General features: G+C 40.8%; 1 protein-coding gene across 11 annotated transcripts; it reads left to right on the top strand.

Annotated features, from left to right (window-relative positions):
- Positions 1–31,555: 31,555 nt before the first annotated feature.
- Positions 31,556–66,137, top strand: RASGEF1B (RasGEF domain family member 1B). 11 transcript variants are annotated; one of them, XM_027087445.1, is made up of 18 exons: positions 31,560–31,680; positions 32,340–32,388; positions 34,555–34,651; positions 38,987–39,076; positions 43,895–44,077; positions 45,755–45,877; positions 46,237–46,374; positions 51,659–51,712; positions 51,807–52,019; positions 52,511–52,585; positions 53,998–54,093; positions 54,208–54,310; positions 56,005–56,084; positions 56,230–56,325; positions 61,361–61,456; positions 61,826–61,949; positions 63,107–63,179; positions 64,773–66,137. In XM_027087445.1, the coding sequence occupies exons 4-18, from the start codon at positions 39,032–39,034 to the stop codon at positions 64,795–64,797; spliced, it is 1,524 nt and encodes a 507-aa protein (XP_026943246.1). In that variant the 5' UTR covers positions 31,560–31,680; positions 32,340–32,388; positions 34,555–34,651; positions 38,987–39,031; the 3' UTR covers positions 64,798–66,137. The 11 variants fall into 11 exon arrangements, with proteins under 11 accessions (XP_026943252.1, XP_026943254.1, XP_026943246.1 ...); XM_027087444.1 differs by having other exon boundaries at positions 31,563–31,972; XM_027087448.1 differs by lacking the exon at positions 38,987–39,076 and having other exon boundaries at positions 31,563–31,972.
- The last annotated feature ends 5,952 nt before the right edge of the window (positions 66,138–72,089 follow it).

The following is a 72,089-nucleotide window of genomic DNA, read 5'->3' as shown; positions in this document are numbered from 1 at the left end:
TTTATAGATTGAGCAATTATTTGGTGAAGATATGTCTGCAGAACACATAGATACCATGGGAAGACGTATCGATAATTCAATTCCCCTCAGCCAATTCTGAACAAATCCCTGTATGTATAAAGGGAACTGAGCGTGTTCCTGAGAGATGCCCTGTAGTTCTTCTGGTCTAAGGTGTCTCTCTTCTTGTTCTAACGGAGATAAGCCCATTTTAATGTGCCTGTTACCTTTCAAAATGGATGTCACAGTACATTTCCCCCACAGGAGATGGCTTCGGTGGGTAAGTGATGCAGAGATATCTAGATTGTCACATGCTCTAGAAACCTGTTGGGTTTTACAAATGCTCTAAATTTAGAGTTGCTAGTTTTAGGGTGTGTGAGTGTGTGGGAGACTGTCAATCAAAAATGGAGCTTAACATTTACCGTGACTTTTGATATTGAAATAGGATTCATTTTTATCCTCTTCTGTAAGCTCCGAAATGAAGTGGGACAAGTTAATTAAAACACTGGTGGCTTAATACTTTTCAGCCACTGATAGTTTCCAATCAACACCTCTCAGGAACATTCTTTGTTATTGTGAAGCTTATCCGGAGCTGATAGAAAGATTCTTTAACAAACACAATAGTTTCTTCGAAGCTCTTTCTGCCCTCTCTTTTAAGATCTGAAGGCAACAATTTTGTGGACTACTTGTTAATGCTTGAACCCTTCTATGAGGCCATGGAAATTGTGGGTGAATATCACATTTTATAAGCACATACTTAGAAAACAGCTTTATCGGCAGGCATCAACTTATCTTTACCTACGCATAGACTTTGAACAGTCTGTCCACCAGCAATCGGCTAAATCCTGAGGAATAAATAACAACAAAATCCTTCATAGGATTTTTAAGGTTTTTAAGGTTATTTTTGGTTTTTAGGTTTTTAAGGTTATTTTTGGCCCTTGGTGTCCTAGATATAGAAATATGCAGGAAGAGATTTATTTGTATGTTGAACTCTTTGCTCTGTGTGGAATTATTTGAAGAATTTTCTTTTTTTTTAACTAAAATATTTTACTATACAAGGAGTGAGAATGCAATCATGGAAAGTTCCTCTTTCAGAAGTTGCTCACTGGTGGCCCATAGGCCACATCCAGCCTGCAGACATGCTTTTTGTGGTCTATGTGTTTTTTTAATTCAGTGACTTCGGAGCCCTTTTATGTGAACCGGAGGTTTCATATAAAAATGGATTCCGGGATTAAAAAATAATCTGTCAATAGTGGGTCTGCACTACCTCGAGGTAGGAGCGAAGTAACAACTGCCATTTAGATGGGGCTTAGCCCCTCCAGGAGATGGGGGTGGACCCCCTTACATCAAGCATAAATCCTTTAACTGGCCCCTCCAAATGGGACATGGGCCTTCCAGTCACCCCCTTGAGATGAGCATGGGCCCTCTAGTTTGCCACAGTGCTCCACAAATTACAAATCAAATCCTACTGTGGGGTTACCAAAGACCTTTACACAAAGACTTTTGTGATCACTGCTCTTGACAAAGAAGTTTTTGATATCATAATCTTAATTAGCAGTAACAAGAGAGAAACTATGACAAATGCTCTTTTGAGTTCCTTAAGTGACTTTCTTTCTAAAAAGGTGAACCATCATTCATTAAGTGCCTATCATGTGCCAGGCACTGTTCTTACCCTATCTCATGTGACCATTACAACAGCTCCATCAACTAGTTATTTTACAGACAAGGAAAGTGGAGCTCAGAGAGACTGAGTAACTTGCCTAAGGTCACACAACTCTTTTTCCTTCTTTTTTTTTCATTAAAAATTCTTTAATCGCATAATTTTCAAAAACATTTCACCACAGAGATCAAACTGGTGGTGTGTGGCCAAGTCTGGCCCATAGGCATATTTTGTTTGGCCTTTGTGATGTTCACAAATGTTTGAATTACTTGCCTATATATATATATATATATATATATATATATATATATATATATATGTGTGTGTGTGTGTGTGTGTATTTTTTTTAAATTAGGGTAGAGTTGTTTTACAATGTGTTACTTTCTACTGTACAAGGAGGTGAAGTAGAGTTCCCTGTGCTACACTAATGAGCAGGTTCTCATTAGTTATCTATTTTATACATATTAGTGTATATATGTCAATCCCAATATCCCAGTTCATCCCACCCTCCCCCTCCCCCCTTGGTGTCCATATGTTAGTTCTCTACATCTGTGTCTCTATTTCTGCCTTACAAACCAGTTCATCTGTACCATTTTTCTAGATGCCACATATATGTGTTAATATACGACATTTGTTATTCTCTTTCTGACTTACTTCACTCTGTATGACAGTCTCTAGGTCCATCCACGTCTCTACAAATGACCCAATTTCATTCCTTTTTATGACTGAGTAATATTCCATTGTATATATGTGCCACATCTTCTTTATCCATTTGTCTGTCAATGGACATTTAGGTTGCTTCCATGACCTGGCTATTGTAAATAGTGCTGCAGTGAACACCGGGGTGCACATGTCTTTTTGAATTATGGTTTTCTCTGGGTATATCCCAGTCGTGGGATTTCTGGGTCATATGGTAGTTCTATTTTTAGTTTGTTAGAGACACACAACTCTTAGCTAAATTGCATTTCTAGGCCTGCCTGGTTCCAAAGCCCAGACTCCTCCCCTGAACCTCTCAAAGATTTCAGATGACTCCATACAAAATCTCATTCATATTACCACACCCCTGTTGAGAGTAAGGATTGAGTCAGACAAGTGGAAGAGGGAAAGAAAATTTTTAAACTTTTTTTCTCAATTGCAACATAATCATTTCCTTCTTAGAACTGCAATAAAATTTCCTGTTTTGGTTGTTGTAATTCCTCATAAGGAATTACATAAGCTATGAAACTTATGTGTGGCTCCTGTAGGCCGCTGTAAGGTTGGCATCCATGTGGCTTTTGTTTTTCATTGGCTGTGTATTGTCACCTCTCAGTTGCTGCACAGCTGTACAAAGCTCAAACTGTAATAAAAGTGGTTTAGTGCTAACTGTACATATATAATGGTCTTTGACTTCCCCCTATGCTCTGCACGTCTCTCTTAATTATCTGCCTATAGGCTTGGAATTACTTTGCCAAGTCTACCTTCATTTCCTGAAGTGTCTCCAGAGTACCACTTTTAGAGGAGTTTCTTCAGAAGTGAAAATGGGCCCTAAGCCCTCGTGTGGGGGAAGGTCAATGCAAGTGATGAGGTTGACTTGAAAACTTACTCCAGTGAGGAAGCCTTTTAAGAAAAAGCACTTGGGGCCCATTCTGTAAAAAAAAAAAAAAAAAAGTTGTAAAAATGGGAGTGAAGGAGGCAAAGAAGAACATTATACAGGCCAGAACTGGGGAAAAACAATTTAGTTGAGCTCATGCCCTGGGTGGAGGTGAAGCTTCCTTCTGTTCTGCGTAGCTCTGAATTCTTGCTTTTGCCCCAAGACAATTATACAACATTTTTCATCCCTGCATTCATCCAGTTATTCATTCAAGCCATCTCGGGGCACCTATGTAAAATGACACCTCCATCCCTCTCTAGCCCCTTGCCCTGCTTTACTCTTTCCTTTTCGCGCTTATCACTGCCACATTATATTATATATTCAATAATTTTATATACGGTTTGCCCTCTCACCTAAATGTCAACTTTCTGAGCACAAGGACCTGGGCTGTTTTATTCATGGTTATACCCCTAGCACCTTACGCATGACACATAGTAGGAACTCAATAAGTATAAGTTATTGAATTCCCACTACTATGTACTTAGGATCTGAAAATGAATGAGACATGGCTTCCTTCTCCAAAGCATTCATAGGCTTTTTGGAGAGACAGATATAAACATAAGTACAACTCATACTGTGAGAATTTGACTTGTATTCATGACTTTAGCAAAAGAGATTTAACTGATTAGCTGTTGAGCACCATAGTGGGATGGTTGGTTTTATATGTCAGCTTGACTGGGCCATGGAGTACAAAGATTATTTGGTTGAACATTATTCTGGGTGTGTCTGTGACAGTGTTCCGGATGAGATTAACATTTCAATCAGTAGACTGAAGACAGTAAATTGTCCTCCCTGATGGGGTTGGCCTCATCCAATTGGTTGAAGGTCTAACTAGAACCAAAAAACTGATATCACACCAGCACCAGCACAACCCCCACACCCTCCCACACCCCCACGAGTAAGAGGGGACCCCTCCTGCCTGAGTACTTTGACACTGGTCTTTTCTGTTCTTTGGACTCTGACTGAACCATCAGTTCTTCTTGGAACTTGAGTCTGCCAGCTTTCAGTGGAACTTAAACTGTCAGCTCCCAGGCCTTCAAATTCCAAAGGGAACCACACATTGGCTCTCCTGAGTCTCCAGCCTGTCAACTGTAGACCTTAGGACTTCTCAGACCCTACAATTACATGAGCCAATTCCTTATAATAAATATATATCTCTTATTGGTCCTATTTCTCTGGAGAACACTGACTAACACAGTGGGACAGGCATACACACTTTGGAAAGTGTTATGCCTTGCTTCTCCTAGAAGGAGATGCCAAATGGAATTAGATGTGCAAGAGGTGAACTGAAGGCAGTGCCTGTGAAGGATGAGGGATAAAGTGGGAAGAAGCAGGAGTAGCCAGGGGTAGCCTTCAGCCCATGATACAGGTCTGAGATCTTTAAAAGGAAAGAGGAAGGAAGGATTGAGTAGGAAGAGTTTCAGACCACAGCACAGCTCTGAGAAACTTTTGGTTTTCCTGATGGAGAGTCCCCAAGCCAAAATTGCCCGTTTGAGGAAGCCCCCTTGAGACAGGAATGACCCAGCTCTAGCTCCCCCACTGTGCTCACACAATGGCTGGGAGCAGCCCTGGGGAAGTGTGGCTTCAGAGTAAACACTGTAGTGGATCCAAACCTGGCAGCTGAGGCTGTCAGTCAACTACACTCCACGATAGGTTTTCTGAGCAGGGTACCTCCATGTCCTGTTCTTCTAGAATGCCCTTCCGCTTCTGGAAAGCCCACTGGCTTTCACATGTTTTGATAATCATAGAATCTCTATATGCGAGGGACAGTATGTTTTCAAGGGGAGATCCTAGGGACTTATCTTAGAATATATGGTCTTACTCAGATTGTATATTTACCAGAGCCAATCTTAAAGCCATCCCTGCCCACAAGCAAGAATGGAATTGGTTGAGGAAGGATGGTGGTGGGAATCAGGGGAAAGGGGGGCACAGAAGCTGGACTATCTGTCAACTCTGCCAAGGCCAGTGGCATAGGAACAGCAGCCACTTACCATTCTAAGTGATAGGAGGAGGATCTGGTGTTTGAAACCAATCATACATCAATCCATGGACCAGCTTTGGTACCCACACTCTACTTGACAGACCTCTGGGCGAGACTTTTAGGATCTGGATTCATTTCAACAGAGCTGGGAGGAATATGGCAGAGATCAGCTCTCCTTAGTTGGAGCAGAAAATCTCCTGTGAGTGGGCAGGAAAAGATAGTAGACCACCTGTTCTTCTCGCAAACCAAATAGTGCTTGTTTTGTTAAATGATTAAAAATCAGGTTCTTTCTTTTGTTTCTCCTTTAGGACCAGAATTTATCAGCAGTTCAGAAGGTTTGTGTGGGCTGGGCTCCCCATAAACATTTTCCTTCTTTAGCGTTTTTCCCCGCCTCTACACATTAAGAGAACTGCCAGTTAAAGCTTGTCAGAACTACCTTGTCAATTAATTCGGATGGAATCATAGTGATAAAACATTAGTGCTAGCCAGGAATTGGGAGATCCTTGATTGTTACATATAGGGAAATTGAAACCCAGAAAAATAAATGATTGCCCAAGGTCACTGGGCTGACGGCTGTCAGAAAGAAGGCTGGAACCCAAAGCTTTAGATTTTAGGCCTGAGCTCTGCCCATCACAGCAACGTAGCTTTCTTCTCCAATTGCACCCTGCTTTTTATTTTAAGTTCTTTAAGTTAAATACATACTTGGTTAGCCAAAGATTTTTCATAACACCTTTTCTAGGAAATCACTTTTTTCTCTGGCTAAGAGTTTTGCAATGTAACTTAATCTCAGGAAAAGCAAAGCAAAGCAAAGCAAACCAAAAAAAAAGAAAAAAAAAAAAAACAGTGCTGTGATGCAGCCGCCTGTGCAAATGCCATTGCCTTGAAAACTGACAAGGGCAATAGCCTAACATAAACCCTGTGAAGGGAAAAGGAGGTCCCCAAATCACCCGGCTTTGTAACTAGTAGAGCGAAGCCTCATTTACTGGTCTGTAAAATTCCACAGTGCTTGTCTGTAGACTCTGAAACTTCTTGGAGCTGTGAGGAACCTTGACAATTATCTATGACAAAACAGCCCCAGGAGAAGCAAGTTAGGACTGGAACCCACACTTTCTGACTTTTAGCCAGATGATTGTCTACAACAAAATACTTGGAAGGATCCAAAGATGAGGGTTTTAACTGAAGACAAGCAAGGGCAAATTAGGAAGTCGTGTCAAAAGTCAGAGCACACTGGCAGTGAGAATCACTGTTGAGTCCTTCTTATGTTCCAGGCACTGTTCTAGGTGCTTTACATGGTTGGAGAACTTCTATCACTGAGCAGTGAGTCAACTCACCAGGTTATGTTCCAATAACAACCCCAAATCTCAGTGACCTTATAACACAGTGGCTTATTTCTTGTATGTTGTATGTTGGTTGTCATGGTTGAGGTTCTGCTCTACATGGCTTCTTCATTCAGGATCCAGCATGAATGAGATGACCCTATTTGAGATAGATCAACCTTGTGGCAGAAGAAAAAGGGTACAATGACCCCCTGAAAGCCTCTGCTCAGTCATGGCATATGTCATTCAAATTCCACATGTCAAAGCAAGTCATAAGGCCAAGCCTGATGCCAATGAAAGGAACACAGCAAGTCATGTGACAATGTGTGTGTGTGTGTACTTTTTTAACATGAAAGGCAGCAAAATATTTGAAACAATATTGCAGTCTACCACAATGGAATCACCACTTCACATTTATTATCTCCTTTAATCTTTATAAAAAACCTGTGAGGTAGGTAAAAATATCATTTGATATTCAAAGTTTATACAACACTTAAGAGACAAAGCTGATATTGGAATCCAACAGTCTGGCTCAGGAGCCCACACTTAATCAATAGGCTAGGCCACTTTTCATACTAAGATGCCTTTAATTCGATAACCCTCTGACACGGTTCCCCTCTCCCCCTCTCCCTCTACCAACTAGTAAAGTCTGCCTAATGCCCCACGCTGAGACTTCAGCCATCTGTTATTTTTACCTGCATTGCCACATTCACTTATTTATTCAAAAAATAGACATGGAGCATCTGTGAACATGACATGATACAAAGCAGTAGGCAGAGAGTGGTTACAAAGATAAATCAGAAATAGATGATGGGCCCTGTTCTCAGAAACCTACTCAGGATATATATAATTAAAATGCATGGAATACAGTAAGAAATCATCAACACGTATGAACCTACTGCTAATTGCTGTGGGGACGTTACAAGAGATTTCTTCTGAGGAGGGAGGCCTAGAAAAGGATGGGAGAGGGGCATTTACTTTGGCCTTTGAAGGAGGGGTTGGGTATGAAGATGTAGATGGAGGGGAAGGAATGGGATGCAGGAAGATAGGGACTGGGGGGTGCAGTGGGCAGCAGAGCCATTAGTTCAAGGCACACATTCAGCTGGGGCCTCAGAGACTCTGTGCCCGGTCTCAGCAATGCATACCCTGGCAAAAGTACAGAAGACCTTGTTACCCTATTTTAAACTGGTTCCAATACTGGGTCACACTGCCTACAGTGACCCAGAAGGAATATTTTTTATAACTCCTGTGATTATCTTTGAATGGTACAATTATATTCCATTGTGTTTAATAAACATGAAAAGCATTAATTTTTTTTTTTTTTTTTTTTTGCGGTACGCGGCCCTCTCACTGTTGTGGCCTCTTCCGTTGCGGAGCACAGGCTCCGGATGCGCAGGCTCAGCGGCCATGGCTCACGGGCCCAGCCACTCCGCGGCATGTGGGATCTTCCCGGACCGGGGCGTGAACCCGTGTCCCCTGCATCGGCAGGCGGACTCTCAACCACTGCGCCACCAGGGAAGCCTGAAAAGCATTAATTTGATAAACATTACCTTCTAAAATTAATCAAACATTTAAAAATCGTGTTTTTGTTTTTCTTCATTTTAAAAAAATACACCAACAGCCTCAAAAAATGAAAGCAGATTTTATATCTTTCAGTGCCCAACAGGCTCTACAGTAAAAAGCCTGGTGGAAAGAAAGTTATATAATTTTGGCTGGGAGAATTGTTTTCATTCATTCAACCAACAAATATTTAATGAACACTTACTATAAACAAGCCTTGATTCTAGGTATTGGGGATGAATTGGTGAACAGGAGGCACAAATTTCTGCCCCCATGGAGTCTGCAGTCTGCTGAATAAACAAAGATTAGTGAAAACCAAAAAACTAGATGCACATTTACGGAGGAACTGAACCTTGATTGTCAAGCTGACTTGTCTCGTTTTTCTTCTGAAGACTGTGGGGTGTCATCGAAAGTCTTCCACAAGGAAGAGAGAGGTACACAGCCTAGTCTCTGGTAGGAGCAAGGTGGTTTAGGCCAGAAGTATATAGAATGGGCTTTGGCACCAGATGACCCTAGCTTTGAAGTCTGGCCTGACTCTTTTTTTTTTTTTTTTCCGGTACGCGGGCCTCTCACTGTCGTGGCCTCTCCCATTGCGGAGCACAGGCTCTGGTCGCGCAGGCTCAGTGGCCATGGCTCACGGTCCCAGCCGCTCTGCAGCATGTGGGATCTTCCTGGACCGGGGCACGAACCCGTGTCCCCCGTGCCCCTACATCGGCAGGCGGACTCTCAACCACTGCGCCACCAGGGAAGCCCATGGCCTGACTCTTAACAGCTGTGAAGTTTTGGGGAGATTGTTTAACCTCTCTGAGCTTTAATGGCCCCATCTGGAAAAGCAAAAATATAACCCCTAACTTGCAGGATTAAATAAGATGGTAAATATAATGCACAGAACACAGACTGAGCTCTTAATCACTTTTTGTTGTGATTGTTATGGTTACGTGGGAGATGAACTGGCTTGGGGTATGCATTTGAAATAATTGCAGGACATCCAAAGAGAGATGTTGAGTGGACAATCAGAAAGATGGGAGGCCTTACACAAGCCCCTAAATTAATAATGACAGTACATTCATGTCTATTTTGTGAGCATTTATTGTGCTAAACACTTAACAACCTTTAATTCAATGAGTTTCCCAACAAGCCTATAAGGAAGACATGGTTGTCACCACTATTTTATGGTGGTTGTTTTTTTTTTTTGTCACCACTATTTTAAAATGAAGAAACAGGTTGCGTTTCTAAACTTAGCCCAGTCTACACAGCTGATGAGAGGCAGAACTTGAATCTGGGTCCCCTTGACTTAAACATTCAAAGTTTGGACTGGCAAATCCAGAGGTGGCACTTCATTTAGTTTAAGAACAGTTAACTCCCCTGCCCATCCACAAGGCTGGCCCTGATTCTCCTGCTGTGCTTTTTTTTTTTTTTTTAATTATTATTTTTGGCTGTGTTTGGTCTTTGTTGCTGCACGCGGGCTTTCTCTAGTTGCGGCGAGCGGGGACTACTCTTCATTATGGTGCGCGGGCTTCTCATTGCGGTGGCTTCTCTTGTTGTGGAACATGGGCTCTAGGCACGCAGGCTTCAGTAGTTGCAGCATGCAGGCTCAGTAGTTGTGGCGCACAGGCTTAGTTGCTCCGCGGCATGTGGGATCTTCCTGGACCAGGGATCGAACCCGTGTCCCCTGCATTGGCAGGCGGACTCCTAACCACTGTGCCACCAGGGAAGTCCCTCCTGCTGTACTTATGAAGGGAACCACCCTGCCCATCTGAACAGCACCTTTTGTGGATTGGAGCAGATTTTGTGGTTCCACTCAGATACTTACAATCACTGACAGCTCTTTTGGCTCTGGAAAGGCCCTATATCTTTCTCTAGTAATTTTGACCAAGCTCCTTGGGGCTGGGAGCCAATGCAGTGAAAATATACTATACTAGCCCAAGAAGTCAAGACCCAGGTTCAATCTGGGCCTTCACTATTTACTACCTGTGTGATTTGGGGAAAGACCCTTATCCTTTTTGAGCCTGTCTCTCTCCCTCATTTGCAAATCAGATAATGACCCCAGGCTCAGATCAAAAAACAGAGAAAAATAAGGTGGTTTGCAGAAGGAATCACAAAGTAAATAGTGGCTGTTCCCCGTGACGTTTCTGTCCTACTGGTGGCCAACTGGAGGCATAGGGACAATCTAGGCTCTTAGCCCCCAGAAGATTTTGTCAGTCTTGAGCCACAGAATGCTCCCAAGGGAAACATCTCGCCTGACCCTTTAATTAGACGCCTTGAACTTGTGTACAATCTATTTCAACTCTTCTTTTGTTTCCCAAGTGCAGCTGTATTGAGTCATTTTTCACTCAAGAAAAAGTGTCACATTCACAGTTCTGCCCCTTCTATTTTGATGTTAATTTTAGCATTACCTGTGCAGATTACAGGTTTCTGATCCAAAACAAGCCCTACTTAGGATAGAATGGAGGCAGCTCTCTGACCGACTTAACAGTTTAATATCAAGCTTTGCCATTTCTCAGTGAACAGATTCTGGCAACAAAGTCTACTGTGGTGTTCTTTTCTAATAATTTTCTGCGTGAGGATCTGACAAATTGGCTTCCAAAATCCATGGCACAAAGGTGGCATCTGTCAGCTAGTATTTGGGAAGAATTTGATATGATCAGAAGAAAGCATGAGGCAAATTGTTCTCTGTATAAGTCAGGGAAGCATGACTTTGTTTCTCATTCTAAGTCAATCTCTTAAAAATATTAACTCATCGCAGAGAGCAGAGACCTGCCTTTTCACGAACATCCACTCCTCACTTACACTGTCTCACGAGCAGGCATTTTCTTGTTTTTCTTTCCTTTTCCTTAAATGTACGATCTGGCCTGTCAAAGAAAACACCAAAATGCCAGAGCAGTCGAGCGAATAATCGGCATTTAGGCCGGGCTCTGCCACATTTTCTAGCCAGAAGGACGGCAGAGTTGAATGAGTGGGGTCTCTAGAATGTGGCTTTGTTCAGCAGGGCTGCCAAGCATTACTATTCCAGCCCTTAAGCCTGTGCCAGACTGTTAATGTCTTAATGCTTATTCAAGTGTCAGGGAGTGCTGGCAGATGTCAGGGAGAATGGGAGGCTGTCAATAAGGAAATTACTTACATTCACAGGGTGATTGCCGCAGTCTGTCAGGTAGCGTTTGGGAGGATGTCAAGCTGAAAACGAGGAAGCAGAGAAAAAAAGAAGGTGGCAGCAAACAGCATTGGGGGAGGGTCCTTTTTTTTTTAATATCAATTGTTTCAAGATATTTTATTTGCCTTTTATTTCTAGAGCTAAACACCAGATACAGCAGTCATAGGTCAAGAAATAAACAAGCAGTTGTTTCCTATTTCTGAAGACCTTAAGGATAAGCGCTGCATGGCTGGGGGCTTTTGTTTTTTTTTTGTTGTTTTTTTTTTTTGTTTTTTTTTTTGCGGTACGCAGGCCTCTCACTGTTGTGGCCTCTCCCGTTGCGGAGCACAGGCTCCGGACGCACAGGCTCAGCGGCCATGGCTCACGGGCCCAGCCGCTCCGCGGCATGTGAGATCCTCCCAGACCAGGGCTCGAACCCATGTCCCCTGCATCGGCAGGCAGACCCTCAACCACTGCGCCACCAGGGAAGCCCGGGGCTTTTGTTTTTGACACACGACAAATAATTCAAGTTCTTGCCTCGGAAGGCCGCAAGAGTCAGTTCCCTGGTCATCAGGAAACACATATGGTTTTCCATACGTTCTATGTTTCATTAGGCAACGACTTACTCACTACCCGCTATGTGCCAGGTGTGGTAGGTAACCCAACAACTCCATGTACACAGAAATGTATCTAAAAACACATTCTTGGGCTTCCCTGGTGGCGCAGTGGTTGAGAGTCCGCCTGCCGATGCAGGGGACACGGGTTCGTGCCCCGGACCGGGAAGATCCCACATGCCGCGGAGCGGCTGGGCCTGTGAGCCATGGCCGCCGAGCCTGCTGAGCCTGCGTGTCCGGAGCCTGTGCTCCGCAACGGGAGAGGCCACAACAGTGAGAGGCCCACGTACCACAAAAAAAAAAACAAAAAACAAAACAAAACAAAAAAAAAACACATTCTTGAAATGCTGGGGAAGCAAAGCCTTCCTCTTTGCTCTGTGGTTTTCAGATTAAGAATTTGAATCAAGTAGAATCCCACCCATGTACCTCTGACAGCACCTGCCTGTCTTCTTGCCTGTGTGGGGAGACTTGGGGAATAGAGCTTTGGAGAAAGAGGCTTAAAGGCCATTTTGCCTTTAAAAGCTTCTCTTAGTTCCGGATTTGCTATGCTGATTCTATTTATTGCCTCCTTGTGCCTGTAAAGCTCTGTTCCTGTCTTACTGGTCTTTATAAAGATCAGTAAAGACCCCATCCCTCTGTGTATGTATATGTGTGTGCTTGGAAGAGGAGGAAGCAAAAATACAGATGTCCTTGGCCAATACAACAGTCTAATGACAAGGGGGGAAATGCACGTTGGTTATAAAACTTACCTTTTGTAAGTGAAAGGATGGGTCCCTCAGAAATACCCTGGAAACGTGATACCCCTCTGATGTTTATCCCCGATAATGAGAAAACCACCATTGCATTTAAAGGGCATATGGCAATTCCATTCGTAGTTAATGGTGGCTTTTTAAGGGCTGTCTAGGCTTAACTTCCCATATCTGCTATTGTAACCTAGCTCCCTTTAATATCTTATCAATAGAAACTCTCCCAGAGGAATAGAAGAGAGTAAGGAAATCACATGTGTTAGTTGTCTTTGGACTACTTAAAGAAAAGCAAGTATTTTATTGATGGATACTCCAAGGTTAAAGGTGCCCAAGAATACAGGAATCAAGGACAGGGAACTTCCTCCCACAGTACCTGAGTCAACTAAGCTCCTGAAAGATGCTGATGCAAGGACTGGACTCGATGGGGGCGAAACGGGCTGGGTGTAATGGGGTGAAAGCTGAAGTCTAGACTTAGCCTGGACAGAGAAGTGGCCCAATGGCTCCCATGGGCCCCTTCATGCCTCCCCTCCTGTCCCAACTGTTCAGATGACTCGGTGTGGAGTTTGGATTCTGGACAAGAATGTACTCAGTCCACATCATCATAGCCCCTCAGGAGCACCCCGACCCCTGCCACTCCAGCTGTGTACTCGTGGATTTCCAGGGCACATACCACATACTTTCATGCCCTAGTGGTGGGTGAGGCCCCTGGCCTTTGGAAGTGTCCTCTGAACCTTTGAAGTGCTCTCCCCAGGGGGGCATCGGCAAATTTCTCTCTGAAAAATGTGGCATTACTTAACCCATCCCCCGAGGCATTCTTCCAGGGACACCTCACATTTCAGGAAAGAGTAATAGTTTCTATCAGCTGAATTTACAACAGCTTTCCTTCTTTTCCTTGCTAAGTTGAAGCAGAGAGCATCAGGATGGAAGCTCTGTGATCCGTATATCAGCTTTGAAACGTCTTTCCTCTTTAGTTCTACAGGTTCTTTATCCTCACCTCCTCCACCTTTACACACCCAAGTAAAGTCAGCCTAACCCCATCTCCTATATGCTGCAATATTAAGCTCTGGGTAAAAGAGCATATCAATCAATCAATCAATCAATCAACCCAGGACTAAAGCTGAAAGAAATACCTAAAAATACAGGAAAACATGCTATCAGCCGACCTAAGCAATATTAGGACAAAATTCTGGAGGTGTCAGTAAAACATTATCAAAGCACTAGGTTTCCTGTATGCATTTATTTTCCCATTTGGTTACTTACAATATACTGCTCATTTTACTGAAACACTCGATTTTTAAAAACTTAAAATCCATAGCATTTTCAAAATATTTTCTTTTTCTCCCGTCTTTCTACTTTTATGATTCCTATTATTATAAATCTTTGTTCCTTTTATCCTGTTCTCTAACTGGATACTGGTCAGGGAGTAATGAGAAAAATGAAAATAACGAGGCCAACTAATTGTGTCATTAATTAAGTACTTACTAAGTACTGGGTTAATCTCTTCACATTGTCTCACTAAGATTTTAGGACAATCCACTACCCCTATGTTACAGGTGAGGATTGAAGCTTAGAAATGTTAAACAGCTCAAGGTCTCAGGTTTTGTAATCCCAGCTCAAGGTCATTTCCATGGGAACCACCCTCAATTAGGACATATACCTCTTTAAATGTTCTTATAATCATATAATGTCTTGTACCTTTCCTTCATACTTTTTATGAGAGTTTGTAATTTTACATTTATTTGTATAATTATTTGATTAAAGTATTTCTCCCCACTACACTCTGATTCTAGGATAGCAGAAGCCATGTCTATTTTTGCTATTACTGAGCCTGGTACATAGTAGGATTATAATACATACTGAATGAATAAATAATGAAATGACTTAATTAGTGAATAAATGAGTCTTTATCTAACCCCAGAATTTGAGAGTTTTAGATTAGGCAGCAAAATTGCTTTTTTTTTTTTTTTTAAGCAAAAGTGCTTTTTAAATGATATCCTTGGTGACAGAATATGCAAAGTGCTATATAATATGCCACATTGAGAAGTACTAGCTCAATGGCCTGGGTGTGAATCCCAGCTCCACCACTTTTTAGCTGTTTGATCTTGGACAAGTTACTTAACTTCTCTGTGTCTATTTCCTCATTTGCAAAATGAACATAGTAATAAAACCCACCTCATACAGTTATGAGGATTAAATGAATGTGTGCATTTTGCTCATAGAACGGTGCAGAACAGTGCATGGTGCTTAGAACGTGCTGTGTATACATTAGATATTATCATTATTCAGGAACTTACTTAGTACAGAAAAATAAAATGCCCCAGGCTAATTTCACTCAGAGACTCCATGTGATAGTGTTTATTCATTGGCTCAAACCCCCTGTTTTGGTCCTTCTTAGAGGAGGATCCTAAAGGTGTTCATCTTAAAGATGTGGCCCCAGGTTTTTCATCTCAAACAGAAAATACCCAACATGAGTTCATCTTGAGATTTTTACTAATCTTTCACCTTTTAAGTTCAGAAAGAAAATACTTAGTGAAATTATTTAAAAATTTTGAGCGTGTATTATAAATATCCCTTTAAAAATATCTAATGCTCTCCCAACTGGGCCCAAATCCTCTATAATCTTTTATCAATGATCATAGAATGAGGCAGAGTGTTCAGGGGCCTGACCCAGAGTCCCACAGTCCCAAATTTCATCACAGCCTTGCCACCGATTAGCGGTCTGGTCCTGTGTAAGTCTGGTAACTGCTTCTTGTCATGTTTCCTCAACTAGAAAGTGGAGATGATATTTACTAGATGGTTGTGAGGGTTATATGAGATAAAGTTCTACAGGACCTGGTAAGTCAGAAATGCTTAGTAAAAGTTTTCTTTTCTTTTTTTTTTAAATTTTTTATTGAAGTATAGTTGACTTACAATGTTGTGTTAGTTTCAGGTGTACAGCAAAGTGATTCCATTTTATATATATATATATATATATATATAAAAAATATATTTTACATATACTATATATATTCTTCTTCAGATTCTTTTTCCTTATAGGTTATTACAAAATATTGATTATAGTTCCCTGTGCTATACAGTAGGTCCTTGTTGGTTATCTATTTTACACTGGGTTGGCCAAAAAGTTCATTTGGGTTTTTCCATAAGATTTTACAGAAAAACCCAAACAAACTTTTTGGCCAACCCAATATATAGTAGTGTGTATCTGTTACTCCCTTCTTATTTTCCAATAAACATCCCAACTAGGACCTGGACCAATACCCTGCTATCCTTTTGTGCCTTCTTTACTCACTTGTTAATGTTTCTCCAGTCTTCCTAGGACAACAGTCATCAGGTGGCCCTTCTTCATATTTTCCATGTGCTCTCAAGGCTCAAAGTGACAGAAGTACATTAGTAAAAAGAAAAATGAGACATTCAATGAAAATGCCTGAACGGGAATTTGTCTTCAGGTCTGCTCTGACTGGCTACTTGGGTTTGAGCAAGTTATTTAACTTTTCTAGGTTTCCTGTTGCCCATCTGTGAAAACGAGACTAATTCTCCATGAAGCATATCCTGGAATTGCTTTTTCCTTCCTCTGCCCTATCTGTTTAGATCTGTGTCATAACAGCAGTAACAGTAGTACTGTTTTCAATTTACACTTTCCAGAATCTTTCATATTATTTGGTCACCATATCGAAATTCTGAGGTTTTCCAGTTGGACACTATCACTCCATTTCCAGATAAGGAAAGTAAGCTAAGACAGGGAGAGGATATATGACTTGGCAAGGTCACAGAGACCCTAGAACACAGATGTATTTGACTGTGGTCTGTCAGACTTCTATGGTACATGGTATGCATTGCGCTGGGCCAAGCGCTGGCAATAAAACAACAGTCCCATACGTTTTTGTAATAGAATACACACACAAAGATAACTGATATCCAAAGGTAATAGATGTTAAGAGCCAAATGAGTAAACCACAATTCCTTTTCATCTTACTGATTAGCCTGTGAAGAAAGAATCCCTTCTGTTCCTTAGGTGGAATTCCCCTATTGTTGTGTGACATAGCCCTATCTCTTGTGGATTCCATGAAGAGCTCCATGGGAGAAAGATGAATTTTACTTTATATTATTACTTCAATTTTATGAAAGCACTAGGCCTTGGGCTGGGTATCTTTCAACAATGGTCTATTTGGACTTAAATAGTGTATGTTTTGACACATAATTTGAAATTCTGTAGCACAACAAAAATCAACATTGGAAATTATCTTGATAATTTTCTTGTGAGTTTTTTCTTGAACCCATGTTTTAGGTCTGATTCGATGAAAAGTATGCAGAGTTTCAGTTTCATTTTTAGTGAAATTGAGAAGCAATAGATTGACTTTGAAACTCCACAACAAGAATAAACACTAAAAGAATGTCTGGGATATTTTTTTCTATTAAATTTTTTCTATTAAAAAAAGTACATTTTCTTAGGACTTTTGGTAGCACTTTTAAGGAATATTTAAAATTTTGAATGTATCATGTATTCCCACAATTCAAACATGGTGAAGCATGAAAAGGTGTCTTGAGAAGTTTCCTTCCTGTCTCTCCCTCTCACTGCCTTCCACTTATGTAGGTCCCATCTCTTCCCTCAAATAGCTAACCACTATCATTTCCTTGTTTATCTGCCCAAAGATTTTTCTATGTAAAAAATAATACAATACAAATATATATTCCTTCTTGTTTCCTTCTTTTATATACATTATAGCACATACTACATAATAATCTGTACCTTTTTTCACTAAACAGTATATGAACACTTCATATCAGTACATAGTTTCCTTATTATTGTTTATTATACTAGCTAAGTGCTTAATTCTGTGAATGTATCAAAACGTATTTATCCAGTTCTCTAATGATGGACAGTTAGTTGCTTCTAATATTTTACCTGAGGAAATGAATTACTTTGTTCATGTGTTACTTCACATACTGAGTGGAGTGTATCTACAGGATAATTTTCCTTAGCTCATATGGGTGGATCCAAAGATGTGTGAGCTTGTAATCCTCCATGACAGTGGATTTTTGCTAATTTGAGGAGTGAAAGAAAGAGATAGCTCAGTATAGTTTTAATTTTGTCAGTATGAGTCAAACTGTGCATTTTTCATTTGTGCAAAAGCCTTTTCAGATACAAACTGTGTGTTCATATCCTTTGCTGGTTTTCTCTTGGACTGATGATGATTTTCATTCAGAACAAGTACAATTAAATAAGTGTATATTCACTATTTCCTAACTTTGCTATGGGATAAGCATCTTTGTTAGGAGAAGGTGGCCATTCTTACCTCCTTTGTATTTGAAGCTATAGGTGGTTAGTTTCAGCAAGCCCTAACGAACCCTGCATCTTTTCTTTCTGTTTTTAAGATTTGGCCAAAGTTGAATTTGAACAAATAGAAGCATAATTATCCCCAAAGTCCTTCTCTTTCTATTGCACTCCTCCACGTGGTTGAAATCTGCTCAATATATTTGAAAGAAACAACAATTTCAACTAAGACAAACTCCCAGTCTTTCTTCCTCTGTAAGTCATTTTAAAATCATTTCACCCGTTCTTACAATAAGAACTGGAAGAACCCATAATGTGAAAAGAAAAAAAACAAACACGGAACTGTCTACAACAGAATGAATCTAACACTATCACTAAATGATTGCTTGCTCTTTTTTTTCTCCTTAGAAGTTTGAAAACCAATTTTTTTTTCAATCGATATACAGTTTTTAGAAACTTGGAAAAATAATGGCATGTTCTGATTTCTCTAAACATGCTGTAAAATTAACCTATTGGCTTCCTAGTACACCACATAGAAAACAAGGAAAAGCTGGAGTAAGAGAGGAGGATGAGGTGGCCTATGTGCTGAATATTCACTGATTGATTGATTGATTGATTGATTGATTGAGCATGTATCATTGAGCAGTAATTAAGAGCCACCAGGCCTTCCACTGAACACTGCCAATATGTAAATAAGGAAGGTATGCCCCTTGCCTTCTCAGAGCTGGTGTCCTAAACCCATCTCTCTTTACCCTGATTAAAATGAGAATCATCTGGAACAGCTTCACAACAATACCAATTCCTGGGCCTGAGACAAGAAATGCTAGGGATGCAACTCAGGAACAAATATTTCTTAAAATTCCCCAGATGATTCTAAGTGAAGCCGGAGTTGAAAACCACTGGTCTAACCATATCCCCAGAGGTAGCTACGAAACCACAAAATATTTTGAAGAGGAAGTGGTCATGGGAATTTTGCTGTGATGTAATATGAACTACGTAGCATCGACTTTGAAGCATTCTTGCCATGTTTAACTTAAAAACAAAGCTTTAAGACCCGCTTTCCAATTTATGGATAACTTAGAGGATAGAAGGACAAGTTAAATGGGACCTTGAGGAAAAATATCAGACAATTCCAGAAAGTGGTTCTTTCCCCAAGACAAATTGATTGGTTTCTTCACAAAAGGCAAGGTCAAGAAAAGCAGAAAAGGGCTGGGAGTGGGGTGGGGACTGGTACAGATTAAAAGAGAATAAAGAAACAGCAACCAAATACAACACTTTGATTATATCCTGGTTCAAAGAATTCTTGGGGATAATGTTGAGGGACAATTTAAATTATATACTAGAAATTAGATGATATTAATTAATATTGCTGATTTTTCTTAGGAGTTTGGATATATCAATATTTATGCCAAGAATGTCCTTATACTTAAGAGACGCATACTGAAGTATTTAAGAGTGTCAGCAACTTTCAAATGGTTCTTCAACAACCCAAAATGGAATCACACATACAGATAAAAAAATATAGTCATATCTTTTTAAGAAGTTTGGAAGAGCCTGAGGTGTTACAGATGAAAGAGGCTGCTGAATAGTGATGATAATTATATTTAATTAACTACTTTTTATTGACTTCTCTGTTCTAGATACTGTACGAATGACTTTATACATATGGTATTATTTCATTTTTAAAGCAAGCATTATTTTTTAATTTCACAAATGAGAAAACTGAAGGTTGAATAAACAACTTGTTCAAGTTCACACTGAGCCAGATTTGGAACCAAGCTCTTCCTGTTTCCACTGTGGGTGATCTTGATCTTTACGCAGCATTGCTCCGCCCCCAAACTGCACCATAACCACATATGTGGTAAAGGAGAGTGCACGCGCTTTGTATTTACTTCCATTACAACACTTATTACAATGCAAGCAAACCCACCTAATGCTTATGTGTCTACTCTATAGACTCTGTCCTTCTTGTCATACAAAGACCATGATCTTTGGAGTCAGGCCCACCTGGATCCAAATCTTGGCTCTGTCATTTATTAGATGTTTGTTCTTAGGCAATTTTTAAAAATTTCTCTCAGTTTTGGTTTCCTCTTCTATGAATATGGACATAATATTAAGTGCCTTATAGGATTGTTATGCAGATTAAATAAATATCTAGAGAAAGAACTTAGCACAGTCCTGGCATGTAGTAAATGCTCAGTAAATGACTCCCCTCTCCCCACCTTTTAAAAATTTAATTTAGATGGCCACAAAGGACTTCTGCTTATACAGAGTAACCCCTGATGCTCCATCATTGCCAATGCTGGATCCTGCAATTGTATCCGTTACCTATCAACTTGGCATCAGGGACCATGGCTTTGAATCCCTAAAACCTACAACAGAACTCAACTAGTGTTGAACAAAATGTGTTTGTTAGTATTAAATTATCAGTATGATAGCCATTGTGACTTTATTAGATTGTGTCAGGTATTAAAAGTTCCCTCTAGGAACTTAAGATTAAGATATTTTCAATGGGTTTCTACAATTCAGGCAGTTATTTGTAATATATTTTGGGACTATTAAAGTTCAAATGGAACTTTCAGGTAAATGGAACAGTATGAGAAAAATCATAGAAATGGGAAAAAGAAACATTTTTTTCCAGAGATAGGCAGTGGAACAGTATGAGAAAAATCATAGAAATGGGAAAAAGAAACATTTTTTTCCAGAGATAGGATTCCTATGTATATAAAAGCATAAATAAGAGGTAAGATTGTTGGGAGATTGGATTGACATATATACACTAATATGTATAAAATAGATAACTAATAAGAACCTGCTATATAAAAAAATAAATAAAATAAAATGTAAAAAGAGGTAAGATTGGAAAGTTTGGTTGAAAGCCTTCATGCTTCAAAATATAGCAAGCCACCATCAGTTTTGGAGCAAGTGAACAACTCAAGTTCCTGAGATACCACATATCAGGGCTAGTCTAATCTAGAAGTATACTGTATGTGTATCTGTATGTGTCTTTTTGGGCAGATGCAGGGGTGGCAGTCAAGTAGGTGGTCATTTCTCTAATCTCTGAATGCAATGGGACTGTAAATGGCAAGGGAAAACAAGGGAAATTTGGGGGGTGGTACAAAAACAATAGGATATAGCCGCTGACTGGATATAGGCAACAAGCCTGGATAAAGAGGCCAAGCTGGCCTTGAGGTCTCAAGCCTGAGTAACTGGGAAAATAAAGGTACCATGATCAGAAGTGAGAGAGTCGTAACGGTGAGCTGTTTCAAGGGATGTGAGAAATGTCCTAATGGAAAAGGTGAGTTTGCTAGACCTCTGTTTTCTTTTAATTAGTACCACCACAACCCACTGATAGAAGCAGGTCATCATAAAGATGAAGCCTTAAAACTTGAGATGAGACCTATCTCTCCTTAACTTAGGCAGCAAAACACCTAACATCCTATGAGCTGATACCTCGGCACAGAGCAAAGGACAGGGCTTGAAAAGTCTCTCTTGGAGCCAGTAGGCACAGACTGGCTTAGAATAGCCCTAGCCTGAAGCTTATGGGTGTTTCCATAGGATCTATATCTCCATCTGCTTTATGGACAGTCTGGTTGAGAAAAAGGATATAATTGGGGGAAAGTAAGTTTCAGGGAGCTACATTGTAGATTGAAATATTTCACTCCGTTATTTATTCAATAGACATTGAACACCTACTAAATACCAAGTATTGTGAGTACTGTTGGCATTATAGATTGGGTCTTTGCTGGAGTGCATTTTTTAGTCTAACTATTCTATTAGCATTTGTATTCTAAAACTAATTCTAATAGTAAGCACATAAATGGATAGATAAGATAATTTTAGAGAGTGATAATATTCCCCTAAGATTTTCTTGAAGTGCCTCTTCATTCTTAGAAATGACCTAGAACTTACCTGTCCTGTCAATACTCATGACTGACTCCAAATCCTTCAGGGCTTACTTAAGAGGAATCTTCCCTGACCCCTCTAAGCAGAGCCCCACAGCTCTTCTCCATCCCAGGACTGATCATCATCTGTAGTGATTGGTTATTATTTATTCCCTTGTTTAATGTCTGTCTTGCCCACATGGATGGCCTCATGATGATAGGAATCTTGTCTATTTTGTTTTCTTTGGGTTTCCTTTTTCCAGGGCCTGGCCCATAGAAGGTCCTCAGTAAATATCTATGGAATTAGGGTGAGCAACCATGCCAGTTTTCCAGGAGCTGATGGTTTGCCCAAGACATAGGGTTTTCTGGGCTAAAACCAGGTTAGTCCCGGGCAAATTGATATGGTTGGTCACCCTATATGGAATGCATAACCATTGGATAAGAAATTAGTCCCCAAAATTCATCACAGACCTTCCATCACTGAAGCTGAATGTCAAGTCTTATTAAACCAGACCCAGAGCAGAGGTATCACTATGCCATGGGATGTTTAGTTGCAGTTATTGCCTCTAATGTAGGCCGAGCCTTAGGGGGAAGTGAAAGCAGATCCCTAGGGACTCTTTCAAGCATCATAATCACTATAATAAGACAGACATTGAACTCCAGGGAAAGATAGCCCATAACCATGACCATAACCATAACCAAGTCAGTGGAGTTGGGTCAAGTCCATCACTTCTGGGCCATCTCAAGCCTCTTGGCCGGCTGCTGAGGTATCCAGATGGAACGAGTCTAAAAGCTGACAATTAAAAACAGTCTTAATATGAAGTAGCATTTGCCAGCTAGAAAACACCTCTGAAATCATATCTCCAATCCCCTCATTTTACAGTTGAGGAAACTAAGAATCTGAGATGTTAACTTCACCAACAGAGAGCCAAGTTCTATAGGATCCTTGTTATTTGTTCCTACACTGACTAGGGTCCCTTTGAAAGAATGGTCACTGCTTTCACTCTACAGGTGAGAAAATGAGTCCCTTCCATTGCTTGCTCTCAACAGGCTGTCCTGTTTTGCATTTTCTTCCTCATTTTGTGTGCTCTAGAGCAAGTTGTGCTAGCCTTTTTGCAAATGACTTATTTCAATATACTGGTTGGTTGTCCCTAAAATAGCTGTCTAACAGGTTCAAACATTACCTCTTTGTTGAATCATGGGTTGGTTACTCTGAGATTTAGAGTAAAAAAATTCACCACTATGTAAATTGCAGAGAAAGAAAGAAAGAGAGAGAGAGAGAGAGGGAGGGAGGGATGGGGAGGAAGGAGGAAGGAAGGAAGGAGCAGGGGGAGGGAAATAAAGAAAAAGAAAAGAAGAGAAAATAAAAGGAAAGAAAGTCTAAAAACTCCAATATAAATTTGTGAAGCCTAATATAGGCACCTCATCAGGCTAGATGTTCCTGGATTTTATGTCACTGTGACATACTTTAAAGTCTTGGTTCTGGCAATATATATGGGTTTTTTGCTCACCAATGGAAAGGCACAGTCCAAAATTCACATTCATTTTTATTTTGTTGTATGTTCTGAATGAAAAAATGACAATTGTCTACCATTAGCCTTAATGCAAGAGCAGGGGCAGGGCTAACCAAAATCGCATCTATTTAGAAGTATTTTCAAAACAGTATGTTCTGGGCTTCCCTGGTGACACAGTGGTTGAGAGTCCGCCTGCCGATGCAGGGGACACGGGTTCGTGCCCCGGTCCAGGAAGATCCCACATGCCGCGGAGCGGCTGGGCCCCGTGAGCCATGGCCGCTGAGCCTACGAATCCGGAGCCTGTGCTCCGCAACGGGAGAGGCCACAACAGTGAGAGGCCTGCGTACCGCAAAAAAAAAACAAACAAAACAGTATGTCCTAGTTCAACTATTTTGGGTGGAAAAGTACAGCTTGTTAGTATCTTGGAAGTTAGAAAGTTTGGGCTCACAACTGCTTTTCGTAACAGCTGGTGTTTGACTTTTAACTTAGGAAGGCAGGGCATTTCAAAGAGAGTTTGTATGAGTTCTTACTGAAGACAATTGTTTTATTTATCTGGGGAACTTTATCCAGACTAAGACATTTTATTTGAGCTTCCGTTATGAATTTCTTGCTGTGAGAGGTGTTAAATTCATACCTCTACAGAGAAGGCCTTGGTCTTTCTTAGGCTTATTTCCTTACATGCTTTTCCTTCAGAGATAATCTCTTTAAAGTCACAGAGCAACACAGTCTGGGCCAGAAAATTCCTATTTCTTCCAGTTCTTTTCAAACTTCACCTCTACAGGCAACAGACATGTCTTTCCACCTCATTTACTCATCCAGACACATCTCATAAACATACACCCTGACTCTCTCAACAGACCTGAAGTAAATGGACTATTCCACTAATAGGGATATATTTCCATATATTCAACCTCCATTTTCCTTTAGTTCTTTTTTTTAAATTAATTTATTTATTTGTTTTTATTTTTGGCTGTGTTGGGTCTTCGTTGCTGTGCACGGGCTTTCTCTAGTTGTGGCGAGCAGGGGCTACTCTTAGTTGCAGTGTGTCGGCTTCTCATTGCGGTGGCTCCTCTTGTTGCCAAGCACGGGCTCTAGGTGTGCGGGCTTCAGTAGTTGTGGCACGCAGACTCCGTAGTTGTGGCTCGCGGGCTCTAGAGCGCAGGCCCAGTAGTTGTGGCTCATGGGCTTAGTTGCTCCGCGGCATGTGGGATCTTCCCGGACCGGGGCACGAACCCGTGTCCCCTGCATTGGCAGGCGGACTCTCAACCACTGCGCCGCCAGGGAAGCCCAACATAATTTCTTGAATATAGTTTATGAAGTCTGATTAATAATCTAGACTATGGTTACATTATTGATAAAGCAACCAAGAGTTTACTATTTTACTATCTTGACTATTAAATAAATGATATTAGCAATATTTAGAGAATTCTAATAAAAGCTATTAGCAACACCTAAAGAATTCTCCTTTATCATTTCATCAAGAAGTATTTAGTAGAGAATATTTGTCATAAATATTTGAAAACAAATTGTACTTCTATAACGTCAAAGTAGCTCCATAAATTTCAGCCCTGCAGGAATAATTAGGAAGCAAAATCATAGTTTTTGAAGTTTTGGGCTTATCATCCAGACTCTTTGACTTGTGTAACTTTGTTGTTATCTTGTTGGATGGCCTTAAAGAGATCATTTAATCTCTCTAGGATTCAATTTCCTCACCTCAAAAATGCCTTGGTTGGTGGCATTGGGGTGGGGAAAGATGAAAAGAGATGATCATTAATATTTCTCCCAGCTCTAAAATTTTATTATTCTATTATTCATTTTCTCCCTCCCACTCAGTGTTCTAGGACATAGATTGGTAATTAGTCAAAACTGAGGGGACCTTCTAGCAAAATAATCAGACTTAACATTGAAGGCTATAAGAATTTGAAACAGAAAAACCTTTTCTTACTTCATTATAAGATCAACTCACTCACAAGAAACCAGACAAAAACCGCTAGAAAGAGAAATGAGAACTAGAGAAATATATGTGTATTTACTATTCACTGTAAAGATTTTATAGGATAAAGAATATTTATCCAAAGAAACTCATGTTTATAATTGAATTTCCACTCAAAAGAATGATACATTGTATCAAAATAATGTGTTTAAGGTTATGAAATATTTCTTTGTCCGTGTAGAAAAAATAAGTCACTATGAATTACATAATCAGTGATGATAAGACTGTCTCATAAGCTTATGATCAGGCCAAGTACTATTATTTCTCAATATCAATATCCCTCCTGAGTTTATTACAACTAATTACTTTATAAGAGTAAGTAAAAATTGGCAAATGAGCAAAACAACGATGCTTATAAAGGAAAAATAATAAATTTGCTGTTCAACAGTTCTAGTCTAGTATAAATGAACATATGGTAACTTTGTACATCTTCTTAGGAGACGCTGAAAACCTACTATATCTGTTGTGGAATTTCCCATGCAGTTGTTACATTCTTTTGTATAACTTTAAGATCTGGTAGACAAAAAGTGACAGTGAAAGAGGATCACCTAGATGTATGGAAGAAACTTCCCTGAAGTTACCTTTTCTAGTCAATTCCCTTCTATTTAGTGGTATCTTCTTAGCAAATCTAAATGAATGGCTCTCTGTAGTATTTTTAGTGATCCCAAGAAGGGAAAATACATGCCTCTGTAATGACTACCATTAGAACTGATTGACCCTCACAGACCCAATATTCTCCCTAAATGAGACAATGATGTGAAAGAACACTGTAAATGATAACAATTGTTAGGAATTATTATTCAGGAGACCATTCCAAGGCTGACCCAATCATGTGTTTCATCACAAAAATTCCTCTAAGTGGCAGGGTTCCTTTTGTATTTATGAAGGGCCCGGGACTCAGAATCTTGAATATCTAAATTTTCACGTCTGTCGTTCATCATCCTTCTTTCAAGTTCCAGGGAAAGGTATGAATAGAGGCCAATGTCAAACGCGTACATGCTTTATTACTATGAAATTCCAACATGGCCTCCTCATAAGCTAGGTTGGCCCATGGGCAGAATCCCTTTTACTAGAATGAGGAAGAGGGTATGAAACCAAAGCATGCTAAAAAGCCAGGTAATATAAGGGGTTTTCTCTAAGGTCTAGAGCCAGGCTGGTCTAACTGACCTAACACCCCATCATACCATTGCAGCCATGTGGGAGAGAGAGTCCAAAGAGAGAGGATCCCTAGAAATGGAACCCAGATCCCAAGAAATGAGACCTCTGGCTCCAAAATATCTTTGTCTCTACCTGGCCACACCATTACAATATTTCCTCCTCCTCTGTGAAAGAGGTGGGGCTGGGGGGAGAATCATGTATTTTTTTTTCTTTCTCTTCCTTTAAATCTATTCTCTGTGCAAAAGCAATTGCTTTTTTCTTTCTTTTACATAAAATAAATAATTTGGTATCTGTGCAGTACTTAGGTATTAGAGGGTTTATTTCTTACCTGTTTAAAAAAAATAATTGGGTTTGTGTGTTCCAGAGAAGCTGTGATTAGTTCAGAGATGCTAAAGGGCAAGTTAACCAGCTACAAAGTTATATTCACATACCTTGCTTAGGAATTGTTCAATGATTTTCTCAAAATTGCATCTGATCATTCTTCACGTTTTTGCTTTATGAAATTCTTGTGATCTTTTATTGAAATACACAAGAGGCAATATACATCATACTTATAAAAAATGGGTTTGTCTTCCTTGGCTTAGAAAGTGAGAAGTTTGAGGCTGCGGTCTAGATTGGCTGTTGGTAACTAGTGTGACCAATGCCTTCATTTCCTGCCATTTATAAACTGGGGCTAAGATTCAGTATCCTTGGACTCTTCATCTTCATATTTCAGAGTGACACTAGAAACTAAATGAAAGAGAATACATGGAAGTGTTTTGGAGAGTTACTTGGCCATTTCACAAGGCCCTTTATGATCCAGAGAGAAGGAATTCAATACGAGAAAAAGCTGCTATTCAACTTGGAGCATCGTTAATGTTTTTCTTACCCTGAAGCCTTGATCCATTCCCTTATACTTTTCCCTCTTTAGTCCTATCTGGTGTTCTGGAGCCTCATTCCTCTTTGATAGGACAATTTTTAAAACTTTGAAGGCCATTATGCTTTGTGAGATTTTCACTTAAAGTTCTTGTGTCTTCAACTGCTGAGCTGGCACTCCACAACTACTAAGCCCATGCACCCTGGAGCCCAAACTCCCAGCAGGAGAAGCCACCGCAATGAGAAGCCCGCCCACCGCAGCGAAGAGTAGCCCCCGCTTGCAGCAACTAGAGAAAAAAGCCCATGAGCAGCAATGAAGACCCAATGCAGCCAATAAATAAATAAATTAATTAATTAAATTAAAAAGTTCACACTGACCTTTAAAAAAAAGTCTACAACAATCTCTTTAAAAAAAAAATAAAGTTCTTGTGTCTTAAGATCATAAATCACAAATAATGTTAAACTTGCATCTGAGACATAATAAATGCTGCTTTGCAATGACAAGAACTGATCTCTGGTTTAAATACATATATCTACTAGTTTTAACAGCAATGAAAAGACTCTGGTTTAATTTTTATTTTTATTTTTATTTTTTTTTTTGCGGTATGTGGGCCTCTCACTGTGTGGCCTCTCCCGTTGCGGAGCACAGGCTCCGGACGCGCAGGCTCAGCGGCCATGGCTCACGGGCCCAGCCGCTCTGCGGCATGTGGGATCTTTCCAGACCGGGACACAAACCCGTGTCCCCTGCATCGGCAGGCGGACTCTCAACCACTGCGCCACCAGGGAAGCCCCACTCTGGTTTAATTTAAATACACATATCTACTAGTTTTAACAGCAATATCCTGGACATATAAAATGACCAAGAGGTAGAGGATATTTTTCAGACATTATTTCAAAAATCTTACAGTAATTAAATCCATTTTGTAGAGTGAGAAGATGGGAACATTGGAATCAGAGAGATACGGGTTTAATTCATGGCTTCTCCAGCTGAATGGCCTTGGCAGTTATTTACCTTCCTAAGCCTTATTCCCTTATCTCAGAAATGGAGAAAACAGTACCTATATCTCAGAGTTTTAGTGAGGATGAAAGAACATGTAAGCAAAAACCGTAACACAAATATGGTGAAATACTCAACAGTGAGTGAACGGAGTGAACAACATCAATATATGTCAACATGGGTGGATGATCAAAATCAAAAGTTGGAGAGAAAACAGTGAGAAACAGAATGAGACAGATTGCACAATAACATTTAGATAAGTATACTCTTATGCTCACATAAAACAATACGCCATTGTTCATGAAAGGTGGATCGAAAAACTCACACTAAATAGTGTGAAGGAGTAAGTGCCTTTGGGGTGGTGAAAAGGATCTTAGATGGGAAATGAAAGAAAGTGAAATAAAAGGAAGAACATGGATCAGTCATGACAATTGTTCTAATTTTGTGAACCTCAGGTCCAAGAGGAAAGGAGAAGAAAAATAATGTTCAGCACAAAGCCGGCCACATAGCAGAAGCTCAATACAAGTGGCTATTTTTATTACTGGAGTAAGGTCTTACTCAGCAGGGGTTTATTTGCATCAATTTGACCAGTATTACTGAGCTTACCAAGATTTACAGAGACAAGCGTTGAGCCAATGGAGTCAAAAGACCAGAAAGAAACTATGAGAAGTAAAGAATGGACAGAATATATTTTCATGATAGAGAATACTTAATACATACTCATAACAGCTATTATTTACTGAGTGCTTACCACGTGCTAGGCATTAATTAATTAAGAAATCCAACCAACACGTACTTATATTGAATGTTTATTGTGTGTGAGACACCGTTCTAGACGTTGAAAATACAGCAGGAAGACAACAACTACAATGACAACAACAGACCCGGCTCTTCCGGAGCTTATATTCCAGTGAGGAGAGGGAGGGAATGATCAGTAAAATAGACAGTATGTTAAATGGTGGTATAAGGCCTATGGAGGAAACAACACAGCAGGGAAGGGAATGACAAGATGGAGTGGGGATGATGAGATTGCAGTTGTTAAGTAGGAAGGTCAGGGAAGGCTTCTCTAAGGGACACTGTTCCAAACTCATTTTGTGTATTATCTCTTTTAATCTTCTTCTGTGAAGAATTTGCTTTTCTAAACCATGACTGCTGTTTCTCAGATGAGTAAATGGGGGCCCAGAATCTGTCCATGTGTTTTCTAAGGTTTGATCGCTGGCTAAGTGATAGAGACAGAGTTAGGGTTTGAGCCACCTAACTCTGGAGCTGTCTCCGTATATATTATCTCTCATATAGGGAGATGGAAGGGGTCCTGGGGGATTGGCCAGAATGCGGAGCAGGAATGTGGTTTGGTAAAGCATTGAATGAACAGTCTCACGGTATCCATTTTATATTTTTGAGAAATAAATAAACATCTTTTGTTTTGGTGGGAAAAAAAACTTCAGAATGTAAAACTGGGCAAAATCTTCTGGGCTGGTGGGTGTAACCGGAGGTTACAAAGGATATGTCAAATATTTCCATTAAGAAATCATGATTTACTCCAAGTCTTAATTTATTGCTACAGGACCAGGAACCTCAAGATTGTCAATGACTTGCCCAACCTCATATGGCTTGTTTGTTGCAGAACCAGGGTGGAAAACTGAGCTTGAAAGACTAGCCAACCAGCACAACCACAACAGCTGGGCTGGGCCGGGCCACCCAAGCCTTGGTGCTTTACTCTGAACAGCTGGATCCGCCAAGCCTTCTTGGTCTTAGGGCTCCTTCTTCAAACTGCAGAGAAGCTCAGATAGGTGAGAGTAGACACCGGAGTCACAGGAGACTCATTTACAGAAGAGAAGGAGGGAGTATAATTAGGCAAAGAGAAGTGAGAGGAGGTACAGATGAAGAAAATAAGGGGAGGAATCAGCTAATAGGCAAGGTGAACTTCATGCTGTTTCCAACCCAGCAAGGAGGAGGCGGGAGGGAAGATGGAGCAGGGACAAAAAGAGTTCCTCTATCTCAGTAATCCTAATTATAGCCCTATAGGATAGGTATGAAGAGTGTTGTTTTACACATGGGAAAACTGAAGCTCAGAAAAGCTACTTTACTTACTCAAGGTCACATGGCAGGCAAGAGAGGCTCTTGATGATTTAAGATTTTGTTCTTTCCTTGCGTCTCTTCCTTCCCTTATTTGTTTTCATCGTTTCTTCCCTCCAGCCTCTTTTTTTTTTTTTTTTTTTTGCGGTACGCGGGCCTCTCACTGCTGTGGCCTCTCCCGTTGCGGAGCACAGGCTCCGGACGCGCAGGCTCAGCGGCCATGGCTCAGGGCCCAGCCGCTCCGCGGCATGTGGGATCTTCCCGGACCGGGGCAGGAACCCGTGTCCCCTGCATCGGCAGGCGGGCTTTCAACCACTGCGCCACCAGGGAAGTCCCCAGCCTCTTTTTATTCGTACAAATTTTTATTAGAAAAATAGTTTTACCGTTTTTCCTGAAATAGTTATCAAGTATCCAATGATAGAGCATGCGGTTACCATGACAGCACAGACTTTACCGAGGTCAGACCTCCCCTCTTTGCCTCCAGAAACATATTTCACAGCAATTTTCCTTTCTTTGTGGAACTTGTAACAGCCACAATTTTACATTTTGTTTGGGTGACCATTTGCTTAACGTTTGTCCATCACTTAACTGTAAGGCTTCCTAATGGCAGGGACCAGCCTGGAGTGTGCCCCCAGCGTTTGGCACAAAGCCTAGCACTCAGGCTTTCTGTAAATATTTGCTGAGCGAATGTTCTTGTGGTTTCCCTCAGCTCTCTTCTGAAAATTAGAGGGACAGTAACCTCTAGCTCATAATTATAATAGATACTGTATAACAGGTCGGGCCGGTATTTACAGGTAGCACACAGGTAAACGAACACACACAAGCATACACATGACTGCACAAACAGCCCCCGGCAGGTGCCCTCAGGAGGGAACGCACGCAGTCCGAGCGAGCCGAACCAGCGTAGTTAAACACGCCTGCGCCGGGCTCCTCCGGCCTCCGCAGCGTGGGAGGACAATCGGTAGCCGCGCCACTGGAGTCCCGGGCCCCCGGGGACGCGTGGGCTGGCCGCGGGCGCCGGGGGCGGTGGCAGAGTGGGCGGTGAGCTGCGCCGTGATTGGTCTGCGGGGGCCGGCGGGGGGCGGGGCTGGCGGCGGGGGCGGGCACTCGAAGAGAAGGGGGTGTGCGCGGCGGTGGCGGCGGCGGCGGCGGCGGCGGTGGCAGTAGTTTCAGTATAAACAAGGCACCCGACTGGTTGGGCGGAATTTTTTGCGCTCTTTTGCTTCCTATACTTTGGTTGCGTTGGTGGGCACGCGGAAAACAGCTGGGAAGCCGAGGACCCCGGGTCCATCTGCCGGTGGGTTGTTCCCTGGTCACCAGTTCTCACGGGAGAAACCGGAGCCCGGCAGCGGGAACGCGCCACCCTGCTGCGCGCTGCGCTCTCCCAGGCGGCCCGGGAGCTGCGCGCGGAGCAGTCTGATCTCTGACTGCGCCCCGGCTGCCAGTGCCCCTGGAGGCGGCGGGAGATTCTGGCCAGCGAGCGCTTGCTGGTGCAGAGCGTCCCGCAAAAGCGGGGGAAGTGGGGAGTCCTCCTGCCAGGCCGCCGAGGGCGTCTGGGGCCGCCCCGGGAGCGGACACGGTGCCAGCAGGTGCGGGCCCCAGCTACTGGGGCCCGGGCGGGGACAGGCTTGGGTTTTGCTTTGCTTCTCTCGCCCCGATCCCGCAGCCAGGCCTTCTGTCTCGAGATCTTGGTACAGTTTTTGAGGATTTGTCTGAGTTCTGGTCGCTTTCATCCTTTCTTCAACCTTTCTTCCCTTCCTGTGCACAGCTAGGTTGTTTCCTTCTACTTCTTGGCTAGTTTTCGTGAGTGTGTGTGGGGGGGTGGGCAGTTGGGGTCCTGCTTATTTTTGGTGACGGAGCCTTATAATCTAAGGTCTGACTCTCAGAAAGAGACAAGGGAACAGAGGTCACGTGCTCGCCACTGACGAGGTGATATTCTTTCCTTTCTCCGTTCAGCTGGTAACTTGGGACACAACGTGTCGCCTTGCTGTTGCCCTGAGCTCAGGTGAGTTGTCTCGGGTCACCTGGCCGGGCGATAATAACGTGAACTGTGGGTACCTGGGAGCCTCCGCTAGCGGGGGGAGGCTCCTCTCTCTAGGGGAACCGTGGAAACAACTTCAGTGCTGTACAAGCTGAACAGGGCGGAACAGGGGGGCTGGAGTGTAAGTGTGTGTGTCTGTCTGGGATCCACTGGAGTATTGATTCCCACCTTACCCCAACCTGATCCGCGCAGCTCAGGCGAAAGCAGCGTAGCTAGGTCCTCTGACAGTGCGGAGGGCGGCACAAGTGTAGTAAACCGCAGGAGGGGAGCTCTAGGGAGCCACTTTCTCTTCTGAATGTAGATGTGTCCGTCTTCGCCGACGAATTCGGTGGGTATAGTGTGTATGGATGAATATGCACAGAAATTTGTGTATGTATGTTTGGGCAGAAGGCGTCTCCAAGGAGTTCGTCAGCAGCACCATGTGACGATGGCCAGGGACCGCTGGTGTGCAGTAGATCTATATTTAGCCCTGGATGATCTCTAATGGCCGAGGGAGGGTCTCTGAACTGAGTGCGTAAAGGGAAGAGTTCAGGGATCAGGGTTTTGCACTCTTGAATAATGTCTGGTACAGTCAGACTCAGATGGGGTGAATAATTTTTCTTTCCTCCCGAAAACAGTAGCTAGAGCTTGGCATGTGATAGCTGTGTCTTAGTTTAAAACATGGACCATGGTGATAAGCCTGTGCTAAGAAACAAGGAGGTTACAGTTAACCAGAGTATATGCCTGATTGGAGATTTGGAAGGAAAACAACTAGTCAGGTGAGGTTTAGAGCAAATGTAGAATTGACTTCTAAAATGAAAGAAAAAGTCTTGGCTGTCGAGATTTTCATAGCAGATTAAAAAGTGTGGCAGCTTTTTAGGTCCTATCATTAATGGTTAGTTTATGGGGGGGGCAGTTGTTGGGCCAAGGAGGACCTAGGGCACTTGACAGAAGTCAGGGTTCACAAGCGCCGCTCTGTTATGCCTTTCAAGCAGGTTTTCTGGAGAAGTGGAGAAGATCGGCTACTGATTAACAAGTGTCTTGTTGGCATTCTTCCACGACATGTGGGTCAATCCTTTGTCTTCCTAGAGGTGGCAATATTTCTGGCTACTAAGTGTAGTACTTTTCAGTGGTCTAATGGAGTGTTAAATTCTTCGAATTGATTTCTCCCCTGGTGCATTTTCAGTCTTGCTCCATTTTATATGCTCCATTAGACATTTAATCTGATTCCTGAGATCATTCTGTCTTTTGGAACTGAAAATCACCATAAACTATTTATATTTATTGTTTTTTTAATTTAAGTTATTCTTAGGCATATATTGTTAAATATTTTAAATTTTTATTATTTATCATAATCATTCACATTTCTTATATTATTACTAACATTACATTCTTACAGTCTAACTACTGGCCAATAAACTACAATAGACCAAAAAAAAAAAAAATCAATTGAATAACACCTATCTAGGAAAAAGTAAGAAAATTGAAGGGGCAAAACTAGGTGACTGTTTATGTTGGTAAGTTACCTAATATGGCACCGGAAGTGGTGGGATCAATCTCCAGAGGTGGCCTGGAAGAATTAGACTTCGGAGGAGCATTTGGTATGACTCCAAAGAGAGTACCTGCATGGACAGGAGATGAGAAAATTAGGGTATCCTCCCTTACTTGGGAGAAGAATCTGGAATCCCTGAAGCAGGGACTTAGAATCTTGATTCTGGTGCCACAAATAATAAATGGAACAACCATTATAACATCTTGTAAGGTCTTAAAGAGACAAATTGTACTGTTGAAAATACTGCTTAAGATTGATGGGAATTTTGTCTTTAGTGGTTGAATACAGGTGTTACCCCCCCTTTAGTTGTCCTTTTTGGTTTTCCAGTTAAATCTATAAAAATTAGATTTGTGCAACCCTTGATTATCCTAGGATGACAGATGTAGCCTAGCGCTGTGGGCAGATTTCTGCCTTGGGAATAGAGCCTAGGGTTCTAATCAATCTGGAGCCCTAACAAGTCACTTACTTTCTCCCTATACCTGCAGGATCTGTGAAATTGACAAGGTGTTGAACTAGATGATTTGTGAGTCTCTTTTAGGTCTGTGTTAACTGATTTATCTTGCTGTACTATCACCTCGTTCATTTGCACCCTTTATTAGCTGTGGAACAATGAAGGCTGAAGAATGGTCTGCAGTTAGATGTTCAGCTACTTGGTGTGTGGAAATGAAGAGAGGAGAGTGAAATTTCTTCTTATTGGTGAAAATTATGTAGAGATTTATTATCTGCTTAAGCTGTTTTTTGCTCTTGTTTTTCTCCTACAAGTGTATTTAAAAATGCTATTTTCAAGAAGTTTGAGTCAGGAAAATTTTTTGGACTTTTTAAGTCAGTGTTACTATTTTGTCATTTTAAAACCAGTCTTTTGACCAATCATTTTTTCTTAGGTTTGTGTGTTTATAATTTCATGTCAAGGTACATTTATATCTGGAAGTCATTCAATTGATTCAAATTTTATTAGGAAGCCCTGGTATGAAAATGAGTTTAACACAGGGAAAGTACAAATTAGTCTTGTAAGAAAGGAAAGCACTTTATAGAATGCTAGTATCCTTCTATTTATCTAAAAGGGAAGAATGGAGGGGGGTGTGGGATAAGGGTAATTTTTCAAGAACTTGCAGCCAAAAAAATAAAATTATCCCGGTAACCATGTTCCACAATAAATTGTAAATAGAAAATTCTACTTGTTTACTGAATGTCCTCACTAAGTATGCTGAGGTGAATGGGGTTTAGAAACATAAACCGTTTTAGTAAAGGATGCTCCCCATTTGGTATTCTATAATTTAGCTTGAGATCTATCATGTATAAATGATTCAATTACTTATATCTGTGCTGTTCAAGGTAATGGCCCGTGCTGTTCAGTAAATAGCCACCTGGGGATATATGAACTTAAGTTTAACTAAATTAAAGAAACAAAAATTGCCCTAGCCCCATTTAAGTGTTCGATAATAGCTACGTGTGGTGAATGGCTGCTGTATTGGACAGAAGAGGAACATTTCCAATATTCCAGAAGGTTCTTTTTTGACAACACTTAATTAGATAACGATGATTCTGATTTTCCAGAAGATCACTTTTATTCCTCTGGGAAAATGACAATTAATTCTCATCATAGGCACCCAAGACAGGCACCCAGACATAGACTGGCTTTATATGTTTTCAACTGTATATCATGAGCAATGCCACTTTCCAAAGTTCAATAATATTCCACGATCCCAAACACCAATTTCTCAAATTTTTCCCCCAGAACTCTAATTATCCTTTGAATTTTTTAAACCAGCACCTACTGTTACTGCTAGAAAGCACTAATCCTTTCAAAGACAAGGCACGTGGAGCCATCTACTGTTAAGCTCAGGAACTGCATGGCAGTTGTAGACGATTAAAAACATTGCAGGAAGAATGTCAACATGTGCTGTGATCAGTTCCTACAAAAAAAAATTAGTAAAGATTTATCTCATAGAAAAGTTTTAAATGATTCTCCAGGCCCACTTGTAGTTGCCACGTACTGAATTGTTGTTTTGTGTCTTAATAAACTGCTGACAAGATATTCCCAAGACAAAAGATGACAAATTTTAGCTTTGTTTTTCTTTCAGGGAAACCAAAGATGGTAATTATTTGAGTCAGAATCCCTTTCCTCCATTAATTAGGAATTAGTGAAGAAAAATTTAAGTAGCATCTAGGACAAATCAAGCAAAATGCACATTCATTTTTTAATGTGGAATCCTATAATAAATCAGGAAATACCACCATTCCATCATTGTAGAGAGAAATAGGACCTTCTTTCCTCAAAAATACTGATTATTTCCCCTTGACCATGAAATCTACAAAGCATTTGGGGCTCAGTTCCAAAGAATGTACTTATCTGGGAGTTACTTACTTTTTGTTCACATGCCAAAGAAGTGAGTTGATTCTGAGTCGTCTACTCTGTTTTGTTTGTAATCTCAACACAATACCTCTTTTTTCAAGGAGGTTAGCAGAGGTGTAGTATTTCTAGTGTCCAGAGATGCTGCTAGAAAGAAATGAGAAGATAATCTTTGAGACTTTTTTCAAGCTCAAAATAAGCATGTTTTATACAGTGTGGGAGACTTGACTTTTACTTTCCCCTAACTTGAATCCATAGTTAGAGAAACACCCTCTGAGCGTACAGTCAGCACTTGTATTCTGAGATCCAGCCGTGCCAAAAGGAGGCTAAAAGTACTTGAGATCCCAGCTGGAGTAAAGTTGAAATATGTGAACTCTTTCTCATTCCGATCTCTGGAGCCTTAAATGAAAAAAGGAAGAGGCTGCATCTCACCAAGGTGCAAAGTTCCTTTGGAATTTAGATGGGAATTTGGGAACCAGTCATTGCCGGATCTTAAATTAAGCCTCTCCTCCCTAAACAAATATGCTCTCAAAGTTCAACTGTGATAGGGAGGGCTTCCTTTACCTCGTTTGGACACATGCCCAGCATTTGAACAGAAGCGAAAGGATAGCGATCAATATAAAGACATTGGATTTATTAAATATTTCACTGAGGTGCTCTGTGATGAAATAGGGGCTGAAATAAACCTTTTTTATCTTGGACTCCTACCTTTGCTATCTCATTCTCCTGAGTGTAAAGGAAATGCTGACTTGACATCCTGGCAGAGATTTACCAAACACCTAAAGCAGTTGTTGAAGGATGGCTTTTGATTTAGTTCCCACACCCATCTTTTCCTGGCCCTCTTCCAATTGGAATTGTCACCTGAAACCACCTTAGACTGATGCACCTGCCTCCTCGTAAATAACCTTGTGCAAAAGCAGTCACTAATTCAAACACAGTCTGTTGTTTCAAAAAAGGCAGCTTTTCATCTGGTGCTTTAGTTGGTTTGAAACCATTAGGCATGCCTTTCAAATCCATTCATCCCTTAAATCACCTAGAGCTTGCTTCCTTGCTGCTGGATCAATGTCATGCTGAACTTTTGCAGGGTCCTTGGAAGGACATGATATATCTTTGTGACTGAATTAGCTGCCCCGGTAAGATATCTTGTCTGTCAACCAACTTTTCAGCTTCCCAAATTAAATATAAGAAAGAGCATTCATCTTGTATACGTGGGTTGGGTATCTTTTACTTCCTCTTGGGAAGTTTTCCAGAAGAACCTGTAATCTGTATGCTAATTTTGGCAGCTCAGAGCTTTCTTTTAGCCTGGGTCATTGTTTTTTTGTTTGTTTGTTTTTGGGTTTTTTTTTTTAACAGTACGCGGGCCTCTCACTGTTGTGGCCTCTCCCGCTGCGGAGCACAGGCTCCGGACGCGCAGGCTCAGCAGTCATGGCTCAGGGGCCCAGCCGCTCCGCTGCATGTGGGACACTGGACCGGGGCACGAACCCGTGTCCCCTGCATCAGCAGGCGGAGTCTCAACCCCTGCGCCACCAGGGAAGCCCTGGGTCATTGTTTTTAAAACCAAAATCTGTTTCCCATTGTCTCATTGCCTCCCCCTTATCCCAAAGTGCTCCCTCAATGTGTGTGTGGGGGAGCTATTTAAATATCTCTATGCAAACCGAAAGAAGTGTCTTTTTCATTCTCTTCAACGCCATTGGATCAGTACTACTAGAAAATATTTACATGTATTGGTTGATTTCTAAGGAGCCAGTCTTCAACCTTTAACCTTGTTAAAACAAGGTTCCCTTCAGAACCACTATGTTCTCTTTCTTTGAGGAAGTAGATAAATACGATCCAGGTTCTGTACAGGCCAGCACATGTGCTTCCTAATCTGGAGTCTGAACTCCCTGAAAGTATATACAAACCTGTTGGTCGATTTCTCTGGGGGCAGTGTGTGGAGAAGTTGTGATCTTTTCCTAAAAAGTTAAGAGCTACTGGCCAAACAATATATTCTGAGTTTCCAGCAACTGGCTGGAAATGAAATTTTGCAAGGTGAGAATTGCTTGTGAGATTAACCTGTCCTCTGTCTTATCTTACTGGTAGTGATTTGAATAGAGTCAGCAGCTTTTTCAAGCGTCTCATATAAATCTCACTTTTTCCAAAGGAGTTAGCTACTTTGAAGTTTGACTTAACAGCAAATTAAGGCCAGTACTTAATGCTGTCACATATTCTCATTTTGGAAATAGTCAGTTTTTCCTAAACCAGAGTTTTGATTAGTAGGTCCCCATAGCAGGTATATTGGGTTGGGCAAAATTTGTGCTAAAGAAGGATGGCAGACAGTGGAGAAGTTGGTGTTGAGATTATGTTGGAAAGGGTAGAGAAGAGTAAATTGAGAGTTTACAGAACCCAACAGACAGAAAATAGTAATTGTGAGCTGTAAAGAGAAGATTTGCTGCAGATAAGAAGTCAGAGCTACACTGAGATTAAAGAAAATAAATGGAAGCTGTGGGGTAGGAACCGCCTTACACTTAGCCCTTCTTCCACCAGGGAGGCTTTAGCAAATGGTTTCTGGAGTTAATAGCATCCGGGGCTAAATGCTTCTCTGGATTCTCATGTGCAGTACTTGGATATTCTATGAATTTGTTTTCTTAAACAAGAACCAAGCCAATATTTAATATTCTGAACTTCACTTTCTTTCATTCCAGAACTGAAGCAGGTAGAACTAAAGTCTTGGATGTCAAATTTGAGTCATGCTGAACAAACAGTGGTTCTTGATGTGGGTAATAAGAAGAAAGGTACTTGAGAGGAAAAAAAAATCTACTATGTTTATCTTCTTAGGCACTTAAAAATCCACTTCACAAGCAGTACTCTCTGTGCCATTCTGCTGACCTTTCCCCTCGTTTATCAAATGTGTCTATTACACAAGGCAGTTGATCTTTCTGGAAAATGGTTAGACTGACCACTTGCTAGAGATTGTCCAGAAATTAGTTACATGTACCGTGATCCATGATCTCTCTTTTGGTCATTTGTCTCATCAGATCTTTTTTACTGGAAATCTGTAAAGTACGTACAAGCAAGTATTACTGTATTTCGTTGAATCTAAAATGTCATCCATTGTAAGATGCTCTTTTATTTTATATATTGCTAAAAAAAGACAGTTAAACAGGTTTTCTTATCACTTAACTATTTATGTGCATCCCAATTTCAAAGAAAATAAAATATGAAGAAGTGTATATTAGAATTTCTGAAGTCTGTCTAGATAGCACTATGCTTTGATTGCAAAGGTCAGTAGCTTAAATACTTTTGTTGATAGTGTTGCTTTTTAGTAAGAGTAATTAATGACGTTCGTACATCTTTGGGGCAAGGATTTATGTAGAACGTGTAAAACGTGAATTTTTCTAATAGCGTGCAATTTGGGACAGACTGACAGGCTTTTCATTTTATGGTTAAACATTAAAAGTTCAAAGAAGACCATTTGCAGTATAACATGATGTAGTGTAATAAATTTTGAACCTGGAATCTGAAGACTAGGTTTGAAACCCTGCCTGTTTGTCCCTTATCCGATGTGTAACCCCAGCTGAGTAATGAAGTTTTTCTGAACCCGTGCTTATGCAGTCAAACAGAGTAAGGATCCCTGCCAAACAAGGTAGATATAATATCCAAAAAGGCATTTGTGGGCAGTAAACCTTACACAGACGGGAGCTGCTGACATTCTCAGAGCCTTGCCCACCGTGCATCTAGGCATTTCTCAGGGGAGCGGCCTTGAGCAAGAATCAGAGAAGTAAAGGGCTGTGGACTGTGGAGACCTTTTCCAGCACACAGGATCCCATAGTATAAGGATGCACACTGAGGAAGGTGGAGGCCTAAGGAGTTGACAGTATATGGCAAGGTGGGAAAATAGGACCCTTGTGCATGTAACTAAGGGGCTGGGTCTCTTGGAGTGACTTAAATCTCAGCCATTGGTTGTTGCTCTACGCAAGTTCAACAGTCAAGTGCGTTTGTGGTCAATCAGCTGATTGGCAACAGACTTTGCGCTAATTAGAAGGCAGAAAACAACCTATGATAGATTCTCTTCTTAAATTTGATTTTTAAGTATAATAAACTATAACCTCAATTAACTTATCTCGGTTTGGTGTCCATTGCTATTTGTAGTATTTTCTTTTGGTGCCTGGTTGGAGGGGTTTTTTGTTGTTGTTGATATTTTGTGCCTCCTCAAAGAAATCCTGTGACACATTTCCAAGGAACAATACAAAGACCTTTTGCCATTGCTCTAAAAATGCTCTAACTTCGCTATAAAGAAAATTGGTAGTTTTGTTATCATCTAGAATTTCGGAAGGAGTGAGCAAAATTGGAAATAATTTTCCAGATGAAAAACATACCTAGGGGCAGGGGCTGAGTAAGTGACTTTCCAAAATTTTCACAGCTCTTAAGCCCTAGATTAGGGCTTCATTAAATCTGGGTCCTTGTCCACTTTATGGGAGTAAATAATTACAAGTACAAATATTTGGTGGCTTTTGGTGCCGATCCTTTGAAAGGGAACTCTGAGTGACTTGTGACTATTTTTTTTTGCGGTTCGCGGGCCTCTCACTGTTGTGGCCTCTCCCATTGCGGAGCACAGGCTCCGGACGCGCAGGCTCAGCGGCCATGGCTCACGGGCCCAGCCGCTCCGCGGCACGTGGGCTCTTCCCGGACCGGGGCACGATCCCGCGTCCCCTGCATTGGCAGGCGGACTCTCAACCACTGCGCCACCAGGGAAGCCCGACTTGTGACTATTTTGTGGCTGGTGCTTCCTGTCAATCTACCAAAGGCAGCAGGGGTGCAAGATTCAGAGGAGTGCCGTGGGGCTCACGTGGTGCTGTAGCCACGTGGCTGTGTGGTCCTAGCCTGGCCACTTCACCTCACCGCCCAAGGTCTCAGTTTGCAAACTGATGGACAGAGGAGAGTGGACCTGATTGTCACGACGCTTGGGCCTTGGCTTCTTCTGTGACTGTTTTGTGGTCATTGCTAATCCCTTAGCACACATTCCCCACCCAGTTACAGGCTTTGAATCCTCACTCTTCATCCGGCCTTTTGGCAACCACTTTGGATTGATTGCCGTTAGGAAGTGAAATGAAATCTATTTTCCATCTTGGACCATTTGATTTCTATGGTCCTTTTGAACTTTTAACATTTTCTGATTTTTCTGAAATTCCCAAATCCTGGCCAACCTTCTCCCCAAAGCACTTAATATTAGGACGGTTTCGGTAGTACTGAGTAAGTGGAGAGATCAAGGAAAATTCATGGTTCTTGGCAGAAAAAAAAAAAGAAAAACAACTTCAAGGGCATGGATAGAGTGAGTTCCACTTGTCATCCTGGATACCAAGGATATTGTGTGGTTTTAACCATCTAAAGCTTTTTTTAAGCCAGAGGCAGGAAAGCCACATCCAGAGAGGGAAGGTTCCTTCCAGGCTGGAAGAAGTAACTTTCAGATGTTTCTCATCTCAGGTCCTGGTGTCCCAGTTTAAGGACATTTTGAGTTTCTCAGGGCAAAGGTAGACAGGCTCTTGTTTTTCTTCCCACCAGGGACAACCCATTTGCAAAGATGATATTGCACATGAAACATACTCATAGAAAACTGGCAATTTGAAGAGGACAGAAACATACTTTGTCCGTTGCCTTATAAAATGTTAACATTGAGTTCTTCATCTAACCGTGATTCCTATGTGTGAGGTCTTACCAACTAAGTGGGGAGCATTTGTGTTAACATTTACATCCTCAGTTCCTGCTCCTTTGGCCATTATGACCATGTCCTGCCCAAGCGAGAGGGATGGCAATGACGACTCTGGTAGTGACAAGTCTCCCCAGACAGAGTGATTCTCAGTCCTCACTTTCTTCCCACTTGTAGCTATTTTTTGAAGTATAGTTGGTTTACAATATTGTGTTAGTTTCAGGTGTACAGCAAAATGTTTCAGTTATACATATATGTATTCTTCTTTGGATTCTTTTCCATTATAGGTTATTAGAAAATATTGTATATAATTCCCTGTGCTATAGAGCAGGTCCTTGTTATTTATCTATTTTATATATAGTAGTGTGTATCTGTTAACCCCAAATTCCTAATTTATCGCCCCCGCCTCCGCTGCTGCTTTCCCTGGTGGTAAACCCGAAGCTTTGTTTTCTATGTCTGTGAGTCTGTTTCTGTTTTGTAAATAAACTCATTTGTATAATTTTTTTAAGATTCCACATATAAGTGATATCATATGATGTTTGTCTTTCCTTCTCTGTGCTGGATCCTTTTATGTTCTCCCTCAGCATTGGTTTGTGGATGGGACAGAGCACAAAATACTGAAGCTTTTTTTTTTTTCTATTTCTCTTTCCTGATGCTTCTTTCCCTAAATGCCACTTTCACCTGCCAAGTCACCTTATAATGGACGTTGTTTTTTCCCAGCACCCCACCCCTGGCCACCCCCTGCCCAGGCATGCGCGCACATTGTGATGCTGTGGCCCCCATTAGTGGGAACCAGAACAGATGCACTTGGAGTAATGGATGTGCCTCCTCAGACAGGCCCCACGCCCCTCCCCCTTTCGGATACAGATATCTTTCAGCATCTTGAAAAGAGGGATTAGCCCAGGTTGTGTCCTCCTGCAGCCTCTGCACACCCTGTCCCTGTCAGTCCAAGCCCTGGAGTTTGGCTTCCCCTCATCGTTTGCCTCTGAAGCCCTCACTCTCTGCAGCTCCTGAATTGCCTCCATTGTCCAGACATGCTGCCAGAACTGGAGTCTGTTTTTGGGGCTGGGAACTCTGTCCCTAGGAATCCAAGTAATAACTTAATAGCCTTTGGCCTCTACCAGGCATCCTCTGACAAGGGCTTTGTGAGTTGCAGAGCACACGGATGAAGGCATTGCTCCCCAAATCAGGTGTTTGCTCAGGCTGTGTGTTTACTGAGAACTGAAGCTTTATAGAGCTCTGCACCCCAAAAGAATTTGACACAAAGGGGGTGAAAATCAATAGCATCCGATCTTCCAGTGAAAGCTGGGGAGTCAGCATTAAATCTCTTGATATACGCGTGCGTCTATAAACACACACACACACACACACACACACACACACACACATATACTTTACTTCTAGGCCTCTTTTACAATTTCATTTTTTCAACTTCTGTTTTGGTTATCTCCTCATATGCCCAATGCTAGTCTGGTATTTATTTCTTAAGTGTTATGTAATTCTTCCCATCCAACTTTCAAGGCCTACACATCTCCACCTTAGGATAATACTTGATTCAGGGGATTAAAGCAATTTAAAGCTCACTTCCCCTCCCTGACTTCATAACCGAATGTGAAGGAATGATATCTAAACACGGCAGCCAGAGACTTGAAGTTAAGTCCAGATTGGAGCCTTTGATCCAAGTGTTTTATGGTATTTTATTGGATGACATCGGTACTCAAAAATATACATACATGTGTTATCCAAAGAGCAATTTGCTTCTTGATGGGTTCTCAGATTGTATCAGAACCTAACCTATTTTAAAAATTGCCTGTTTCCTCGTGATTATGAAAGCCTAATGCCTATTAAAGTTTACTTTTCTTTTGCATATTACTGACACTGTTTTTTCCTTTTTTATTCATTTTAGGAAAGCATGCCTCAAACTCCTCCCTTTTCAGCAATGTTTGACAGCAGCGGTTACAACCGAAACCTCTATCAGTCTGCGGAGGACAGCTGTGGAGGGTTGTATTACCATGACAACAACCTCCTCTCCGGATCTCTGGAAGCACTCATCCAGCACTTAGTACCTAACGTGGATTACTATCCGGATGTAGGTATCCATGTGCCCCTGCAACACGTCCTCGGTATCCAGCAGAATTTACAATAGAATAGACAGGGACCCTAGATGCTGCAGAATTCTATCTGGGTTACTAAGAATTTTTCTAATAAGAAATTGCATATTGATTATTGAGTGCTTTGAGATCAGATTGAACCTGGTTATGATATGTCTGTGTATCAGTTTTCCTTTCAGGGTTGGTATCACATTGTAGTCAGTCAGAGACCATCTAAATGAAATACCTGTAAGGTTTGACTCATGCACATACCTTGGTCCTTAAATAGAAATGTCAGAGAACATTAGATGCTCCTAGAATGGTTAGTGCCTTTTTGTTTTCCAAAACTATGCTGAGAAAAGTGAAGTTACACAGGGAAGCTTCACAGAAAAGAGAACAAGAATTACATTCAAGATGCAATTCTTTATAGATTCGACATCAGATGACAGACTCACTTGTTTATGTTTTACTTTGATAACTGACATTTGTATGGATAATCCTTTCTAATTTAAGGAATTCGTTTACATTTTCTCAGTCTTTACAGCAATTCCAAGAGGTTAGAGAGGAAGAAATTGAAATTCAGAATGTTGAGGAATTTGCACATGGTCTCACTCCCAGCATCAACATTCAAACCCAGGTTTTCTATTTCTGGGGCACGTGATGTTTCTTCCCCCTTCCCTTGTGCTATGGCTGCCCCTGTTATGCAACAGCTGCTTGTTGATAAAGATTTCATGAAAATATCCAAGTGCTAGATTCGAATGATTTTATAAATATAATAATGACCTTGGTGTGTAGAGGCTAGTTTGTGCTTGCCACTGTAGTTCACCATAATGTTTCTTACTGAGTTATCTGTGTGTGTGTGAGGTTTGTTACGTAGCATTTTCAAATATGTTGCCACACAGGGAAAACTTCTAATCAAAAGTAAAAGGCATCCCTTGTTCAGCCCTGTAAGTGTTTATGAGCTACAAAAGGCACCGAAGGGGGAGAAAAACCCATGGAATTTTTCTTCTTATTGGGAGTATGCAAGTATTATAACAAATAAGCTTTACTTCATTACTGGCTTCTGGGGAGACATTGTGGTTAAAGAAAAGTATATCGTGTGATATTATGTTTTATCAAATTGCTTAGCCTTTGAGCAAGTAAATAGATTACTTGAAAGTCTGTCTTTGAATGTTCTGACACAAGCACACAAATGCTCCAGTGTGTCATACTGGACCCACTGGAGATTTCTTGAGCTGATGTGGGTTGGGTGATTTTTTTGGTTTCCATTGAGTTACCATAATATTTGGACACAGAACAAGAATCTGTACGGGTGGTATATTTAAGTTAGATTGATCTCCCTGGGCTGAATTTCATTCTTCTTTACTAGACTGAGTTATATGTCCTGGTATCCTGGCTCCCAGAGGATGGATGTAAAACTGTACTGTGAATAATTTAGTAGCTAAACTTACCCTGTACTTCTGTTATTTTTAGTATGGTTTAAGGGAAAATATATATCACAAAGTAAAGGAGAAATCCATCTTAGGTTGTTTTACTACTAGTAAGCATCACTTTTGAAACTGTAGCATTTTAACTTTGCTAAAGAGAACTTAGTGCTATATGATGTATAATATATAGGAAAGATACTAGTTTCAGAGAGAATATAACCATGATGACTTTTTTTTCTCTTGCCACAGAGAACGTACATATTTACCTTCCTACTGAGTTCTCGGTTATTTATGCATCCGTATGAGCTAATGGCCAAAGTTTGCCACTTATGTGTTGAGCACCAGAGACTAAGTGATCCTAGTGGTGATAAGGTAATGATACCTTATTTGAACTTAACGTTTTTTTCCATTAAGTTTGGTAGCTTTATGGCTTAGATTTTGTGAAGTTGGTTTCCTTAAGTAACCATAGCTTCTCCCCAGGCTGAGGTCCATAAATGGTATCATGGCTACGCAGAGGGAATTGGAAAGGTATAAAGAACGAATATAAATCTAGTGCCATGGAAGATCCCTCCGTCCTGCCTTAAGTTGGTAGCACTTGACATTGACTTGGGAAGGGGGGACAAGAGTCTTCTTTAACCCCAAAGACTTTGCACTAGAAGTTTACCATTAACCCTGTTTGTAATTATTTATTTGATAGATATCACTGAATTTGATTTGCTTTTTCTCCCTAGAATCAGATAAGAAAAATTGCACCCAAAATTCTTCAACTCCTGACAGAATGGACAGAAACATTTCCTTATGATTTTCGGGATGAAAGAATGATGAGAAACTTAAAAGATCTGGCTCACCGAATAGCCAGTGGTGAGGAGGTTGGTAACCTGAATTTAGTACAATTACTCGAATTTCCAGGCAGGGTCTTGGTGAGAAGTGGTGCTAAATTATGCATTGGCGTCTCTACTGCTTCTTTTCTGTTGTTGCCTTTGGGCAGGTCCTCTCCATAGCATACTGGTCTGTTTGGTGTGTCAAAGGGGGATGATTATACAATCCCACTTCAAAGGGATGTGATCTAGAGTTTTATGTGAGTAATCTGGGGGTATGTTCATGTCAACTCAAGCACAGGTTTCATGATGCAAGTGTGTTTTCATTTTATTTTGTTTATAACTTTCTTCCTTCCAAAAAGATTTGACCTAGCAAGTTAGATTATAAATATCACATTAGGAGATATAAACACTAATACATGTAAAATAACATATTTATATATTAACAGGTAATAAGTAATATATTAATAAATCAGAAATAGAGAGTTTGTATCATGGAAGGGAGAAAACAAATGTGCTAATACTGAGAATCAGTAGAGTAGGACAAGATTGCTGTATTTTAACTGTAAGCTCCAGGTAAAAGGGAAATACAGTTGGTTATGTAATTTTCACTGTCAGAAAAGAAAAAGCATAGTAATCCTTCAAAGCATTAAATTAAATGAAAATTTAAAAAAATTTCCTGCAAGGACTTTGTGAATGAGATCATGGAAACTGCTCTGTATAGTGTTTATAACAAATGCTCCTTGATAAAAAACTGAGGCCAAAAGATTAATATATAAATTAGCAAAGGTAATTCTTTAGGAGTGGAGAAGACAAAGAAAAAGGGATCCAAGTCTTGTGCTTGGAAGTTGATTCAAGGCTTAGCACCTAGACTTAGATGGAGATGGAAAGTAAGTCTGTTAGATAATCTTTCATAAGTATCACTTCCCTCAATTGAGCTACCTAGCTGTGACAAATTCAAGGTTATCCTCTTTGAAGCAGGCCTGGAAGGCTGTTACTCTGTTTTGAGGCTTGTTGGGCAAGGATATCTTTGTAGTTTCTGTACTTAGGCACAGATACAGTGTTAGAAAAAGGCAGATGAAGCATTTGGCAAAGGCTGTGATGTCTTGTTTCATCCATCTTAAAATGCATTTTCCCATTATGAATAACCTACCTGGAGAAATCATTCTTTCAGGGCTGTGCTGTCAAGATCATGCAGCAAGATACCTATCTAGTCTGTCTACTTCTGGCAAAAACATTTTAATACTGTTTCCCCTAACTTTAAAAAAAATCAGACAAATTATATAAGATTAGCACTTGAAAAATACTCACTTGCTTCCCACATTATGTTTTCATGAAAAGGGAATTAACCCTTTTACACTTCCCCATGACATTATATTGAACACTGGTGCTCAAGAGAGCCATTACTTCTGCAAGCCTGAATGAGTGGTTCCCTGAGTCCTTCTGCAAATTATGACTATTCTAATCATTTTGCTAGTTTGCGTGTAACAGGTTCTAGCAAGGTAGGAATTGGTAGGTCCGTCACTCACAAAGGCAAAAGTTAAGCATCACAGTTTTGTAGTAAATCTTTTCTTAGAGGGGAAGCTATTGTGTTGCTTGACAGGGTCAATGCTGGCTCCGTGACCTAAGTTTATGGCAAGCTGCTCAAAAGATTAGTGGCATCATAAGGGCTTTTTCTTGTGTGGAGGCTGAGCTCCGAGTCAGGCAGTGCTTCACTTCAGTTAAGTTCTGTGTCAGTACTTAACTTGATGTGGCAGTCAGCTTCCCTTCCTTCTGTTGCCTTTTTAAAAGGTAGAAATGACGACTTGTTTTTCCCAAAAGGAACACCTTAAAAATCTTTTTCAGATACAATGCCAAATGGATGGCTTTTTGTCCTTCTTGCCATGGGAGTCCATGAGGGGGGTCACTTCTATCTGTGTTGGCCAGATTGGTTCCGATCTCTTTTTAACAGGATCAAGCCACTCAAGAATTGGATGGAACCAAGCATGGGGACCAGATAGCCTTGTGCCTGGGCTTCCTATCAGCCATCCTGTGTTAATAACAAATCCTTGATAAACCTGAGATCTTCAGACGGTTTTGAGTGTGAAAAGATATGAGAAGATAAACCTAGGGCTTGAGTGGAGAGATGTCACCTGCCATGATCAGGTTGGGTTTTCCAGTGAGATTGTATTCCTTTAGTCACTTCTAGACAGTGTTCAGAATCGGGTCCGCGTTTGGCAGTGGTTGATTTGAGTGCTTTGGCAAGTCCCCTGAAGTTTCTGCTCCTTCTTCATTTCTAAATCATAGAGGTAACCTCCCTGTAGTACTGTCCCTTTCAGCCCTAAAATTTTGTGGTGGATGCTCTTTTCCTCAGTTCTGTACTTGGGAGGCCACTTATCTGCCATGTGCTTAAGTGTCTTTCCTTGCAGACACCTTCCCTGGCCTCCCCAGCCATGGGCATCCCCCATTCTTGGCTTTCACCACCCTTTCCCTTCAGAGCACTCTGTGATTAGTAATTACTTTCTTTATGACTTGTTTTTCCTCACTAGACTCCATGCTGTGCTCCTTTTGTTCAGATAGCATCCTTAACTCCTAGCCCAGTATCTGGTAGTTAATAGGCACTCAGGAGTGTTTGAATGAATGAACGAATGAGTGAACAAACGAATCGGTTACTGGAATAGGAAAGAAATATTTCCCTCTGCTGAAAAGTTATCTCCCTCCATGGGAAGGAGTGTGCACTTGGGTTGGGACTTGCTGCTTCTTGCCTGGGACTTTAGGGATTTTCTTTGGCAGTCAGTGGATCCAGGTGTGTCCTCTATATAATTTAGTTGAGTTCTTCTGAATCTGCTCAGACAGTTCCACATAGTATGGCTTAATATGTTACCCCCCTCCCCTAAGGATTTGCCCAAAATGAAGAGGTTTATTAGGACTTGACAGCAAGAAACCCGAAATGAAACTGATGATTCAATTACATGACAAATGACTATAGTGGGTACAGTGCAATTTTCTCTTCCTTACGGGGCCTGTCTTTATTCTGTCTTTATTTGCCAGGTAATTACTGTCACTGGCATTTGAAGTTATAAAAAAGAATAAGTACGTACTTGGCAATCCATGATTCCGTAAAAAAGCATGCTTAACAACACGAAGCTTTGGTTTCTCGAATGGAATCAAATGGCAGCAGCAAACTTTTTAAAGAGGTCACACACATATCCTCTCTCTGTCTCACACACACACGCACTCACGTTCTTTGTTATTCGAATAGCTTTTCCCCTATACCCTATTGCATACATGTTCCCATATTTTGCTGCGTTTTGCTCACTAGCTGAATCCTCCACTATCCATTACTCTACCTCTTTCCCTAAAAAGCATTTTTTAAAGTGTAGAATAAGAGTCTTTCACCAGACAGGCTTTGCTGCATGTCAGAATCACCCAGGGAGCATTTATTATGACATTTGGGACAGAAGACTGAAGAAACCATTTTAAGTTCATCGATTTTTATGTAACTCAAGACTATGAATGTAGAAGAAGCAAGGGATGCAGGTTTTATTTTATTTTTATTAATTTATTTTTATTGAGGTACAATTGACATGTAACATTCTGTTAGTTTTAGGTATACAACATAATGATTCAGTATTTGTGTGTATTGCAAAATGATCACCACAGTAAGTCTGGTTAACATGTCACGTTACATAATTAACAAAAGTTTTTTCTTGTGATGAGAACTTTTAAGATCTACTCTCTCAGCAACTTTCAAATATTCAATACAATGTTATTAACTGTAGTCACCATCTTGTACATTACATCTCCATGACTGACTTATTTTATACCTGCAAGTTTCTACCTTTTGACCCTCCTCACCCATTTTCCTCACCCCCAGCGAGGGATTTAAAATAGCCCTCAATTTGGCCTTAACTGCTTCGAATTCCAAAGAAAGAGGCATTTTCTTTGAGTGACAACCATATTACCAAATAGATACCATCTTCTTAACTGATAACCTTAATGCTGTGTGGAAGATAGGTTCCTTGAAGGCTCAATTTTTTAAACACTTAGGTATCTCATTAGTGACTTCAGGGTGGTCTGTGAATGTAGAGGGGAAAAAGGTCATCTAATGGACCAGTTTAAAGAACTCAGTAATATACATCAGACAAGTAGAGAAAAAGAAAAGAAAGAAGGTTGTGTGTGCCTTTTTGCCTTGACTATATGAGAATTGATCATTTCCTTCTATTTTTAATTTTCCTTGGCTTAAGTATGCAAATATCTATTCATTTAAAGTTTTATAATATGCTCTGGTAAACCAAATTACTTCCGTAAAAAAAGATGGTTCTTAGACTTGTAGGTAAGATGCCATTTAATTTTCAGATAATTAATCTCAGAAAATGATATTGTGGTACCTTTTTAGAAGGAGCTGATTAGTTAGTAAAGCATGGACATAGGGCTTTCATCTGTAAATTCACTAGGACTGTCCTCCTTTGGAGCTGTTAACCTAAGGACCACGTTAGCATTGAAGCAGCCTGTGTGCCTCTGATAACCTCTGATAACAGGTGTCACAGTTTACCCAGAAGGATAAGTGTTAGTTTGGCAATTTTTGCCTGAAAAAGGAAGAATAAAAGAATACCCTAACTTACACATGTAACTCTACCTTAGGAATTGGTTGATTGTGGAGCTCTTTCTTGGACTTAACAACTATTTTAAAAGTCAAGAGGTTGACATTTATCTATAATACACGCATTGCTTTAAAACCAATTTCTCTTAAGTATTGTGGCGGTAGCATGATGTAGTAACAAACAAGGTGTCACCTGGTAGTAGCATTATGAGTAGAATTGCCATGTGGAAGAGTTTGGTGGTGAACATTAGCACTGACTCATGAATGCAAAAGAAATGGACATGAACCAACTGGAAGTCAGATACCAAAAAGGAATATCCATTGCTTTTTTTTGGTGGTAACTCACGTTCTATGTGGAAGTCAGGAAGGTGGCTGGGGGCTGAGTAGGAAGTGATGGTGTATTTCTGTTAAGTAGCTGTCTGTACCCTTAGACTAATGAGATTGGGAATGCTAGAAGGAGAAAAATCTAGACGGGGACCCTAAAGAAAAAGAATTAGGAAAAGGATGCTCTGACTTGAGATCAACACATTTTAACCTACTAAAAGAAAACCGGTACATTCCTATGCCAGCCCAGAGAACATTAGTTATATGTGGTTCTTATTATACTGGATTCCCTCAGTAGCTCATCTAAATCATCCTTGTGTTTTCATGGCCCAACTTGAATTGTACTCTCAAGAGCAGCCTGAGAAAAGAACTAAGTCTTACAAATCTGAAAAGACACCTTATGTGTATGTGTCTCTTTTAAACTGTTAGAGCGAAGCTGAATCCTCTAACTGCCCTCAACCAAGGTGGCTGTCCAACGTGAAGGTAAAAGCATTGAAGTACAGAGTCTCTGAGTTTGCGTAGTGGTGAAAACAGACAAGCAGAGCAAGGAGGTAATCCTTTGCTTGTTTCCTGGCAGACATACAGGAAGAATGTCCAGCAGATGATCCAATGTCTAATCCGCAAACTTGCCGCGCTCAGCCAGTATGAGGAAGTCCTGGCAAAAATCAGCTCCACGTCAACAGATCGGCTCACACTTCTCAAGACCAAGCCACAGTCCATACAAAGGGACATTATTACTGTCTGCAGTGACCCTTACACGTTGGCCCAGCAGCTGACTCACATAGAGCTAGTAAGGCCATTGTCATCCTTGTCTTTTATAACCCACACCTGATTTGCTTTGACAACCAGACAGTGTGTTCGTCAGCGGTAATGTCAAGGGAGGGGTTAGAATAATCCAAATGGGAAATAATCTATGAAATAGCTGGAACGTGTTTTGTTTAGACATTTGAATATGACTATTTCTGATATTTTGGGAGTTCACTTTAAAATAAATACTAAGCAAGACTGAAGAGCAAAGAGTTTATTGACCTTCCTCATGTTCCCCCTCTAGTTAATTTTTCCATAACTCGCTCAGCCTTTTACTCTCTAGTGTAGCACTGACCCAAGCAGAAAACTGCCTCTGCTCAGACCTTGAAGATGATGACAATTTTAAGGGGTAAAGGCTTATTTCACAAGCTACATTAAAAAATGAGGGTAGTGTTAAAAGTCAGTAGACAGAACGGAAAGACCATTTCTTCTCCTTTTGTTTAATACTGTTGACCTGCTGGGTTTGTGTTTCAGGAGAGGCTCAATTATATTGGCCCAGAAGAATTTGTTCAGGCATTTGTGCAGAAGGACCCTTTGGACAATGACAAGGTAATTGGTCTACCCAGAGGTCAGCCCTGAAATTGGCAATGGAATTCTTTAGTCTAGGATAGTGGGTACGAGAGACAGAAATTGGAACAATTTTGTTTTAGGTTTTAAAAACTTTTTTTTTGTTTTTCATTAGCCATACCTGATTCATTACATTTTTTCTTGAGCCTGGTCTCTAAGTGCCTTGACGATATTCTTACCCTACCACCAACTTTTAACCTCTCTTCCTCCTTATTGGGAAATTTAATAAGCAAGTAGGTGCGGGCATTTGTGGTGGTGAAGGTAGGAGATAAAAGGGTAATGGTTTTAGCAGATTAAGTCAGAAGGAAAATACGAAAGGATGCTCTGCTCATGATTCAACAATAGCGGAAGCTATAAAGACAGGATGCACATCCAGTGTGCTGAGGCTGGGTCTTTACTGCCTTGCTTCTTGTTTGAAGGTGAATCCCTCATGACAGGTTTGTTGCCTGATGCAGCCCATATGGAAAGAAACTGACACTAGGCATGGGCTGTGAAACCGGTATACACACACATAAGAAATTTTTCCCCCAGTGACCTCCAGGAAGTATTTCAAATTGTTAAGCAAAGACTGCATCACCCACTAATGAAAGCCCTCCTTTGGGAGAAGGGGCAGCAGCTGTTTTCCGCCCTTAGAATAGTTTTGCTCAGTACAGGAAGTCAAGATTAGGTTTTGCAATAGGAGGCTAGTGGACTTTTTTGAAATTTGTTTGTTTCATTTGGAAGGAAGGAAAGAGGGGTGTAATTAACCTGTTCAAGTTTGGCCTTGAACTCTGAGATGAGCTTAACTTCTTTTTGTTTTTGAACAATATGTCACTCACCCTATTAAAGACCAGGATGATGTAGGCTTCTGTTTATCTACCTTGGAAGATATTTAGTTTCTTGCTACACAAAGTTCCAAAATTGTCTCCTAGACTTAATTTTAAGAGAAAATTTTCTAGTCTTCTGCGCTTTCAGCTTCTCCGTGCTGTGCAGACAGCAATTGGTATTCATACCCCATTAATTAGTCAAGATTGTTTTAGAATGCAGCCAAGACCCTTTTTTTTGTTTCTGAATTGTGCTTCTGAGGACAGTTCCCCCCAAGAGTAACTTAGCTTCCTGGGAGAGAAGGCACAAATCATGAATTCATCAGAATAGATTGTCATGAATGCAGCAGAATAGATTTCTAGACCTTCGGGTTTTCACTGGACTATACTAAGAGATTTGATATTCCTGTAAGGAGAGTCAAGAATGTTAGTGGTTCCCTCTCTCTCTCTTTCCCCTCCCAACCCCCACTCTTATCCTAGAAAGCCTTCCTAATTCACACACTGAGAATAAAGGCCCACATCTGAAAAAAAGGAGAGCTTAATACACTCTTTTTTTCTCCAACTCCTCTGCTCACTTTCCTTTCTCTATAGAGTTGCTACAGTGAACGGAAGAAAACACGAAACTTAGAAGCTTACGTGGAATGGTTTAATCGTCTCAGCTACTTGGTTGCTACAGAAATCTGCATGGTGAGAAAATGAATTTTCTCTTTCTTCTAGCCCTCTATATTATCTTTTCATACTTTTTACATCTGTTGGGTCTACATGTTGGATAACTGCCCTCTTTTTTCTCTTTCTATACAGCCTGTAAAGAAGAAGCACCGAGCAAGGATGATTGAGTATTTCATTGACGTAGCTCGGGAGTGTTTTAACATTGGCAACTTTAATTCCTTGATGGCAATAATCTGTGAGTGTTTTCTGAGAGATATGAGTCCTTTATTTTTATAGATCCTGTGAAATGTATCCACTGAAAATTTGCAGATAGTACAGTTTTGTTAATGAAAACTGTATTGTTTAATCTAGACTTGTTTCAGAACGTCCAGAATGCTTTAAATATCCAAATTGGTACAAGTCTGTGTAATTTTTTTTAAGTATATAAGAATTCATGGAATACATTTAGTCACTTTATCCTCATCTGAATATTTATGTATAAAGGCTTACACATGAGATATGTGCCTATATTAAGGATTTTAGAAAGTGTTTGAGTAGCTTGTGTATCAAGCATTATAGAAATATATGATCTGGGACTAAATCAAATGATTCCATCAGCAAGACAAGAGGGCAGCCTGAGAAGCTGGAACATTTCTGACTACCCAAGTCACTAGTACTTATCCTCCTCCGACCTTATTAGCCCAGCCTATAAACTTTGCTCCTCCTCTGTATCATGGGGATTTTAATGCCAGTGACTGTTCATTCTATAAACATAGGGCAGGGGGTAACACTGTCTTGGTTTTCCCAATTTATACCTGTTTTCTTGCCACAATTATGGTTAATGACTCTTTCGTTAAAAAATATTCTAATTTATATGATAAATGATATGGCTATGCTACACATTTTAGGTACTCAGTAAATATTTGAATATTTGCCTGACTCTTCAGAGTCAGGGTCAGTTTGAAGCCAGAGAATCTACCAGATTTAATTCAATAATTTTGATTCTAATAAATCCCTCTCACCAATTCTTTTTTCCAGTAAAAAGATTCTTTTTCCCCTTTATCTCCCCCATAAAAATACTGGCCAAGCTTCAGGTCTCTATCTGGCTTACTCCATGAGAATAGTGAACAGATGTTCATCTACATCAAAGACCTGAAAGATCCACAGTCTAGGTAATAGAAGATTATTTAATTCCCTTCTTGTACTGTTAAGAAAATATCAAGGCAATCCATTTCACGGGAGAAAGTATTTGTAATACATCTAGCTAAAAAAGAACTTGTACTCAAAATCTATAAAGGACTCTACAAAGCAATACTAAGTAGACAAATAACCCAATTAAAAAAAAGGGCAAAGGGGCTTCCCTGGTGGCGCAATGGTTGAGAGTCCGCCTGCCGATGCAGGGGATGCGGGTTCGTGCCCCGGTCTGGGAAGATCCCACATGCCGCGGAGCGGCTGGGCCCCATGAGCCATGGCCGCTGAGCCTGCGCGTCCGGAGCCTGTGCTCCACAACGGGAGAGGCCACAACAGTGAGAGGCCTGGGTACCACCAAAAAAAAAAAAAAAAAAGGCAAAATACTTGGACACTTCACAAAAGAAGTTATACTGATGGCTCGTAAGTATATGAAAAGATGCTGTACATCATTAGTGATCAGAGAAATACAAATTAAAATGAAAATCACAGTGAAATAGCATTTCACACATGGGAGTGACTGAAATTAAGAAGACTAGTTGAACCAAATATTGTGAGGATGTGGACCAAGTAGAATTCTCAGACATGGGTGGTGGTATGAGATGGGACCACTACTCTGGAAAATCATTTGGCAGGTTTTTTGTATAAAGTTAACTTCCTTCCACTTAGTAATGAACACTTTTTCAGAACATAGGTTAGAATGACCTCTCTTATTTCTCTATTTCCACCTTCTTTTTCTCCCCCTCCATTTTAAATTGGAAGCTGGCATGAATATGAGCCCAGTCTCTCGACTGAAAAAAACTTGGGCCAAAGTGAAGACAGCGAAGTTTGACGTTCTTGAGGTATGTGGAGCTGCTGTTTTGCTGTTACGTAACATTTTGCGCCTGAATTATTTGGAATTTTTTATGTGGCGTTAGAAGTGAGGTCTCGTAAACTTTCTGCAGGTGAGAAGTGTGTAGTTAATACTCTCCTCTCTTTTGTCTTCAGCATCAGATGGACCCTTCAAGCAATTTCTACAATTATCGAACAGCTCTTCGTGGGGCGGCACAAAGGTCTTTAACTGCTCATAGCAGCAGAGAGAAGGTATGGGTTTAAAGGAGTTTTATTCATAGTAGAGTTGCCATGTGTTGCACTGAAATGTGAACTACTGTACCGAGCTTCTTTTAGTTTAGATCTAAGAAAGCAAGGCCGCGTGCTGTAGACATTTTTATCACTTGCCACAGAGGGAAGGGGAGTGTTAAAGGAAGGGTGGAAGGAGGAGAGGGAAAGGGAACTTGGTGGAGAAATTTGCAAATGTTATTATTGCATTATTTAAATGACTATTTTGTAATGTGTCATAGTTGCGTTTCAAGCAGTAAGTATTAAGTCCTATGTTAAGATGACTAATAGCATTGGAGAGTAATTTGATTAAATGGAAAACAGACATTTACACACTGCACAAGGTGGCTGACTTAATGTAACCTTTTCTCTTAAAGAATTAGCTTACCTCCCATGGTTAAGTCATTTATGTTCAGAAAGTAGGTTAGTTGCTGTAGCATTAGGCCTGCTGTTACTAATTGGATATGTGGGTGGCAGAAAAGGTACAGAGATGATGTCTGAGAGATGAATGATCCTCACTCTATCTGCCCTGCCCTTAAACAATTTCACATTATCTTGGATCAACTGTACTTCTGACTCAGAGGGTCCTTCATTGGCACATTTCATACATGGGAAGGATAAGTCATTTTGACATTTGGAGATCATGTTATTTGAAAAGTAAACACCTGGTTGCAGTAAATGGGCTGATGAAGGTTGCTTGATGAAAGCTATTTTCTGCTTAGATTCTATCCATCTTCTAACTTAAACTATGTCTTCAACAAATAAACGAAAATGAGGGTAAAAAATTTCAGGGCCTCTCAGTCACTTCCCCCCAAAAGCTTCAGCCACCATGATCTAAAAAACAAACACAAAAAGAAACCCCACCTTTTAAACATGCTAAATTGCTTCTCAACAAAATCCAAAATATCAGTTCTGATAATGTTTGTGAGATATCGTAAATACATTATTATTATTATTATTATTTTTTATAAAGAAGGTCAGAGAAGGGATGAAGCAGAGATAACTATCTCGATTTAGCCTGAGGGAGTTTACCAGCTTTTAAAGTTTACCTGCCCGGGACTTCCCTGGTGGTCCAGTGGGTAAGAGTAAGACTCCGAGGTCCCAATGCAGGGGGCCCAGGTTCAATCCCTGGTTGGGGAACTAGATCCCGCATGCAGGCCACAGCTAAGAGTTCTCATGCTGCAGCTAAAAAATCCCGCATGCTGCAAGGAAGATCCCGCGTGCCACAACTAAGACCCAGCGCAGCCAAAATATAAATAAAATTTAAAAAGAAGGTTAAAGCTCTTTGAGAAAGAACAAGGATGAGGAGAATGAAAAAGAAAAATATAAAGTTTATTTGCCCACATCCCAGTACTCCTGAGACTACTTTGAGAAAAATCGAATCAGAAGTTTTTCAACCTTTGGGAAATGATCACATGCATGGGAGGATCCCAGTACCCTGAAGTGTGAAGACCTGTGGGAGGCTGTCTGCAGCCTTTTCTTCACCTCTCCGTGTTGGAAGCAAGGCTTTCTCTGCAGGACCTCCGTGAGTTAGAGGGCCTGCCTTAGCGAGGAAGAGGCTGTAGAATCATCTCTCTTGGTCAGGAGCTGCAGCACTGGCCAAAGGAATTCTGAAGTCCAGCCCTCCCACAAAGATCTCACTGAACGTTGTACTCGTGGAACTCTCATAGCTTTTTCCAGTATTTACCCTTTCCATCATTTACTAAATTCTGTCTGCTTTAGTTTTGTTGTTTTTTAACCAGTTTTGTGTGAGTGTATGGATTGTGTTCTGTAGTTCGTAAAACAAATGATCCCACCACCAATTTAAAGCAATATGCCATTTCTTTTTCACAAGTGGTCTCAAAGGCTATAAATGAAAACATTTGGGGATAAAAATTCATCTTTTATTCAAGAGAATTGGGATTCTGTTTTCTTTTTTGAAGTGAGGGTAGACTCTTTATTCCTAAGTCAGTTCCTATTTTAAAGTCTTCCTGGCAGTGTGAATAAAGTAATATAATCTTTGATATTCTTTGAATTATGTTTAGGTGGCCAATGTGGCACATCTCTAGGTACCATATAGAAAAAAATCTATCTATCACATCAGGGCCATTAAATGATCTTTAAATTGCTGTTTTTTTCTGTGAGTCCTTGTGTCTCCTGGTTTTTAACCACTTCTCGTACAAGTGCATGGTTTTCAGTCCTTTCACCATTCCATTTCTGATCATCAGTATTCATTTCTAGTTGTGGAACTGATAATGCCTTTAGGGTGTAGTTGCCAAGAATATTGTGAAAGGGAATTAGAGAACATTACTACTTGAGACGTTCTCCCACTAAAGCCTTCATTGAAAGACCTCTCAGAAAGCAAACTTTTGCTCCTGTAGTAGCCTGTACATCCACCTTCACTCTGGAAATCCGAAGCCGATTTTTACAGTGGTAGATTTATGTAGGGGCTGCACATCTGAAGGGAACCATCCATGAGGAAATGACACGTTGAAGAAGACTGTGAGACTTCTGTCTGGCATATGGGCATAAGGAACAGCACAGGAATGATCATAAGGGAGATTGTTTCTATCGCTGTGTTCTTGGAAGAGTGGTTCAGACAATTAATAGTGGATCAATCCAGCAATCCCACTTCTGGGTATTTATCTGAGGAAAACAAAAACACTATATGTTTAGAAAAGATACATGTACCCCCTTGTTCACTGCAGCATTATTTACAAAGCCAAAGATAGAAACAACCTAAATGTCCATTGATGGATGAATGGATGAAGAAATTGTAGTGTGTGTGTGTGTCTGTATATTTATATATATACACATATATATACATATATATAATATATATACATACAAGCATATATACTACAGTTTCCTTATTCCATTATATATATATGTATATAAAATGATTCATGTGATCAGCACCACGTGAATCTCACAGCCCAGCACTACAGAACAGGGCACAGAAGGAAAGTTCTTGCTTAAAAGCTGTTACACTAGGCAGATACTGCATCCTGATAATAATTCAGTCCTCATTTTCCTTATGATGATATATCAGTAATACTTGTCCCCTTGTATGGGGCCCACTGGTTTGGGGGGAATGCTTAATTGAGGTCAAACCTGTGTTGTTGAATTTAATCCTCACCACAAGTCAGTGAGGTACTGTTCCCATTTTAAGGTGAGGAAACTAGGCTTTCTTAGGCGTATACCAGGGGTTGGCCAACTCTTTCTCTTAGGGGCCAGATCCTAAATATTTTAGGCATTGTAAACCATACGGTTTCTGTTGCAACTACTCAGCTCAGATGTGGTGGCACAAGAGCAGACATAGACGGTACGCGGGTGAGCGGATGAGTGTGCCTGTTTTCCAGTAAAGCTGTCTGGACACTGGAATTTTAACTTCATTTAATTTCATGCTCATGAAATATTATTCTTTTGATATTTTCCCAGCCATTTAAAAATGTAAAATGTGTGGCTTCTAGGCCATTCCAAAACAGGTGGTGAGGTGGGCTGGCCCTCGGGCCACAGGTGGCGGACTCCTGGCTTGTACGTCCGGCCAGTTGTGGAGCCACATTTTAAACTGAGGTCTAGCAGAGCCAAAGCCCAGCACCCCCCAGTGACAGGTGGTCTTGCAAAGAGGTGAAGTTCGGGTGTGCTTTCATCCTTGTTACCATGGCTGTTTAGTTCTAAAATAATAGAGATATAGTCAGTAATATTTGAAGGAGAAGGTAATGAGGGAATCTTTACGAATTCAGTTTAGAGACTTCCAGACAATAGCAAATGATTAAAAGTATATTCAAAAGGGCTGTCGAAATTGAAGATTCATTTTGGCTATTTTCAGGGATCAATGAAACAAAAAAAAATCAAAGCCTATCTTTTTTTAAATGACTTTAGGGGACAAATCTGAATTTCCCCCTAGAAGTGAAAATTGATACTTAATGTTTTTAAGTACGAGCCAAAATGTTTGTTTTCCAGACCTGTCATTCATCTAGTATAGGTGTACCACATGAGTCATAAGCTTAGGGAACCTTCAAAAACCTGCTCTTGGGTAAACAACATAGGTCCACGGTTTGTGTCTGCAGCATTATTTACATTGTAGCACATTTAGAATCTTCAAAAGCATGTTGGCGTTTGAGAGAAAGTGGAAGTTACAAAGTGGAAGAACAAAGAGCTTTGTTCTTTGTTCATTCTGGTCTTCGTAGAATTTTGAGTACTCTCTTAGAGATTATTATTTTAGATTAATTAATTAAATACCACCATATCAAACCAAAGATGTGAGGCAGGAAAGTCTTACTAAAGAAGGCTCATTGTTTTTTAAACAGTCATTAATTTTAATTTGCACATTTATATTCCTCCTTCACCTGGGCCTGCCTCACAACATATTGTGCAAGGTACCACTTCGGTGATTTCCCATGAGAACAGGTGCTTACCTGCTGTGTCACAAGAAGGCCAGGTTTACTCAACAGGAAGTTTGTAGCAACTATTACCAAAAACCCTGTGCTCTCATGTTATCTTGAGCAGTATCTTCAAGGGAAAAGAAAATGTTCCTCTAAGAAAAAGTTCATCTAAAATGTAGATGTCTAAATGATAAAAACAGTACAGATTCTCACAGAGAGCTGGGTCACACATCTTAAGCTCTTAGTACCTGCAGTGGCAGGTATTCTATTAATATTTTGCTCTAACTAAATGAAAAGTAAGAGTTCTTTTAGATGTTTTTTCTTTGATTATAGCTAGAACTCTCAGATTTGATTATATGCTATTGCCCTGAGAAAAATGGGGGGAACTAGCAACAATGTGAAGCCAATCTGCCTCCCACTGCCACCCATCTTTGCTGCATTTTGGTTACTAACAGCATTTTCATGTTATGCAAAACTATATAAAGAAGGAAAGTGCTCTCATGGGAGGCAAAGGAAACACTGTACCTGTCTTAATTAATTATAGCCTAGTCTGTAATCCAGAGTCAATGCTGTTCGTTAACTTCTTATATTGTTTGATGAGAGTCTAAATGTTTATTTGCCCAAAACAAACCAGAGCTTTTTGTTTTCTCTAGATTGTGATACCATTCTTCAGTCTTTTAATCAAAGATATTTATTTCCTCAATGAGGGGTGTGCCAACCGCCTTCCCAACGGCCATGTCAACTTTGAGGTAAGGCTGCAAGATCTGAGCCCAGAGAAGGGCTAGCTTCTCCAGCAACTGTAGAGCGCCCAGGCCATCTAAGCTGCTTCTGAAGTTCTCGAGCCAAGTTTTCTCTTTCCCTACTAATTTGTAAGAAGATAACAATGCTGACTAGAATAAATTAGCTGCACCATTATTATAAATTATTATCCAGAGGTACTTGAGTAAATTTGGACCTCTACCTAGCACATATCTATTGCTAATTTTTATTAAATTAAGAAAATTATGGAGTTCAGAAGATTAGAAGCCAGAGGAGAACATTAAATGGAGTGGTCTCATCCAAGCCCATGATTTTTGATAACTGCCTTTAACTTCAACTTTCATTTTATTCTTTTCTAGAAATTTTGGGAACTGGCCAAACAAGTGAGTGAATTCATGACATGGAAGCAAGTGGAGTGTCCATTTGAGAGGGACCGGAAGATCTTACAGTACTTGCTCACAGTACCAGTCTTTAGTGAAGATGGTGGGTAGCCTGTTCAGCCGGGGCCGCCACCAGCATCCACAGACCCTACGATCAGGAAGTCAGCATATAAATGCTTGGTGCCAGGTTCCTCATGTAGTATGAGGCCTGTTTTCTGACTTATTCCATCTTAAGAATTTTCTGTTGCACAGAAAACCGTATGATTTATCCCTAAAATATTTGAGTCAGGCACTCACTATTCACCGATAAGCAGTACGTTTCTGTGTTTAAACATTCTTTATAATATTAGATCTGCAGAGCTTTGGGCACAAATGGAAAGTTATTGAAGGATTACTTGCCCTTGTTTAGGCTTGCTTTAATGGAGAAAAAAGGTGTTTCATGATATGTTGACATTCAAGGTAATTTGAAGAACAAAACAATTGCTAGCCCCTGCTGTTTGTCAAAACAAACAGTGGAAAGTCTTAACCTGTTAAAACATTAGGGAATTTGAGGCAGAAACAGTGATTGTGTACCAAAAAAATTGACCAGAAACTTAAAGTTTGTAAAAGACTTGGGGATTGATTATATTAATCTGTTATAACCTAATATTATAGAAATCAAAAGCATTATTAACTACTTCTCATAGTAGATTGGTAGTGTTTGTGATAATGACTAAAGAACATTTTGAATTAATATGACCCATTCCAGAGGGGACTTGATTATTATTAGCCTCTACAAACAGGATTAATAACAAGCTTTTAAATCTTTGGAATTCTTTTTGACTCAATATTAAAGAGAAAAACATTAGAAGAGTGAAAAATTGGCCTCGAAAACCTGACTTTTTACCTGCTAAAATGTCTTTTAAAAAGCTAACAGGAAAGGCTCCCCTTCGCATCCCCCTTCTTTGTAAAGAACATAAATGTGAGTGTATGATCGCATCCTGTGGCTTGCCTTTTTAAGCTTTTTTTGCCTCATAAATTGTCTTAGTTAACCAAGTGCCTTCTTGGCCTAAGAGGCCCTTGGGGTTGTGTTGAGATGGTCAGTCAGGGGCAAAGTGTGGTATTCTGTGTTCTTAAAGCTCCCCGGTTGTAATTTGATATTTTAAGGAGTGTGTTTTGCTGTAGGGTTTGGTTCAGGTTGAATGGGGGATGGATGGAGGTGGGTAACGTATCAGGAAAAGGCTTCAGCGTTAATGCATTCGTACTTTTGGTTCATTGTAGCTCTCTACTTGGCTTCCTATGAGAGTGAAGGACCTGAAAACCATATAGAGAAAGACAGATGGAAGTCCTTAAGGTGGGTCTCATTGCTTCTCATTGCTGTACAGATCTAATAAAGACGTTGCCCTTAAGTGAAGAAAGCTGCGTGCTTGTCATAGGGAGTCCCCGCCTGCGAGTTCCAAGTCCTCTCTGTAGCTTATCTCCTGTTAACTGAATCTTTGTGGCTTGGAATCCTCATTGCCATCCTTCAGTTTTATTGTCTTTTTTTTTTTTAGTACTGGCAGATATATAGTGACTCTGTTCTTCCTTCTCCCATTATTTTATGGAATGAGGAACTGAAATTACCCTGTGGTATGTTAAAAAGGGCACTGACACATTTTCTTCATCTAAAAGATAAGTTCAGACTGTATTTCTGAATAGCTCTAACAGTAAAATCTTATTTCACCTGAGATCAAAGAGACCCAAGTACCAGCTGGTTCAGTAAATTGGAGTGTGTCACTTATCGACTAGATCTTGGTCCCCTCTTTGGTTTGGGAGAGAGCTGGGACTTTAAATGTAATATAGAATCTCTCCAAATTTAAAAATGTTGTTAATCTGTAGTGTTTTCAAACAAAACTAGGATAGGTAAGTTTGTATTTTAACCATCTGAGATGCTTTAATGGGCAAAAGTAGCCCAGGATATAGTATTACTATAACCAAAATTGCTGTATGTGTATTTCTACTAAGAGACTCTGGGAACATGTGCCTCTTTTTTTTTCTTTAATATTTATTTATTTATTTGGTTGCACTGGGTCTTAGTTGTGGCAGGAGTGCTCCTTAGTTGTGGCTCACTGTCTCCTTAGTTGTAGCATGTGAGCTCTTAGTTGCAGCATGCATGTGGGATCTAGTTCCCTGACCAGGGATTGAACCCAGGCCCCCCGCATTGGGGGCGTGGAGTCTTATCCACTGTGCCACCAGGGAAGTCCCATGTGCCTTTTTGTACCGGGTTGACAAACCCATTTTCTTTTCTTCCCATAGTCACTTGGGAGCCTTCATTAACTTGATCTTGGGCTAGGTTTTTGGCCATCTTCACTAATATATATTTATTTTAAGTGACTAGCAGTTCTCCCAGAAAACCTGAAGGACTTCAATGCTTAATATTTTTCTGTCCTTCTTTAAAAAATTTTTTAAATTAATTTATTTTTTATTAAAGTATAGTTGATTTACAGTGTTTTAATTTCAGGTGTACAGCAAAGTGATTCAGTTATATATATATATATATATATATATATATATATATTCTTTTTCAGATTCTTTTCCCTTATAGGTTATTACAAAATATTGAGTATAGTTCTTTGTTGTTTATCTACTTTATATATAGTAGTGTGTATATGTTATTCCCAAAATCCTAATTTATCCTTCCCCCCACCTTTCCTCTTTGGTAACCATAAGTTTGTTTTCTACGTCTGTGAGTCTGTTTCTGTTTTGTAAATCAGTCCATTTGTATCATTTTTTTAGATTCCACATACAAGTGGTACCATATGATGTTTGTCTGTGTCTGACTTACTTTAACCTATGTAAAATCAAACTTCAAACATGGGAAAGATGAAACTAGTATTAGGTGAGGATTTTCATCCTCATTCAGATCATTTGCCACCTTCCTTCTTATCTTATCTTCTTTATTACTCAGGTCCAGCCTCCTGGGCAGAGTTTAACACACGGGATGCTGGCTGCTGCTAGCCGCTGCTGCGTTCAAGCAGATCATCGAGGGGCTGGCCTTTGTTTTCGGGCATCTAGTGCCACAAAAAATCATGAAGTCCCTGCAAGCACGCTCCCTCAAGAGCAGACGGGGACCTTATTCCCCACAGCTGACAGACTGACTCAGATTTTGTGAGACTGTAATGTTCACTGAGGACACTTGAGGAAGAATCCTCTAAAGATCCCAGCTCTGCAATGATTCATCTCCTGGAATTTCCATGTGAATCACAGCTCTGCATCTGGCTGGAGCTTTCTTTTGTGTGTGTGTGTGTGTTTTTTAATTTGGTTCAACATTTGCTGCTAATGGGACTTGCCCAGCTGAGTGCTGGCTCTTAGGAAGCCCACGTTTCTTTGTTAACTTGAAAGAAAAAGGGAGAAGAGGGAGGGGAAGCAAGCCCTCCATTTAGATCCCAAACTGCAGCTCAGTGGTATTGCCGGGAGGGGTCAGGCTGGCTGGATGCCAACTGCAGACTTTGTTTCCCTGAGCTCGGGCTGTGTTGTGAATTCCCCTCCTCCCTCTTCCTACAAGGTTTTGAGTTGGCTGCTGGTTAGCAAACTCCTTTTTACCCATATAAGTTATTTAATATAATAATGAAGCTAACACTGTGGTAGGAAAATAGCCACTAGAAAAAAAAGCAGAGTTTGTCATTGGACTGTGTAACATTCTAGAAGGACCTTCTGTTTTCTTTACCCTTCTGAGCTGTTTACAGCTGACCACTGTGTTCTACAGATGTGTTTCTCAGTAGTGTTTCTGTTACTTAGTTTTCCATGATGCCTATTTTTTTTTCCTCTTGTAAATTTAAATTATCTGACTTTAAGGGTCTTGGGAAAAAACCCATGGCCTAATTACAGTTTAATTTTTTAAACAGACTTATTTTTCACTACCTTTCATAGTCTGTTGGCGACTAAACATGTGAACAGAGAACAGATTGGAAAAGATAACCCCCGCCCACGAGAGCAGTGAACAAAACAAATGAAAAACATCTTGCTGTTGACTCAGAGGTCGAACTAATTGTGAAATAGTTCACCTTGTTAAACATCTAAATAAATCTGTAGTGGCTCTGCAAACAGCCATTATATTTATTTACTGTAGGAGAAACTGTAGTAGTAAACTGTGCTAATGAAAAAAAAAAAAAAAAGACATCATGTTCAAAACAGAGATGTATTTGCAAACTTAATGACATGGTTTCAGAAAAACAGAGCATGTCTGTATGCTGCACACCATCTCAGCAGACCTAAAATGTCTCCAAGCTGTCCCTTTACAACCATCAATATATTTGACACTCTGCGGCCAGGAGTTGTGGTGTCTTTGTTTTCTTTAATGGATGGGATTGGTGGGGGGTATTGGGGGAGCTGCAGTCTCAGCTGTTCAACTCAAGTGACCGGCTGAAAATGTGTCTGCCCTTGGGGAAGTGGCCTTTAGGAGTATGTGCGTGGGCCTTTGATATTTTGAAACTCAATCATAGTAAACAGTTAATAAGCATCACTTGCCAGGCACTTCTAAGTGTTCGCCATGGATCATCATCTTCGCTTTTTAGGCGTGGAAACAGGCATATTAATAATAATAATAATTTGTCCGCGGCCGTATAACTAATGAGAGACACAAAGATTTGAACTAGACCTTTAATTCCAGAGCCCAGCCTTGAGATCACACTGCCAAGCCTTCTGAGACTTCAGTATAACCTTCAAGCTTGCAAGGAACCTGGGGATCTCGCTGACCTGCAGATGTGGATTCTCTAGGTCTGGGGTGGGATCCAGGCAATACTGATGCTGCTGGTCCTGGAACCCTCGGAGCGGGGCTCCCTGCAGCACTGCCGCCTTGCCTTTCCCTGAACTCTGCACCCTGCATGTGTTGCCATGACAGCAACAATGTCCACCTTTCAGCCTTCTGTGTCTGGGGGTCTTCAAATGATGGGCTGCTGGCCAAGTCTACCCCTTTTGTTTGAGCCACAAGGTGACAGTTGTTGAAAAAAAATGGAAAGAAGAGTATTTCATGATACATGAAAATTACATGAAATGCAAATTTCCACATCCATAAATGAAGTGTTTGGAACACAGACACATTCATTTGCTTACACACTTTCTCATGGCTGCTTTCTGCTACAAATCAGAGTCTTGTAGTTGCAGCAGAGACTGGATGGCCCACAAAGCCTCAGATATTTACTCTCTGCCCTTTACAGAAAGAAAGTTTGCTGACCTCTACTCTCTAAGTGGTTGTTCTGAGCATTACAATGAGTTTGTAAAAATGCTCTAAAGTCTCTATTAAGGCATTAGATACATAAATGTGGCTACTGAGAAATTTCTTCCTAAAATGGTGTTAGGCTTAACAAATTAGGGATTCTTAGAGATTCTAAGGCTATTTAAACAAAAAGTCTTCACAGAAAGAGTTACCATTCTCATACCTGTCTCTTGTTTTCATGTCCAGATAAGCCAGTGGCTTAAACCAGGTACTAACCTATCTGTGGAAATCAGTCACCATTCTCCTCTGTGCACCGTCTCTGGGTTTGGGTCTAGGTGCGTAGATCATTTCTGTGGCCGGGTGGAAGCCTGGGTAAACACAAGCATAAGCAGCATCGTGTGATGTCAGCCCCTAGATGTGGATTCAGGAAGAGTTCTGTCCAGGTACGCCCTGAATTCCTAAGCAGCAGGCTCTGAGCTGAGGCCAGAGGGAGCCTCACAACAAGCTGGGTTGGGTGGGGAAGGCAGAAAGCTCCTTTCACAATTTGAAGTGTCCCTTGTTTCTGGGGACACAGGCCCAAGTTCCCCAGCTGTGGCCCACCTTTCCTCTAACAAAGAAAATCATTGGAAAAGGGTTGACTTGCCTCTGTCTTTGAAGGTTGTCCGCTTTCCCTCTCCACTGGACCCGGCTCTGACACCCCTGCCATTTCCTCACCCGTCCTGTACCTTTATCACACTTTTGCTTCTCTCTGTACTTTCTTTTTCCAACTGCTGCCCATCTGCCTCCTGCACTTAGAATCCCAAGAAAGCACAGCCCAGCACTGGAAGGTGAGTTGCTTAACTATACAGGAATGTTCAACTGTAGATGATTGACATGCTCTGCCTTCCACTTTGGTGCATTCTGTTTACCCTGTGGCCCGTCTCAACAAGAGCCTCTGCCTCTATTCCAAACGTGTCTTGATATGCTGATGGAGAGCACACAACCAAGGATAGAAAAGAGTGTTAGGCTAAATTTTTTTTGGAGCTAAGGGTACAAAGGAATTCCTGAATTTGCTTCCTGGAGAAAAATGTGCTTAGTGACCCGGAAACTAACTAAACATATCAAACTCAGGGATCCTGATGGTGACTCTATTAACTTTACCCTTAAGACATTTTAAAAGGAAAGACTTCTGTCAGACCTGGGATTCCAGAGTTTTAATAGAGAATTGGGGCACTTCCTGGATAAGTCAAGCCAAAATTATTTTCTGGGTTTGAATGGTTAGATAATTGCCTCAGTTCTCTGCTTCACGTAATCAAGATCACTTGACTCTACACAAGGCTAACAGAAGAGACGTTGTGGTTTGAGGTGTATGTATCCAAACCTTGAAGATTAAGGACCTGTCATTCAAAACTAGCAAATAAGGCCAGCTCCGTGCAAAATAGACCCTAATTCAAAATATGCCTTAATTCTGTACTTAAGAATCAACTCGTCTTAAAGGATGCATTTTTTTTCTTTACTTAATGCAATGAGGAAATTCCCAGGTAGCCAATTCCCTCTTTAGTGCTAGCAGCCTTCAACAGGCTTAAACCCCACTCCACAAGGCTAAAACCCTGCTTCATTTCTCTGAGATTCGATCTAATAAGAAATGAAACATCCCAATGTGTACTCACATTCTAGGCAGCATGAGGCAGCTGTCTTAGAATAGTTAGTTGTTAGCGTACTTAAGTTTAAACGTGCACAACATCCAACATTTTAGGACTTTTAGGTAATGGTTTATGGAACACAATTTAGAGAATTAAAGAAGGGAACTAATATTTCTCAGAATAAGCAAGAAAATTAGGTGTTCCTCAAAGAGTGCCAAACCATTGGGTTTTCTACCATGAAACCAAGTTTGCTTTCTTTCCCTCTTTCCACCTACGCTGCTTGGAGAAAATGAAAGTTAGCATGAAATCATCTTTCTCTGGATGAATCACTGTGGGAAAGTCAGTTCAACAGAGCGTGTTGTTAACTTGGTTGAGACACAGCAGCTGGAGGACCGTAGGCATCGTTCATTTTTTTGCAATGTGATTATGGGTCCTCGTAAGTGCAGGTGAGCCATGTGGGGAGTTCATGTGTGTTCAGTACATATATGCTGAACCCATGAGCAAGCCGGTTATCAGTCTTGGTATTGGAGCTTCACAGGTTTTTGCTTTATTGGAGTTGAATAAATCTCGTCCCCCTACAATACCTGGACTTTGGAAATGAGCGTAAATTCAAGTCATTCTGATCCATTCTCATGGGTGGTACGATCCTCAGAGATCAGCAAAGGAAATCCAAAGCACTGAGGGCTTTGTTTTTATTATGATTAGTAATTAGATTAACACACCTCTGTGTTTATTAGTATACAGCTAATAATCATGACAAGAACTCCATCTTTAAAAACAATATAAAAATCCATCATTACAAGAAAAACTGGGGGCTTCCCTGGTGGCGCAGTGGTTGAGAGTCCTCCTGCCGATGCGGGGGACGCGGGTTTGTGCCCTGTGGTCCGGGGGGATGCCGCGGAGCGGCTGGACGCGTGAGCCATGGCCACTGAGCCTGCGCGTCCGGAGCCTGTGCTCCGCGGCGGTGGTGGGGGGGGCACAGCGGTGGGAGGCCCGCGTGCCGCAAGGGAAAACAAAAAAAAATATATATATATATATATATATATATATATAAGTCCATCATTAAAAGAAAAACTGGGACTGTTTAATGTCATGGGATAAATCTGAAATACACTCTGTAAGGGTATTAGATGAAGAATGTGGGCTGTGGGCTAAACCTCACCCTCCCTAGATTTCTGGGGCTTTGGGGGAAGTCTCCCCACCTTTTAGACCTCAGTGTCCTCATCAGGAAGTAATGCGTCTGGACTAATTGACGAGGACTGGCCGGTCTGGATCTGAGAGTCTGTGGTTTGGGAAAGCACTTTCTCAGCTTGCTGGACAGAAAGGTGAATTAGCAAGTAAATAACAGCATCCTGCATTTGTGCTTCAAACTTCCCTTCCTCCTGCCAGGCAATTTTATGTTTTGTTTGTCGTGTTTGAAGAGGGAAGGGATAAGAGGCTAATTGCTATTTGATTGGAGACAAAGAAGCGATAAAGGCTCAGCTACCCGCTCCAATCCCGTGCCACACACTGGATAGAGTTCTTTATAGTAAAGAGAGATTGCTACCCAGACCAGAAACCAGAAAATACCCTCTGTGCAAAACCAGTTGTATGATTTCAAAGGTGCTAGATGAAGAAAGCACAGCTTCCAAAGACTACAAAAATACTTTGTTGTGTAGAACACATCTTTGCCATGGCAGCTCTCGCAATTATGCTGGTTTATGTAGATAAAATCATATATAAAGTGCCTGTTCACACCTAGTCATTCACAAATGAATCATTATTTGGCTTAAAATATCAAGACCCAGACACATGATGATCAGAGTCCCCTTCTGCATTTTGTCAAATTTCCTTTTTTGAAAATGATTGGGGACCTTCTCTGAAGACTGTCCAGACAGTGGTAAACTCCTGGATTTGACATACCTTTTACAGGAAGTCCTACATGGAGGGAAACCAGCAAGGCCATGGATCAGTCTTGTGAGGATGGATACCTTCTTTCCTTGGGCTACAAATGCTCCATGAATCCTAATCCAGGAAGACCTCCGCAAAAGAGAAAAGATCAGAGAAGAAAAAGGCAAACAACTCAGAAGAGGGAGAAGACTGTAGAGGGATATGTAAATAAAAAATCTTTGGCAAGTGGGAGTTTAAGAAGAGGTGTGACATTAGCAGTGCTGGAAGCTTCTGTAATACTCAACATTTAAGATCTAATAAGAAAACAATGAAGTAAGAAATTCTGTTCTCTTGGGAAACTACAAACTATTAGCTGTTAAAATAGGTATTAGGTAAATGGATAGAACTAGATAACTAGGAGGATTTTTTAAAAATTAATTAATTTATTTTTGGCTGTGTCGGGTCTTTGCTGCTGCACATGGGCTTTCTCTAGTGGCAGTGAGTGGCGGCTACTATTCATTGTGGAGTGCAGGCTTCTCATTGGCTTCTCTTGTTGCGGAGCATGGGCTCTGGGGTCGCAGGCTTCAGTAGTTGTGGCGCGCAGGCTCAGTAGTTGTGGCGCACAGGTTTAGTTGCTCCGCGGCAACGTGGGATCTTCCCGGACCAGGGCTCAAACCCGTGTCCTCGGCATTGGCAGGCAGATTCTTAACCACTGTGCCACCAGCGAAGTCCCAGAGGATTATTTTTAATTACAGTACTTTCCTGAACCGACTCCATAAAATAAAGTTCATAAAATTCTGGAAAATAATAGGCATCACCAGCCCTTCTCCACGTATTCAAAAATGATCAAGGCCTTTGGGCAGGGCAGAGAAGAGCTAGCGGGGGGGCTCGCTTTCTCAGCCAGTTTAAACTTAGATGAGAAATAAGGCTAACCCACAGGTTTCTTAGGTGTCCCCACAGAGGCTCAGGATTTGTAAAATCCTTTTTTTTCCTTCAGAGTATTCTCTTGGCTTACAGATAAATCCAGCCCTGCTGCGATGGGATCCCTTAGCTCTGCCCTTAGATTTTATAAGGAGATGGGGGTGCAGGCCTATTACCAAGATAAGCTTACAAATAGAACTTCCTCTATTCAGAGAGTTCAGAGTATGATACAAACAGTGCTTGGTTTTTCTCGTGTTAATTTTTCAGCCAGTCCTCTGTCAATCTGGAAAGAACCTGAAGGGAGTTTTACTCTGCCCTCATGGAAGTCATGAAGGAAGAGAGTTTTATTACCGCCAGGATTGGCCACCTCTTTCAGCACAATTCCCAGGTGCTGTAGTATCTATAGGGTCTCTTTTCTTTGCCTTAACAAAGAGTCCTATCAATTATCCTTGCTTGGAATGGGCCTGGGCCCCAGGAGGTCAGCAGTCATGTGCCCTAGATGATAGGGGATGAATGGAGGAAACTCAGCCTTGTCAGTAACAGACAACACTATTCCCAGTAAGGCTGGCACAGTCCCAGCTCCCATCCTTCTACCTTCACATGGTCTGTGCCCTGGAGCTTCCCCTCACTCCTCTCTCCAAATCAAGATGTACATTTC

Source organism: Aethalodelphis obliquidens, unplaced genomic scaffold, assembly GCF_003676395.1.
Source record: "Aethalodelphis obliquidens isolate GAN/ISIS:26980383/991018 unplaced genomic scaffold, ASM367639v1 scaffold59, whole genome shotgun sequence".
Taxonomy (NCBI): domain Eukaryota; kingdom Metazoa; phylum Chordata; class Mammalia; order Artiodactyla; family Delphinidae; genus Aethalodelphis; species Aethalodelphis obliquidens.
This window is presented reverse-complemented; position numbering and strand designations above follow the sequence as displayed.

Excerpts from the sequence above, each read along its gene's own strand:
- RASGEF1B (XM_027087445.1), top strand. The coding sequence starts at position 39,032 with ATGCTGAACAAACAGTGGTTCTTGATGTGGGTAATAAGAAGAAAG. Across the intron at positions 45,878-46,236 it reads GTGATCCTAGTGGTGATAAG|AATCAGATAAGAAAAATTGC; the intron begins GTAATGATACCT and ends TTTTCTCCCTAG. Across the intron at positions 63,180-64,772 it reads GACAGATGGAAGTCCTTAAG|GTCCAGCCTCCTGGGCAGAG; the intron begins GTGGGTCTCATT and ends TTTATTACTCAG.